We start from the raw sequence: 71,197 nt of genomic DNA, 5'->3' as shown, positions 1-71,197 counted from the left end.
CCCCCCCCCCCCCGGACCCGGCGCGGGCCTCTCGGCCCCGCGCGAGCGCTCCGCGGGAGCGGGGCTGCCGTCCCGGGGCGGGCGGTCCTGCTGGAATCCGTGTGGGCTCGGGGTGGGTCACGCTCTGAGGGGGCCGGGAAAGGGCACTGCGGGGGAGCTGCCGCCCCTGCTCTGAGCAACTCCCGCTGCCCATCTCCCGCTGTCCCTGCCCGGGTCACCGCTCGCTGCCTGCACCCAGATCACCTCCCGCTGCCCCTGCCCTCATCATTGCCCGCTAACCCTGCCCACAGCACCGCCCTCTGCCTCTACCCGGGTCATCGCCCTCTGTCCCATCCCAGATCACCCCCTGCCTCTACCCTACTTTTCCCCGCGGTGTGTCCACACAACCTTTTGTAAATAGAAGGGAACAAACTCTGAACCAGCAGAATGCGTGCCGGCGGCAGGCCAGCAGCCATGTGACGGCTTCTACATAGCGTTGACGCAGTCCTAGAGCTTTTTGGATTGAAGTACAAGTAGGGTTTGTCGCTGCCACCTATAAACGCAGTGTATGCCTGACCCTTGGGACAGAGACATTTAAACAGGGAAAGAAGAATCTTTTCCCTGCTTCTGGCCAATACCTGGTAATCAGATAATGAATTTACTTGAATGATTACATCTAATAAAACAATTAATTACCAGTATATGTTAATACATTTCGATCTTCTCTCCTGCTAAATCAAATTCAGCGTTGGACCAACTAAAATTTTTGTCTTTGAAAAGTATTTTCATAGCTTAGGTAAGTCCAATGGATAAAGGAAAGTTGAATGCAGTTTAGAGGAAATTCTAAATTATCTGCACAGGATTTTAGAATAAAAGCAAAGAAGGAGATGGGAGAGAGGAAAGTATTGAAGAAAACAAAATCTAAAAGACCCAAATTAAGAACATGCCCTCTAAGTCCTATTGGCAAAATGCCCTTGCTGCAGGCTGGCTTCAGTGGAGGCTTGAGGCTTCCTGTCCTATTCCCCAGGGCAGCAAAGAAGGTTTTCAAACTGTGTAAAATACAGGCATTTTTATTGTCCATAAGAGTAGTGCTTCCAACATCTGCTGGTTCTTTAAAAATATTTTTCATAGTTTTAGGACTTGTTATACATGTATTTGTAGTTAGAACATGTTTGTAATGTTAGAATGCTGTTTTCTAAGGTATTTAATATTTCCAGTGTCAGTACTAGATATCAAGAATGAATTTTACTCAAAAACCGCACTATTGGGTCACTTACTAGCAGCACCCTAGTACCTCAAAATGAATAGAATAGAAAGCAACTGCTTTTAGTGTTCTTTATATTGTATAGTTGCATTTTGCTCATTGTTCAGTTAACCAAGGAAACATTCATATTTCACAGTTTCTTTAAGATGGGTAGTCAGTTTCAAATCAGTAATCTGTTCTGTTGTTTTGGTTTTTGGTTTTTTTTATAAAGGTGCTTTCAGGTGTCAGACTTCTTCAACCTTCTACCTCTTCAAAATTTGTAAGGCCTTGTAAAAATTGTGTAATATTTAAGGTCAAATCGTTGGCCAGTACCTGAACAAAAGGCAATATTGCCTCTAAAAAATACATTTTCTGGCTCAGTCTTGGAGTGGTATTTATGTGTAATTCAGTTGAATTGAATTTGAGTTGCATTGTTTTTTACAAATTGGAGGAACCAAATGTACCCCGAGGATAATTGCAATATTGAAATTATTGAACCCAGTGCTACAGCTAGGAAGTAAAAGATGCAGATTACTTGCCTCCCAAAGCAGAACCCAGAACTCACAGTTCTCTAGCCCAGCAGGAGAGCTTTCCAAGAGACAGCCTGGAAAGCAGCATGCACCCTGAACAGGAGGCAGCTCCTGGGCAGCCTGAGCAAATGGCACGTACCTCCAGTCCTTTTTGCCTCTGGGACTGCAGGGCTGGGTGTTGAGAATGTTTTCTTCCTCTCATCATTTCAAACTCTTACGTAGGAATCGTTCTTCTAAAGCATCACGAGGAACAGAATTTCATACTGTTGCCAGGTGAGCCCTTTGCTCACCTACTGCATGGAACAGTGTCCGGAAATTACCTGGACACAGGTAATTGTAATGTGTGGGGGGTGGAAGGCAAAATTGACCCAGAGCAAAACCACGACAAACAGGGCTACTTCCACCTACTCACACCAGCTTTCAAGGCTGTGGGCTTCACTTGGGAAGCACTGGTCACTTCGTGTGGTTTATCCATTGGGCGTTTCTTATGAAATACAGACAGAGACCCAGAGATGGGGAGCAGGACTTGAGACATTTGACTGTCTGCTGAAAGCCTAACTGCTGCATCATTTTCATTTGCTGAGAATGAATATGTGTACTATACTTTTGGTTGGCTCTGGGTCAATCACACTCTAATTATGTAGTGTAATACCGTTGCAGTTTTGTGATAAACTCCTGTTGCAGGATGGCTTGTGTAAGAGAGATGCTAGTTTTGGCTGTTCAACAGCAGTTCAATGTATATATCTTGTAAAATTTAGCCAGTGCTATCTCCTTAAAAGATCAGCTTTCTTTGGTGTTTCTGTCATTTATTTATTTCATAAGTTACCTGTACTTTAAGGGATGTATCTTGTATCTTTTACTGCATATTGAAAGCCAGGAAATTGAGCAGTTTATTCCACATATGCTATTAAACACATATTTGATGTTATTAACAAACATGTAGTTACAAATAGCAAAGCAGCAGTATTTTTTTTCTGGTGGAATTTTTTTGTTTGTTATTTAGGTCGGGACTTGAGAGTGATCAGTCGGGCTTTCTTTAAAAAGAATTGCAAAGGCAGAGAGCTGCCTTCATCTCACATTACCAGCAAGATCTTTTCTCTTTGCGTTGTGCTTTTACAGTGGTCACAATCATAAGACAGGTTAGGAAAGCATCCTCTGAGGCCAATGCATTGGTAATTGTTAGGTGGTAAATAAGAGGAGGAGAATGCACATTATGGGATGATTTAACTTAAGGTTGTGATTCAGTTTGGGTTTATGGATGAAGAATCAGGTACACTTCTATGCTATTTTTAAGTACCAATATGCATTATACTAAATTATATGAGACTGAAATACAGTTACAATATGAGTTGCTGTTTGCTCCCTTATCATAAAGTCTTTTGTACCCTTTAAATCCTTAAGGCTTCAATGCATGTTTCAGGTAGGTGCATTTTTGATAAATGGATCTAATTTTTTACTCTACTTGCAAAAGCAGAATCAGGATGGTAGTTACCAGTAAATGCACAAACATTCCAAAACCTCATTTTTAAGGAGTTCTTCTGTGCTTTGGAACTTGCAGCATTGCACTATGCTTTGAACTTCTCTGTTAACCATGATAATGGTAATACCATTTCAGTGTTGAATGTTGTTACCAAAATGATACAACCATGCAATTAAGTGTCAAAACCTGGTAAGTTTTTTGCCTAGAGGCATGTGTCTGAGCAAGAGTAATGGAAGTAGGGAGTGTTGAGTCCTTTCCCTGAGCTATCTTGTTCATTGTCTAATCTGATGAGAAGGGAGAGCAGGATCTGTGGAGAGAAGGATTTCTGGGAAGGAAATTCAGCAAATAGTGACAGCCAAGCTGTGCTGGGACTCTACTTTCTTTCCCTTACCTCCTTGGATCTGGTTGTTGATATAATTACTGTTGTAGGTGTTTGGTGTGTTTTGGAATCCTCCTTCTAGAGGATTCATCAGAAAATAGGATGTACTGCAGCATCTGTCTGTATCGTAGGAAGAAAATGCTGCCAAGGCTGATTGCTTTGCCGGTCACAGTTGCAGGCCTGGCCTCCCAACTTCAGCACAGAGTGTTCACACTTTCCTAGAACTAGGTGGCTGCTGTCCTCTAGATAGCATTGAGTCATTATTAGGCTGAGGGTGATAAGTATGTTTATCTTCTGTTTTGAAAAAAGATTGAAATATGTTTTGTATACTTAACATGGCAAGGAACAACTGCCAGGTGTTTGCTTTACTGTATGGATTTCTTACTCAATTGTTTTTTGCAGTACTTTGTCCCAAGATCTTTTAGGTCTTTTGTTAGTCCAGCTTTGCTTATTCTGGGCCACAGTGCTACCTCAAAACAAGTTTTACACTGATACCTCTTTTAAAGAGAAATAATTATTATTCATAAGTACTGATGCACAGTGGAAAGTATTTTAAAGAGTCTGAAATGTTTTATCTTTAGTGAACTTTTAAAAAACCAACAAAATTATTGTTAACCTTACACAGACAGGCATACATGCATGGACGTGCTCAGGCACAGACTCAGACTTTCCTTCTTCTCATAAACCCTAATTTCCTATGGAAACAATTGCTTTGTTGATATCTCTGTGTCCCTTCTCTACTCACTGGTGGGTCTATTGTGACCCAAATTTGAAGCAAGATGGTGGTATGATAAGTAAGGTTTCATTAACCCTGAGATTGGCTCAGATGGTTAGATCCTGGTGCTAATAACACCAAGGCTGTGGATTCAATCCTTATACGGGCCATCACTTACAAGTTGGACTCAGTGATTCTTGTGGGGCCCTTCCAACGCAGAATATGCTGTTATTTTGTGATTAAATGTTCAAATCAAGCCAGTGACTTGCTGGTATATGGAGAGATTTTAATTCTTCCTTTCCATCCCAAACCTTGTGCATACTCCTTAGCTGGGCCTGATTAGTTGCCTTACCCCTTGCCTCTCTGAATCACAAGGAAAGTAAAAAAAAAAAAAAAAAAAAGTGAGAGGGTTTTTTTTTGCAGTTTATCAAGAAGGTTCAGGTAAAGGTGGGCACCCATACTTCACTGAGGGAGCAGGTGGGGGGGCTGTGTGGTAGGAAATCCAAGAGGCAATTGAATCCTGTCTCTTGACAGAGGCTGTTATATGTGCTTCATTTTCTCACAATACCCGAGAATCTCACAAAGAAGACAGGAAACTAGATAAGGAGACAGGTATTACTAGGGCTCCTAAAAGGGAAAAAGTTGGAGCTTGTGCTTTTTTTGGCACCAAAGAGTTCAGGTATGAAACCCCATCTTTCTAGGCCTCGTTGGTTCTGAGACTGGTTTTAACTGTTTGCTTTAATTGTATTCTGGCAGTTTTCAAATAAAAAAAAAGTAATAACACCATGCTTCAAATCTGTGAGAAAACGTTTGACTTAATGTTATTTGACCTGAGTTCAGGATAGCTTCGATCTTCCTGATGTTGCTTCCTTCAGAAAGTTAACTGTTAACCAGGGTATATGCTTTGGTTTTCACTTTTTTCCAGTTCTGTAGAGTAGCTCTTCAGACCCTCATTTCTCCTTCCAGTTTGATTGTATTCTCTGAGAGGAATTCTCCTTAAGCATTTTTCCTATTTAAATAGCAATAATAGCAGGAGTTAGAAAGAAAATATAATTCCATATATACCCTCCTAAATATTTCATGTTATTCTATGCACTACCACCTTTGTAACCCTTCTGGCGCTGTGTTTAACATTTTTTAGTGTTTTACTCTGATACATCAACCTAGGATTATCTGGAAAACTATTTAGCTTTCCATTATAGAATATTCTTTAGTGGTATCAGCAGATTTACTTGCTGTCACCTCAGACCCTTACCAAAAGACTATGTGTCACACTCCTCGAGCACTGGCACATGTTGGTCTTGTACCACAGCCCTCAGGGCTAAGCCTAGTGCAGGATGGAAAAGTGCAAGAAAGGTCTAGATGCTGAGTATCAATGTGTCTAGGATATCAGGGCAAAATATGAGCAGTTAGTACTTTGTGCTTTTCATAAGGTCCAGCATAGCTTTTTGATGGTGCTGTACGAAGTACACTGTTGTAGGATTTTTTCATAAAGAGCTGTAGTGGCTGTGTTTAAATTCATAAATATTGTTCAGTTAGTAAGACTCGGTATTAACCCATATGCTTATCAGGTGGTTTAGAAATTGGTGTGGGCCACTTTAATTTCATGCTGTTATGTCTCTACAAAGTTTGCAGAAGTTTAAGTGATGTGATTATTGTACTGTTAAGTTGTCATAACTTGTATACAGATCAATTAATAAATGCAAATAGTGAAATAGGCAATTATGGTGGTAAAAGGAATAGGTGTCTGAGGGGTTTGCAGTAGCTCTATGTCCAAGCAAGAGAGACTTATTTTTATACATGATGATGAAGACAATTACATGTCCCTTGAGGATGCCCTTTTTAAGGCTGTGTATTGGGGCCCTGTGGAAGATCAGCACATCAAAGAGTATTTTGGCTTCTAGGGTGGCCCACTATGAGCTGATTTCGTAACTCTATACATCTTTTGTGTGGGTGCTACCCATTGTAGTGCAATCATACAAAATCTTAATCCAAAATGGGACCTCATACTTGCCGTTACAGCCATCAATTGCTGACAAATTAAAATTCATATCTATGCAGCATTCAAGTGTTTGCGGAGGTTTTTAACAGTATCTTGAGATTTAAAAAAAAAAAAAAATGTCATTCAACCTCATTCAGGAGAGCGTACAGACTTTTTTTTCTTCCGTAACAGATTCTCTTTTTCTCCCCATCTCTCTTTTAAATTTCATTTAAATTCACAGTCCTGGGCTGTATGTACACTTTTGATTGACTGGTTTTATTCACTTGCACTTGTAAAGTAATAATATTGGGGGGCCAAATAAACATAACACTCTGTGTAGATGAACATGAGCAGAGCGTGACAGTTCACCAGTCACCAGTTTACCAGTTGAGAGTGTCAGTTTGCATCTGCATACCCTGTAAGGGTCAGTGAGATCTGATTAAGTTGTTTGTGTTGTAGATCTCCAGAGATTTAGAATATCTTTCAGGAACGTGTTCAGAGATTGATGTTTGAAGCCAAGTAACTTGCAAAATTAGTGTTCAAGTAAATAGAAGTACAGCTGAGTTTTTCATGTGAGAAGTAATGCTAAAATCATGCTAGCATAATGTGTATATTTGTTTTTCCTTACAAGTAATATATTTTTTAGAGGCTGGTAGAATAAAAGGACTAATTGTAGATTTATCTGCATTGTTTTGCTTGAGTTGATGCAATCCGTATCTAAAGATCAAAGATTTTTAAATGAAAAGTTACTCCAGCATGTATATTACAGTTTATGATGAGTTTTCTTTTTATGATGACTTTGTGTTACCCACAATGACAATATGAAAACATTTGACTGTAATAAGAAGTAGTGACTTTGTACAGGATGGAGAATTTAATACAGTTAACTTTCATTTATATACTGCCAAGATACTTTATAGAGAAGGTTAGAATGACTTCCACTTTTCTCAGTAGCAGAAAAATAAGTAGGATTTGAAATATTTTCCTAACTGCTGTCTGTTGTCTGCAATGTAGTTTGCATATTGACAGTTCTATAGATGGCCATGAAATTTACTTAAAATATCTAGTTGCTACAAAAATACCAACTGGAAAGACTGGAAATTATCTGTGGGCTGTTAATGCCCAAGGCCTCTAGACGAAAAGTAGTTATAAGAACAGATGTAGGTATTTTCTGATTCCAGAAGATGCTGATATTTATTTTCATATTTTTGTTTTGTTTTTTTTTAGTGAGATAGAAGATGAATTCAGCTGAAATCACTGATGATGAAGAAGGTAAGGCATTATACTCGGTGTAATTTTTGATCGGGCAGAAACTCTTGTTGAATTAAAGCCTTTGTCATCTGATAAAGGATAAATATGGATCAAGACAAATTACATTAATGTTTCTTAAAAAGCTATCTGAAATGCACCATTATCTTCGTTATTCATTATATTTTCTACTTTACATCCTTTATGCTTTAGATTCTTCTTTAAGGAAGAAACTGTCACTTACTGGAAAACTGAATCATTTGACTTTGGGGTGGTCTCGACATACACATGTCAAACAAGTCATAAAAAATGATGATGCTCTTCAAAACAAGTTTTCATAAAAAGAAAAAAACCACAAAAGATTGTATTAAGGGTGTTGTGGTCTCCTGGAGAGAGTGCTTTATCTTTCTAAACCTTCTCTTTTTCCAGTAAAAATTCCTAAAAAAAATGTGAAAGTAGAAACAGAAAATGAAGATGAAGCTCTAGACTGCTCAGTAACATCCAGATCTGCTGAGAAACACTCACTGGATGGTGCAGTTACTTGCCTGCAGGATTCCAACAAACGGAAACAGACCTCAGTTGGTTGTGATGGTTCAGGAGGCCAGCCAGATGCCTTACCCAGTGTGAAGAAAAGACGCTTTGCGCAAGAGGTGATTTCTCTATACATCACTGTGATTTTTCGGTTCATATTTCTTAGGCTGAATTCATTGCTGCTATAAGTACAATGCAAGTCTTTTAACTAGATTTGCATTGATAATGAATTTGATGCAAATGTGGCTAATCTTAAGCCAGTTTGTACACGTTTGGTATTCTATAAATAACATGGGAGCAATCATATTTGTGAAATACAGTTAGAGGGTAATTCACTTCATGTGAAGTATGTTTTTGTTGTTCATCAGAGAAGTAGGAGCAGGCAGTGATTTGGAGTAACTCTGATTACAATCCTTCTCATGTCACACAGACCTTCAGCTGGATCCTCAGTGATAGAATCAGGGCCGTAATTCTTCCTTCTGTAACGTGGATTTAATGTCAGTGAGACAAGTATAAATTTGCATATTATTTGAAAGGTAAAAATGCAGGTATGCAGAAGACTTCAGCATTTCAAAAGTGGAATGGATTACATTTTCTAGTGCAGTGTCCCACTTGTGGCAGTCCAAATGTTTCTCTAACTAGGAAGGAGATGCCCAGTGTCTTCTGTTACCCTGATCTAGTGTTTCATCTCTTTAGCAATGGGAGATTTTAATTAATCTTTGCTGAAACTGAGCAAGTTTCTTTTTGTCCTTGTTCTTTTTAGTAGAGGGATTAGTGATCATCTGTTCCTAGAAGAGTCTTCTGCATGTGGGAAAATTCATGTATGTTGTCCACCCTCAGCCCTTCCTGCCCAAGACTAAAATTCTCTTTCTTCAGCTCTTCTTCAGAAGACACTTTGTATTTTTGTTACTCCCTTTGAGAGTCGTGAAAGAGTAGTGTCCAGTGTTAGATAGTCACATCTCTCCTGACACCCTCTAGAGCAGTATAATGACCTCCTGTTTTCCACACTCAGCACTTTATTAAAATAACCTAGATTCAAATTCATTCTCTTTTGAATAACTTCAGGCCCTGAGTTATATTTAGTTTGTGACCTACTCTAATGCACATATCCTTTTCTGCTGTTCTGCTACCTAGCCATTTGTATTTGCACATTTCATGTCTCCTTTCTAGCCATAGCTCTCTGTATTTCTTTTTCTTGACTGTCATCTCTCTGACTTCTCAGGGCTGTTTTTATCCCTGAATGCCTGTGGTAGGTAGGTTTTAATCTTATTACACGGTTTCTTTCTTTTCCTTTATCTTTTTCTTTTTACAATTGTTTCCTTACATTCAGATTCTTAAAAGAGCTTTATAATGGTCTCTGAACTGTGCTTGCTTTGTATTTTACTGTTTTCTGCTTGCCATTAATAAATTTTTAAATTTAATTTGAAATGAATTATAACTTTGGATTTATAATATCACCAACTGACCCAGTAGTAACGATGAAAATTCATTCTTGGCTGACCCCAGTGAATCAGCATGTTTAGTTAAATAACCAACCAGAAATAGTCCTCAATCTTAACGGCTTTTTTATTAAGTTAATTACTTTTTTAGTACCAATATTTTGTTTTAATTGATGACTTCATTAACTTTTTCTATTTAAACAGTGGACAAAATCTTAATTATTTTCAAGAATGTTGTGGTCGTAGTATATTTTTACCACACATTGCATAGGCATCTATGTATAATACAAACAGAGCTGTATTTTTTATTGGGCTGGTGATCATATTACTAAATTACTTTCTATCTGAAGACATTTCATTTTTTTTGAATTCTGAATGCCACTGTATAAACAGAAATTAATCTCCCCTGATTTTCTTTAAAAAAAAAAAGATTGTAGGTTTAAAAAAATTATGGGCAAGACTTTTTGAAGTTCTCATGTATTTGATAAAATTATTCTATGTTTCTCGCTCGTATATTTTTTATTCTTTATTTACATGCTAGAATATTATGTGCTGTATTCTTACAGATATTCAGACTTTGTTTATTAGGCATATTAAAGGTCATAAATTAGCTGGACTTGAGCACTGAACAGAACAATAATGAAGCAACTTTTAAAACTTGGCTTAGAACTCTGAGAAAGAATGTGAGAGACTGTTTCCCAATTTCTTGTATTGGTCAATGTTTTCCAAAATACTGCCTTTTGCAAATGTTCAAAGAGTGTTTAGAACATAAAAACTTACTGTGTAATTGTAGTATCAAAAGCAGCACTATCTTGTGTACGTTCAGTCTCATAGAGCAATATCTTTGCTTCTTTTTTGATGGTACACGAGAACTGATCATCTTAAATGGGTGGTAGTATTATCTGAAACACATGGATGCTTACAGATCAATGTTACAGAAAACAAATTAAAAATATAAATTACTGGTTTAATTGGAGAATTTACAAACAGCTATGTATTTATGGTATGGGTAGTGCTGTTCCTGGATGGAAACTATAGACAAGATAATTAAAAGCCAAAAGAAGGAAGATAAGAATGCATCTGAAGTAAACAATCCTTAAATACAGGCCCAAATGTTTTGTTTTCTGTTAGCCGAACACTGATGATGTGTTTCTCAGATGCAGATAACCAAATCTGTCCCGGAACCAGATCCGAACACTGTGAACTGCATCAGTGGAAGGGCAGAAGTTCTGATGCCATTGCAGCAGAGATCTGCTGTAGTTCTTAGCCTGAGCTCCAGAGCATCATGTCCAAAACTGAGAATGCAAACTCTCACAGTCTCACTGTCAGAGTTCAGTAAGATACTTCAGGCAATGAAATTGTGTTATTCGATAGACATTTTAATATTGCTTTGCCCTGACACTGTGTGTGAGGTGTGCATTCATAGAAGTTACTCCCACATTGCCAAGTTTTATTATATAATTAATTATTGAAAATAAGCAGCGGGAGGTTAGATGAGAACTGACAGACACCTGGTGGCCCACAGCAAGCTATTTGTCAGAATAAGAATTGAATGAGTTATACGCAGTATGTGAAGGAATATTTGGGATATTCTCTGTTAACAAGAGTGTTAGTGGAAGAACTAGCTACTTAGGTAGTAAGTCTCAGTGTAAGAAGTGTTTTGTTTTGTTGATCTAAAACAGTAAAATAATTTGTAATTCAGTTTAGGTGTCTGACTGGAAAGCAGTACTGTGATTATTGTCAGTGGACATTATCATGGGCTGCTCTCGGGTGATGTCTATTTGATGGAGCTGTGTTACCATCTGGAAATACCACTGTCTTTCCACTGACAAGTACAGGTGGTGTATGACAACTTCAGTCCCAGCAGAGGAGCCTACAGTTAGGTGGAAGCAATGTGGGTCTCAGTTTGCTCACAATTTCGTCTGTGTTCTGGTATTTTACAAGTCACAAAGAGCTGATTTAGTTAGGGTGTATTATACCACTCTGGGGTAAAAGCCACGCTTTAATAATTGTGTTACAGGCCTCTGGTTCCTCACTGTCTTCATAGCAACTGTGCTTTACTGCGAGTGGGACAGCCTTCATTTGATCATCTCTCCATCCACACAGCTTTGGATGTGAAAACACAAGGTTTCATATGTAGGGTTGTATGATGTGAGTGAGAGCACAACCTGGAAGCATAGCTTCAGTTTAATTGAGGGATGGTTTCTAAACTTGGAGTGGAAACGAGCTTGTTCTTTCTGAGCCTCTTTTGAGTATACATTGCATTAGTAATTAAAAAGTAATTAGATTCAATTTGTCACTGCAGTAAGTAGATGCCAAGTGGGAGTACACATAGGGACCACATTGATTTCATGAGTTACAGTCTATTTTTTTCAGAAAGAAACCTTAATTCAAGTTCCTCACTGTAGGACATAGTGGGATCTTCACTAGAATTTCAAATTTCTTGTGGCTCTCAGCTCAGACCTCAAGTCTGTTTTTTAATACTTGAATGCAAATTCTGTAGTTTTTTAGCTAAAAAATGTTCTGTAGAACAAACCAAGAAAAATGTTTCAGTACAGTCTTTTCTAAAATATGGGAGTATTTGCTCATGTTTGAATTATGTATGTTGGATTTTGATTCTGTTGTATCTGCATAACTTCCTAAGAATTATTTGCAATAGTTATGTGTTTATAAAAAAAACCAAGCTCTACATATTTGCTGTGAGATGCGACAATGTTTGGCATTTCAAGCAATGAGGAAGAATTACAAATTATTGAGAATATTAATTCTTTAACAGCTTATTGCTGTTTTTATATAAATAATTTAGGAAATTAGAAACCCATGAGTCTAAAATTACCTGCATTTCAGAAATAAGGAAATCTTAGGCTTCCTTTTTAAAAAGTTAATACGAAGGTACTTTTCACTGTAAGTTTTTATCATTTAAATAGAATACCTTTTAAAAATGCAGTAATTTTTAGAATTTGTTTAGGAGTTGTGTGCCATTATAAAGATTTTTTTAAAAAGCTCTATATAAACTTTTTACATCAGAAAGAAGAGAATAAGCATAATTTTTGTGTTTTATAGCCTTTGTGACATTTTAAAAGTTACCATAAAGAGAGTGCTGGAACATTTGTTGGAGTTGTTAGAGGCAGTGGCAAGGTCACAGGACTAGGAGTCAGAAAATCTAGATGCTATTCTTGGCTCTGTTGCTGACTTGTTGCCACCCAAATTCTCTACAGCCCAAGGTCCTCATATGCAAGGTGAAGCCTAATGATACTTAATTTGGGAGAGTATTTAGAGCTCTGGGTAGAGAATATTTTTACCATGTTTCTATTCCATGGAGAAGGCCATGAGCTGAAAAGAAAAAGAAAACCTAAATAATACTTTACTGTGTTTTTATTTTTCCTAGTGAAGTTACTAACTTTGATTGTTTATCACAAGTCCCCTGGAGAACGTTTGACTATGCATATTTATGTAACAGTGCCTGCTTAAGGGGCATATCTATAGCTAATATTTTTAAGGTAGTCTTACTAATACATTGTTTATTCATTTGAAGGGCTCCCTTTCAAACATGAGGAACAGAGATACTGGCTCACCCACTCAGGTAAATGCAGAGCAGCCAAACAAGAACAAGAATTCTAATGTGACATGGCTCTCTGAAGAAGAATCTTTCAATGACATAATCACTCCATCTTATAAAAAACCTCTCTATGGCATCTCACACAAAATCACAGAGAAGAAGAACCCACCAGGAGCAGAGCAATTTGCTTCTTATGAGTTGTTTGAAAAAATCAACCCCAGCAGTCCCTCGCAAATTCGGACTTTGAACGACCAACGCAAAAGAGACTCGGCCACAGCTATTGCTGTAGCAGCAGCCACAGCAGATTCAGACTCAAATATATACTCTTTGATACAGAAAATGTTTTACACACTTAACACCCTCAATACCAATATGACTCAGCTTCACAGTAAAGTTGACCTGTTGTCTCTGGAGGTTAGCAGAATTAAAAAGCAAGTCAGTCCAGCAGAGTCCGTTGCAGACTTCAAGCCTCCCCCGGAGTACCAGCTGACTTCTACGGAACTCAAACAAATCATGGATCAAAGCACGTCAGGCGGAGACCTGGCTTGCCGGTTGCTAGTGCAGCTCTTCCCAGAGCTCTTTAGTGACGATGAGTTCGGCAGGAGCTGCAGTGCATGTGGCTTTCTCAACAAAAGAAAACTTGAATCTCTTCATCTGCAGCTTATCCGTAACTATGTGGAAGTTTGTTATCCTTCTGTGAAGAATACGGCTGTGTGGCAGTTGGAATGTTTGCCTCAAGTCAATGATTTTTTCAATAGATTTTGGGCTCAAAGGGAAATGGAAAACAGTCAACAGAATGTGCAATCATCCAGTTTTTATGAGACTGAGCAGGTCGAATCCTCTCATTTTATGGAGGATAAAGAGCAGGAGGAAGCCTTATCCTTGGACAGGAATAATGTCATTGCCTCAGATTACATGCTGGATGCTCAGGATCTCAATGAATTTTTAGATGAAGCTTCTTCACCAGGGGAATTTTCTGTTTTTTTGTTACACAGACTGTTTCCAGAACTCTTCGACCATAGAAAATTAGCTGAAAGGTATAGCTGCTTTGGAGAGTCTGGAAAACAACTGCTGGATCCTCATCGGCTTCAAATAATCCGTAGGTACACTGAAATTTACTTTCCAGATGTGCAAGAAGAAGAAGCCTGGTTGCAGCAGTGTGTTCAGCGAATAAATGATGAGCTTGAAAGTACGTATATGGATGGAAGTGAATGTGATCAGATGAGAGATGACTGTTACGATTCTTCTAGTTTACCAGATGATGTATCAATCATAAAAGTGGAAGACAGTTTTGAATATGAAAAACCTGGCAGGCGGTCAAAAAAAATTTGGCTTGTACCCATAGATTTTGACAAACTTGACTTTCCCCCTCCCGATTTTGATGTCCCTGTCCCGGATTACCTGTTGAACAAAGAACAGATTAAAAGCATATATGAAAGCAGTCTTTCCATAGGCAACTTTGCCTCTCGATTGCTTGTTCTCTTATTTCCTGAACTATTTACTCATGAAAACTTACGAAAGCAATACAACTGTAGTGGATCTTTAGGCAAAAAACAGCTCGATCCTACTAGAATTAAATTAATTAGACATTATGTGCAGATACTGTACCCTAGAGCAAAGAATGACAGAGTGTGGACATTGGAGTTTGTTGGGAAGCTTGACGAGAGGTGTCGACGAAGAGACACAGAGCAAAGGCGCTCATACCAACAGCAACGGAAAATCCACGTGCCAGGGCCTGACAGGAGGGAATTTCTCACCTATGCAATAAACCCTGAGAGGTTTCGAGAAGAATTTGAAGGGCCGCCACTGCCACCGGAAAGAAGCAGCAAGGATTTTTGCAAGATACCACTTGATGAACTTGTTGTTCCTAATCCAGACTTCCCTGTGCCTTCTCTGTATTTACTGTCTGATAAGGAGGTAAGAGAGATAGTGCAGCAGAGCCTGTCGGTCGGCAACTTTGCTGCCAGGCTTCTCGTAAGACTCTTTCCTGAACTCTTTACTCCAGAGAATCTGAGACTGCAATACAACCATTCAGGTGCTTGTAATAAAAAACAGCTTGATCCCATCAGACTGAGACTGATCCGTCATTATGTGGAGGCAGTTTATCCTGTGGAGAAAATGGAGGAAGTATGGCATTATGAATGTATACCGAGCATTGATGAAAGATGCCGGCGACCTAACAGAAAAAAGTGTGATATACTGAAAAAGGCAAAGAAAGCAAAAAAAGTGACAGGCTCCTTAAATTGCTAAGACTTTGACCACTAAATTATTGTCAAGATTACGCTTTGGCTTAGACTGGAGGGCCTGTCGGGAGCTGAGGGTGCTCAGCATCTGGGACAGTCAGGCACTAAATTTGTTGCATTTCAGTGTGTGTGTTGCATCTCTGTTGGCACCGCAGCAGTGGGAAGTGGCTTACTACATTTGTACGTGGGTAAAGACCATCAGTGACAGAGCTATCAATGACTCACTAAGAGCATGATTTTCACTGCTGCAAATTGAAACTATTACTCCACTCCCCATTTCTGCATCTTATTTTTCTATCACTTTCTAATAATAAAGAATTTTTTTTTTTAAATGGTTGTGCTCTTCAAGGGCAGTTTTTCATTATACCTTATAAACAATATTGTTAATTTGGATTTTGAAATGTCGACTAAACAATTTAAATTTGAAAGTGCCATGTTCATTGAAATCATTGGAATATTAGACTTTGCTTCTACAGTAGCTGCAACTTCACATTTGTTTTGTTCTTCATGATATTGAGGTACTGTAATAATACTGTGTCAGAGAGTGGGTCAGAATGGTGTCATTTGCATTTTTGACTGTTACCCAGGTTTTGTTTCTAAAATTTTAACTGTTGAAGAATTGAGATGTTGAGCACAGACACTATGTGAATTTTCTTTTTTTTATATTGACACCACAAACTCGATCCTGCCCCTGAAATTTCTTTTACTGTTTTGTCTGGTGTAATGCCTGGAGTGACTGAGGATTGCTCATCTGAGTAAAGCCAACAAAACAGACTCGAGTCTATACCCATGCAATGTCTTCCCATCACTTGTTTGTAAAATAGTAACAGCAACAACAAAAAGACCTGAAACAAGAACTTAGAAAAAATATAGACCTTACTTTCTATCAAAATCACGATTCCAAAGGTTTCCAGTGTGCTCATATTGAATTGCATATATAGAAAGTATGTGCAAAGATTGGTTTTGTGATGAAATTCAGTGTTGCAGGGTCCCAACATATGAGCTGGGGTAATGTAACTCCTTCTTTGGGTGAATGCAGCAGTATCTGGATATTTTGGGTGCAGGGACACTGAACTCCCTTCACTTTGCCAAATTGTTTTAGTGTAATTAGTAGCTATTTGGAAACATAACTGTGTATGTATAACTTAGGTTCGTATGGTCAAGTTTGCATCATTAATATGTTCAAGTGTAACAAACAGAGACCACCCAGAACCCAATGTGAATTTGCTGTATGACTTGTCACTGGAGAGTGCTGCTTTAAAAGCTGTTTTCTCTTTCTTTTTTTTTTTTTTTTCTTTTAATATTGATAGAAATGGTGAGAGAGAGTCAAACATGAATGTTTTAAGACAGTAAAGACAGTGATTGCTTACAGACCATCACTGGAACACCTTGGAGTAATTGTTGATGTTCTTTGTGGTCCTTTTCTGTTGTTTACTTAGATGGGTCATAGTAGCAAATTTTAAGTCAGTTCCAGTGTAATTTTCTATTTTAGTATTTGTAAGAAATTACAAAATATTTGATATTTTTACTTCAGATTTTTAGAATTTATTGTTTGTAGACTCATATTGATCCCTTGAAAAGGAAAACAAAATGTTTTTCCTGATGACAAGAATTAGTAAAAGTATTATATTAATTCAAGAGTAAATCATAGGTAGTAGCATTTGCTCGTTTTGCCCATATGGTAGTAACATTCTCAAAGAATGTATGAAGAAAGTCATGAATGTACTAAATAACACACAGATACTGTTTATATCCATTTAAATGTTCCTGTTGGTTTAAATAATAGCAGACCATGCTCAAAATGAATATCAGAGCAAATATGGCTATAATAAATCGAAACCATTTTACCAAAGATAAAGAACTGATACCACAATGTCTGCATCTTTTCATTTTAGTGCATAAATTTAGCAAATTGAATGTATCAGAAACCAAGACTTTCTCTTGTATGCTACCTAGAACCTCTGTGAATTTTTTTTACATGCACTTTTATGGGAGATACAAAATAACAGAAGATATTAACAACTGTTTGATTTGTGGTTGCAAATGGCTGGCCAAAAGGTAAGAAATGCAATTATATTTTCTTATCTTAATGTCATACATGTTTCAATACTTAGTGATGTCAAAGCTCCCAGAAAAATTCAATCCATATTAAACTTTTTTACAAGTTATAGACGTTACTAGCTAGCATGCAAGTTTGAGACATACTGGCTTTTACTACACATGTTGATATTAAGTCAAAAAATCAGTCCGTTCATATTATCTAGAAAATAGCGGAAAAAACAATTTTCCCATCATAAAATGACATTTTTGAAAGTGAGTATAAAAATATTTTTGTTATACTTTTCTCTCTTTTAATTACTGTGTACATTCCTTTTGTCTCACTCTTCATGACTCTTTCATGATTCATTTGATTGTATGTTTTATAACTGATACCAAGAAAATGCAGACATATAAATAGTGACATAGTTCACTAACAAGAGCTCTTGCAGTGCATCTGAAGTACAGCCACTTCATCCAGCTGGTCAGTCTTGTAAATAAATTAAAGGTATATTATTTTCATACAAGGGGAATGTTGTCTGGTGATTGATTGAGTACAAGCAAGATTTTTTTCCCTGTAAAGTCTGTTACTGAGATCTGAGATAACCTTAGTTAGTCAGACAAATACATAAATGAAAACATCCCAGTTTGCAGGAGCCATTCTAAAATATTTTTCTTTCAGACTTTTTCTGTTTAAAAGAATAAACTTTGAAAGTGAAGCTATGATAGGGGAGTTGCTAGATATTGAAATGTTTGGCACATATGTAGCCATGCTCTGACTTATGGATGGGCTTTACTTTCTACCTACCACATCAGTAAACCCTGTTAAGGTGAATATCAGCTTTCAGTAAGTATTGAGTAGCCCATTTCTAAGCTTTCTAACAGAAACAGTGTAGTGTATCATAATGATTTTTGCATCTTACGCATTTTCTACGACTTAAAAAAAATAAATGTAAAAAACTTAAAACAGCACATCAAAAGGGAGATGCAGTATGCATCAGTTCATTGCCTGTTAACTGTCTGGCTGACAGAATCAACAACAAACATGTTAGCAAATGAGACAAATCTTTACTTGAAATCACTTTGTTATGCTGATGCAGCACAGCCAGTAATGTTTCATATTCTAAGACATGTTTGTGACTGGGTTTTTTTCGTATCTTCAAAATGCATATAATTTATTTCTAGGTTCATTTTTTTAAATCTATCATTTGTGTCTTTTCAGTTATTGTTTGATATTCATGTTATAGCAGTAAGAAACAGAATTGTGTGCTCAATGCTCTTAAAAAGGCACACCAGGTCTAATTTCATGCTGGAAAGGGATAACATGAATTCTGCATCCCCAAGAAGCCAAGAAAATAATATGCAGGTTTTATTCATAATTTACTTATATTCAGATTTTTGTTTCGCTGATTAAAGGGATGTGAAACAGATGGAAAATTCAATGTCTTCAGCTTGCCTTGAGGACAGGGCATAAACTGACAAATGTTCTTACTTATCAACCACATTTTAGTTGATTGCACTTAAAATTTATGGAAGAACAAGTGTGGCAGGTACAAGTCTACAATTTTTCTAAGTAAGTGAAACAAACTCTATCACCATCATTGCCAACATTTCTGTACTGCCTTGCTTTGCCTTGCTGATATTATTCCATTATGACTACAACTCTGCGCCAGTGGAGTCACAGATTCCTCAGGAACATTCTGAAAGCTGCTTTTTAAATGTACTTGAAGTGATAATGTGAATAGATGAAGTGATGATTTAATGTCCTCTTTCAATTCTCTCTTTTAAAATTGACTTTCATACCAAAGGCAGAAAAAGTAAGAAATACACTTTTGTCTCTCTTCATCCTTTCCTACCTACTTTTTGTTCTAGTATATGTTAAGATGGATAAATTTGTAGTGGTAGCAGTGCTTTTGAAATCCTCATTTTGCTCCCTCCATTGTAAAATCATCCATCTAAACTTCTCGCTGGTAGCAACTGTCTTATTTTCTTACAGAAGTGTCTCACAGAACACGTAATACCCATCTTTGCTGCAGGAGAGATGACCTCTCAGAACAGGATTTATGTGAGATGTGACAGAGTGCTGGCTGAATGAGCTGTCCTGGGTTGGGCAGTTTGAGTGCTGGAAGCAGATGACTCCTATGAAATCAAAAACTCCATCACATTAACATTTTCCTTGTACCTCATCTGAGTGGCAGGAGATTAGCCCTTGCACACATTGTATTTTTTTTTTATTAAACATACCCCTTTTCATTTTTGTAATTTTCTATATGCTGTCTTTTCTAACTAGTGGCTGTAAAAGCCCGTGACATAAGCAGAGCATTTGCTTACTCCATTTCCTGGTGTGTTCTGTCATGGAACTGCGGTCCCCACTGAGCATTTTTCTTTGATTAACAATTCGGAAAGAAGAACTTTCTCCCCCATGGGAGGGGGGAAATAATATAAGGGAAATAAAGCTGTTCTTTCTCCTCTTCTTCCCTTCCTTCCCCTCCATCCCAAGACAAAAGTCAACAGAGCAAACCTGGTTTGTTTTTGTTTACTGTTTTCCTAATTTCTGTTTTCAAATTACATGGGACTTCCCAGTCATAAAATGGGCAAAATCACTACATGTCCAATCACACTAAAATTGATGTTAATAGATGGAAATAAATTATTACTGAAGACTGGAGGGAGATCAGCTAATGAGTATCTACAGACACGTATCACATGCACAAATGTCAAGTAATCATTCCCAATTTCCTTCACAAACTTCATTATAGCAAAACAACTGTTTGTTGTTGTTTCCAGAGGCATTTTGTAGTCTTTTGTGTTGGTGCTCACTTCTCTGGAAGGCAAAATATTCCTTTAATCGTTACACTTTCAGGAATGTACCACTTTGGTTAGCTCCTAAGGTAGTTTGTTAGCAAGGTCTACAAATGCTTCCTGTGAAAAGAAAATTCCAAGGTACCTGTCAGCAGTAGGAACGAGTCACTTAAAAGGATCACATCCTACATTTGAAATCAGACCCCTTGTATAAAACTTAGAGTTTGGTATTATGTCATGTAATAATGGGCCTTGTTTCTCTCGCTCCCTATCTCTCCTTGCTCCAAGAATTAGAACAAAGCAGGGTCTCCCTCCTTGCAGTGCTTGTCTACCTGCAGAAGCACCGGAAACCAGTTAATTTAGTAGTATTCAGATTTGCATGGCTTACACATACAGCCCTTTTGCATTCCTTTCCCTGGCATGCCATCATAAAATGACCATCACGATTGGCCTGCACAGGCTGTTGAACACTGTAATTTGGTGCGTGCTGAAGGCAGACTGTCCACTTCTGACATGCCATTACAGGAGAAAAAAACCCCAACACTAAGACACAAAATGACAAAAAACCAAACCAAACAAACACCAAAAAACCTAAACAAACAAAAAACACAACAACAAAACCCAGGGAAAAAAAAAAAAAAAAAACACACCAGAAACACTTTGGTGCTTTTCTGTTCTATGAAAAAAAGAATTGTCTATTTTGGGTGGCCAGAGGAGTAAGTGTATACCCCCTCCTCTCTTCTGCTGGACCCAAGTCCAACTCCTGTGTGAGCAATTCCCTGCTATTCCTTCACGGCACCCTCCCTCTCTCAACCTGCTCCCTTAAGACAGGCTGTCCCACATGCAGCAGATGCTGCAGGAGTGTAGCATTGCTCCTGCAGCGGGTGAGAGACGCAAAGCTGCCAGGTAATGCTGCGTGCTGTGCCAGTGACAACGAGATCCCGTACCCACCGTCTGACGGTGCCTGCCTTTTATGGGACAAGGCACAGTCATCTGGATCAGGTCATCCCTCTGTGCAAGGACAGACGATCTGGCCATTCTGGGCTCCATGCCTGACAGGCAGCGTGAGGTTGGATTTGTCTGTGGTTAATGCAGAGGTAGCATGGACAGCACAGTCATCTGGGCAGCCTCCTGTGAATTTGTCAGTCACTTCTCAAGCCATCCAAGTCTTCCTTTTTGACCTCAGCTCTCCAGGAAGAAGCCCTTTCATATAGTTCCTCCACCATGCAGACTAAGAATGGCAGATGCCCACGTCCTGGAGCAGGAAATTCATTTCAGCAGTGATAGAAGGGCAGAAACTGTGATCACTTATCCAATTCGCTGTCTGTAACCTGAACTCTGAACAGGAGGAAAAGCATTTGAGTGTCTCTCACTACTCCCATGTACAGTGGGAGTACAGGTTTGGTAGTTGACCAGTGGCAGATTCTGTGTTTTGGAAAACCACATTAAATATTTTGTTTGATCACTTCTTACTATTTTGCCCTGTCATCTAACCAGACACTTGACCATGTTATTGATGGACTCCATAATGTTAAATTCATGGTTGATAAAAGGAAGATGCTCGGCTGACTCCCAGATCAGTTTCTGTATGCTTTACATGCACGCAGCCTGTCTGAGCACACCTTGCCTAAAAGTCGCCTGAAGGTCCGGCAAAAGCTGTCTGTTCCTACACCTCCCAGAATGCATGCTGCCTCCACTCGCTCACAGTCAGTAACCAACCCTTGCCCTTCTTTAGTTCACAGTTTTAGCTCACACAATGTTTAAAGGCTGCAGAAACAAGCACAACCTGCTTAGCAGTGTCTGACCCCAATAAAAATGTCTGATCAGTAGAGAAACCTATCCAGGACAGATCCACATAGCCAAGCGGAACAGCTACTTAGCTTCCTCCTGTCATAGTTTTCCTCTGAGATCACCCTGCCTTGTGACTGAAGCTTTCTATTTTGAACCACATGGGTACAGTTCCCTCTCCAGCCATTTCAATCCTGAAACCACAGAGGGTTGTCTCACGTGTCACAAGACTTCTTAGGAAGTCTGCCTTTCTTTTCCTTTGCTCATACCACCAGTGGATCAACACTTAAAACCTATAAAAGCCTCTTTCTACCTTCAACTGTCAGTGAAGACCTGGTTTTGGTGGCAGATAGAATCACAGAATGGTTTGTGCTGGAAGAGACCTTTGAAGATCATCTAGTTCCAACCCTTTCAACTCCCCCTGCCATAGGCAGGGACACCTTCCATTAGACCAGGTTGCTCAAAGCCCCATCCTACCTGGCGTTGAACACTTCCAGGGATGGGGCATCCACAATTTCTTTGGACAGCCTGTTTCAGTGTCTCACCACCTTCATCATAAAAAAAAAATAAAAATTCTAAATTTATCATCTTGCAGTTTAAAACCAATGTCCCTTGTCCTGTCATTACAGGCTCTTGTTAAAAATCTCTGTCATCATTAAGAAAGGGTTAGATCTTGATTGCTTGTGCTCTTATCTACTTTAGTTTCCAATAGGCTGTCCCAAACACTAAAAATCTGAGGTTTTGGCCTAATATTGTATTCACATTCTGTCCAGCTCAACAAATTACCCTGCTAAGTGCTCTTTCTTACGTCACTGGCTTTCAGGGATGCAACTTACCTGCCCATCTTGGATTCCAGGAAGGTGCTGACTCTTTTGTTTTTGTTGTTAATGTTTTTATCCTTCACAGAACAGACCCTTTCAGAAAGTTAATTTCTTCACATCCATACCTTATCTATCCTCAAGCCCCAAAGCATTCCTGGTGTTCATGAGTGAGGCCCTATGTTGGCCGTGCAGTCACTGGTGTAAGTTACTGCTGCTGGAGGTGACCAGCTGACAACCATTTGACAGGTTGCTGACCAGCAGCTGGAGCTCACTGATGTATTACAACACACCTTTCTACTTGTTTCTCTCCACATCCCTGGAAATTATGGGAAGCACTTAGAATAGCAAGGGTAAATGCAGTTGGGGAACAGAGGATCCATCTCATTTATTTCCATAGCAGTACGTGCAAGCTCCAACAGAGTGGAGAGAGCAATGCCCACAATGGAAGTACAGCCTGCTATCTTCCTCTGGGTGTGTGCTATGCTGAATCCCTTCACTTCTGCAAGGATCACCAAAATCCCCTAGAAAAGCTTTCCAGGATCATGTCCTCTCAAGAATCATTTTTTTAAAAGGTAAAATATTGACTAGACGTGTATCTGCATCTGTAAACATCTACACAATCAAAAAAACCCCACACCAAACCAAATCAAAACCCAAAAACCAACCATATAAAAGCACGCAAAAAAACCCAAACCAAAACCACACAGATTTTAGCTATGCCTGAAGAAAGCTAGAAATTATTTTAAATCCTACACTCAGCAGCCACCACTCCTGAGGCTGTGGAGAGGGACAGCCTGCTTAAACACAGCCATCAAGTAGCTGTTGGCATGAAAGAAAAAGTGTCCTGGCATGTGCTCCTGCTGCCTATTCTGGGCTACCTTCTTCCCTCTGGGCAGACTGGATGAACAAAAGTTACCTGTTCCTACTGTCCAGTTTTCCTGCAGACACACACCTGCATGTGGCTGTCTAAACATAGATAAACAGAACAAAAATTCTGTTTGCTTCACAGTTCATCCAGCAAGTCGTTTGTGTTGGGGGAAGCAAATGTTTAATGTCACCAGTGCTTGTGGTTAGTCCTGAAATGACTCTCCTAACTTGACAGTATTTTCCTGAAGTAATAGAAACATGAGTCTGACCTTCGCACTTTACACCACCTAAGTATTAAATATCCTGTTAGATGCCACAATGAAATTATTGTGACAATCAGAAATTTCATCTTCCTCTGCGTGGTTATTTAAACAGTAAAAATCAGACCTCACTGGTCTGTCTTCTCCGTGAGAGCAGAGTATCACTGCCATGCTTCACTTGTAACCTCCTGACACACCTGGTGAGAGACTAGCCTGGCTGAACAGAGATCTTTGGCTGGATCTCAGGATAAAAAGGAGAGCTAATGACCTTTGGAAGAAGGGATAGGCAACTCCAGAGGACTACAAGGATGTTCTGAAGTTATGCAAGGAGAAAACTGGAAGAAACTAGAATTTAATCTGGCTCCTGTCATGAAAGACATTAAAAAATGTTTCTATAAATATATTAGCAACAAAAGGTGGGCTAAGGAGAATCTGCATCATTTACTGGATGGATGTGGAGGGAAATGTAGTGACAAAGAAGGCTGAGGTACTTAATACCTTTTTGCCTCAATCTATAATAGTAACACCAATTGTTCTGCAGGTACCCAGTCCCCTAATCAGGACAACAGGGACAGGGAGCAGTATGAAACCCTCATAATTCAAGGAGAAATGGTCAATGACCTGCTACACCACTTAAGACACACAAGTCAATGGTGCTGAATGGAATCCACCCAAGTACTGAGAGAGCTCATTGAAGAGCTCGCTGGGCCACTTCCAATCATTTACCAGCAGTCTTGCCTAACCAGAGACATCCCAGATGACTGGAGGGCACCCAGTGTGACACCCATCTACAAGAAGGGTTGGGAGGAGGATCTGGGAAACTACAGACCTGTCATCCTGACCTCAGTGCTGGGGAAGGTCATGGTGCAGATCATCCTGAATGCCGTCACATGGCACAGGCAGGACAACCAGGGGATTGGGCCCAGCCAGCATGGGTTTGTGAAAGGCAGGTCGTGTTTGACAAACCTGATCTCCCTCTGTGAAAGTGATTTCTTGATGTCTACCTGGACTTTAGTAAAGCTTTTGATGCCATTTCCCACAGCATTCTACTGGAGAAACTGGGTGCAGGTGGTTTCGATGGGTACACTGTTCACTCAGTAAAAACCTGGCTGGATGGCTGAGCCCAGAAAGCGCTGGTGAGTGGTGCCACATCCAGCTGGTGGCTGGTCACCAGTGGGGTTCCCCAGGGCTCAGTACTGGGGCCAGTCCTGTTCAACATCTTTATCAGTGATATGGAGAAGGGGATCAAGTGCTCCCTCACCGGTGCACGTCAAAGGCTGTGTTCAGCTTTGGGCCCCTCACTACAAGAAAGACATTGAGGTGTGGGAGGGCAATGGAGCTGGTGAAGGGTCTGGAACACAGGTCTTATGAGGACCAACTGAGGGGGCTCGGATTGTTTAGCCTGGAGAAAAAGAGGCTTAGAAAGGAGGTTGGAGGATGCTGGGACTTGGTCTCTCCTCCCAGGTCACAAGCAATTGGACAAGAGGAAACAGCCTCAGGTTGCACCAGCGGAGTTTTAGATTGGACATTCAGAAGATTTCTTCACTGAAAGGGTTGTCAAGCATTGGAACAGGCTGTCCAGGGAAGTGGTGGAGTCACCATCCCTGGAGGTACTTAAATGACACGTAGATCTGGCACTTAGGGACATGATTTAGTGGTGGACTTGGCAGTGCTGGGTTAATGGTTGGACTCCATGATCTTGTCTCTTCCAACCTAAAATATTCTGATTCTATGATTCTCTGTCATCATGAAATTTCCTGCTTAGAAATACACCACTGCAATCAGTATCACCCTTCCGTATTCTTGGTATAGCAGCTGTGGAGTTGGTATTATTAACCAAGACTAGACTAGTAATGAAAAGGGAAACAATTTCACATAATTGGGGGTTTTAGCCCTAACTGCTTCATGAATACAGAGATAAAACAAAGCCATTCTGCTTGTTGTGCTGTCAGCTTTCATGTAATCTTTCTGATTAACAAAATTAGACAGTGGTTAAATAGTGATCAAATTAGTCTTTATTGATTTATTATTTATAAGAAACTGCCTGGAAATGTAAGTGTTGGATCTTTTACCAGCAAAAAGTGACAGGTTTATTGCATGATTATTGATGTATGCAGCAGAGGGAGATAACATTCTGACACAAGCCCTTAAAAAAGGGTACTGCAATTTTGTTTAACCAAAATTCATATTTAACAAAAAATATGGTTTTCTGCAAAAGTCTTATGCTACTACATGCAACCCCCCTGTTACTTAAGTACATCCTGTTTGGGCACTTTTAAGTTTTTCCAGCGCCTCAAAACTACTTTGTATTTTTCACTCTCCGTTTTGTCAGATAATTTTTTTAAGACTACCCGCATAACCACAGCAGTTCCTGTTTCTTTGTCTTCACCTACTAGGAGATCCAGTGTGTCACCAACTTTCACCTGGAAACAGAAAGAGAAGATGAGTGATTATAAACATTCTTGGGGGAAAATAAATCCCCACAATCTATATCCAATTTAATTTTTGTTCCTTTTTTCCATTTAATATTCTTATCTCATAGGAGAGGAGGAAGGCAGCCAATACTACACCCTTACAGATCCTCCAGCTATAAACTTCTAGGAAAGTCAAGGCAATATGCAATTAAATGTCTCATGACCTTCCCTGCCAAAAGTTTCACCCTTCCTGTTACAATACCAACACCTAATTTGTGAAAAAGGTGTAATGTATGGGGTTTTTTTCCTGAAGTGTGCTTCCCACCAATCTTTCTCTATCATCACAGACACAAAATAGCAAAATGCAAAGTTCTCACTCCTGCCTTTAAAACAGTTTAAAGTGTTTTAAAGAACAGAGGGCTCACCAACTGCTTGTGCTCCTCTCAAAGGTCACAGAAGCAGCACACCTTTCGAAAACTAGCCTTAACTTAATGGGATCAGGAATCAAAACTTCTCATCATACTGCCCTTTGATGACCACCATGGATCACCCTCACATAAAGAAAAGGCGGGTAGAAGTATGCTTGCCACCATTCTGGTGAGCTCTGCTGTCAAAGGAGTATGGCCTGCAAGCCTTCTGGCTCTTCTCCTAACTGGTCCTGAGTGCTCTACTACAGATACAATAACCATCCCTGAGTTACCCCACTTTCAAACCCTTTCTATCATCAAACTTCTTCTTTAATCATGTGCCTTCTTCACCAATAGCTCAGATTTAATCATTTGTACTCCATCAACCTCGTGTATATACCATCACTTCTTTCAGCAACTTAAAACATCCTGTCCTTGCTGCCTTCTCCTGACTTTCAGCCTTAGATTTGAATCTCCAGCAACACAACTCTCCTGTCTGCCTTAGGGAATAAGGTTTTACCAGGGGAATCATACTCACAAACACCCCTCCAAAGCTGGAATGGTGCTATGCATTCACATTTGCAGGGTGATTTAGAGGGAGAAGGTCATGCCTTAACTATTTTCTTGTACCGTATTAAAAGGATTTAAATTTTAAAAAGCCTTACAGTTCTACTTTTCTTCCACAGTTTTTCTCCATTCAGCCTGAGTTCGTTATTGTAGAACGCATCTTCTACTTTACTGAAGAAAAACAAGGTCTTATTGCAGTTACAGCATGCAGCAAATAAAATGCAATTGCTTTTCTGCAGGTACACACCACCACTGAATATTCACATGCAAGGCACATTTCCACAGCTCTAATTTATGCATAAAGGACACCTTTATTTATAAGGTCAGTACAGACCTGAACTGGAAGAAAAAGTCTTTCACAGATATGAAATGAAATAATAGCACATAGTTGCTCTGTGCCAGAAAAGTTGTTTCTACAGATCTGTCTCCTGAATACCCAATGAATAATGTACCCTTTCCTGCACCAGCCAGCTTAATAATTTTTAAGTGATCAAGTTATATTCTGTTCTAACAACATTGAAATATAAGGCTTCTGTAGGTTGCGTAAGATCAAGTGTGTGACACGTTTACAGACTGCACATTTACCAGTTGGACCCGGTACATTAGGTTTGTATTTACCATCACCTATTTCTCCAGCCATCTCAGATTAGATCTTTTTTGTATTACTCAGTATTTTGCATTTTCTTCATTTAAAAAAAAAATAAACAGTAACTGACAGAGAATGTCCCCTCAGCAATCTTAGAAATACTGCAGACAGGAAAAGGCAAAGTTAGGCTGTTTCAAGGGAGGTAAACTGAAACAAACAGGAACAGCCATACACCCAAAACATATATTTAGACAATCAAAACATCTACACCATAAGAAAATCCAAAGACTGGGTTATTCCAGCAATAAAAGGTTAACAAAAGTCAAATTAAGGATGCATGACATCTTTCTTACCAGCAAGTTGTTTCTTCTGTACTTACTTTCTTGCCATGTCTAGACCAGCTTTCATGATCACATCATACCGAAGAGACTGCACTACTTTTTCGAGATCCTTGTAATCTTTTACTATGTTGGGGTCGTTTTCATATTCATCTTCCAAATCGCTTTCCTCTTCATCCTCTTCTTCCTCTTCTTCTTGTACAGTTTGTCTGCTCCTTCTAGAGCTTTTGTTACTTTTGTTCCGCAGAGAAAGTACTGAGATATACTCTGGAGAAAGTCTTAGTGCACTGAGTTTGACTGGGGAAAAACTGAAGCATCTTCTGTAGTTTACTGTGCTTGCTTGACAGCTACACAATATGCTTCTCCTCCAAGAGGGATACAGTCTATTTGAGGGGAACTTCTCCCACAGTCCGAACCAGATATTTAGTTTTCTAAAAGCCGTGATGGGGAGTCTGAAGCCAGTCATAGCATACCCTAAAATAAATCAAACATTCATATGTAAAAATGAGCAACTGCTTTGACTATTGGAAGGATTTCCTCACATACAGAATAGTAGTTACTACAAAAAGATGATTATCTAGTTCCCTGTACAGCAGTGCATCACCTAAAGGCACAAGGCTTTATAGGTGGCTTTATGATCTGCCTTTCTCATACGCTGTTCACCATTACAAAGAGCTAAAACACCAGATGAGAAACAAACACAAAAAAAACACAGTGGAAAACTCCTTTTCTGGTGCTCAGTATTAAATGTCCAAACACATTGGTGGCACTTTCCTCCCTACATCCGAAATACAGTTCACAAAACAAACAGAAATTAAGTTAACGATGTCATAAAAAGCACAGGGAGATCTATATCTCTCATGAGTCATTCTCAAGTTCCTGAACACTGCAAGCAAGCAAACCCAGAGAAGCCAAAAAGCCGCTTAACTTCAGTTTCTGTTTGGGCCACAACACTGCTGTGTGGCAGAATGCTGCACAATGTCCCCTGTTTCTCCAAATGGTAGCTGGCACCAGGATAGAGTTTGGGAGAAATAACACAGCTCTGTGTACTGCAACAGGACAGAGGCCAGCAACAGCAGCTTCATGTGCAAAGCTCCCCGGCGCTGCTCCCCTCCGGAGCCATTCCCGACCTGGGACCAGAAGGTGGAAACAACCCACAAAACCCCAGATGTCTTTCAACGCCATGAGAAAATGATTTACAGTCCTTACTGCGTAAGGGTGTTGCTCTGGCTTTTATTATATATGGTCTTATATCCGTGAAAATACGTGTTTCTTCATGAGGCTGGAGTTTTCCCCACAGCCAAATGACCTCTGCTGAAACGTGAAATGAGGCGGTTTTTGTGGTTGCGGAAAAAAACCCTGATCAACGAGGGCAATTATTAGCCAAATAAAAAAACACCAACCACACCTCCCCCCCCCTTTTTTTTTTTTTTTTTTTTTTTTTGGGGGGGGCTGTGTGTGTGTGTGTGTGTGTGGTATTTAAATGTAAGACATATAGCTCAAATTGGAGTATGGTACAATCCTCGCAGAGTAAGACATCCGCCTCTCCTTAATTCGCGGACAAACTCCTAGAGCAGTTATTTGAACGTGTAAACAATTATTATTATTGCTCATTTTTAGCGCTCGACCTTAGTTTGTTCCCCGCTGGCGAGTGGGTACAAGCGGGCCCGGAGGAAGGGCGCCCTCTCTCCCCCGTTAGAGCCCTCGGGCGGGCAGAGCCTCACCCACCACCCCTGCCCGGGCGGGCCCCTGACCCGCCGTCGGGGCGCTCGGGGCCCGGGCCGGGCAGCTCCGCCTTCCATGGCCGCTGCCCCGGGCGGACCGGGCCGCCCAGGCCTCACCGCCACCGGAGGGGCCGCGCCGGCCCCGCCGCGCCCCGGCCCCGCCACCTCGGAGCGCGGCGCGCCCGCCCCGGCCCTGCCGCGGGGCGGCCCGGCGGGCACGGCCTTACCTGGGAGCCGCGGGCGCCTCGGGCCCCGCCGCCGCCGCCGCCGCCGTCCCCGCACCGCCGCTCGCCGGCCGGAGGCGGAGCCGGCGCAGCCCGGGCTCGGCGCCCTCTGCCGGGGCCCGGGCCCGGCGGACCACACGGTTCCTGAGTGTCTTCGCAGCCTCCTGAGCAGCCCGTTCGGTGCACGGTCACCCCGCACACGCAAGAAGTTCTTCCTCGTGTTCAGGTGGAACTTCCCGTGCGTCGGTTTCTGCCATCGCCTCGTGTCCTAGTTAGTGGTTGGCACCACCGAGAGAAGCCGGGCTCCATCTTCTCGGGGGCGCTCCTTTAGATATTCGGCGGTGTCTCTCCCCTTCTCCTCCCCCGTGCCCGCCGGTTCGGAAGCGGAGGCCGGAGGGGACTGGCAGAGAGGCGGAGGGCGGTGTGTACCCTGCCGTCCCCTCCACAGCCCCGGGACGGCAGGGCCCCAGGAGGAGCCCCCTGCGCTCCAGCCTCTGCCCCCTCCTCGGCCGGGAGACGTGCCCAGCCACCGCGGCTCTCCCGCCCCACCGTCAAGCCTCCGAGTGTTTCCCTTTTTATTTTTTTCCGGTTTTCTCGGGATTTTTCCCCCCTGTGTTTTCAGACCCTCATGCTGCGCCCACGTGCCTAAAATAGAAAACAGCGGAAATGCTAGTTTCCCGACCACAGATTAATTTGAGAGGCTTGGTCAGCATGACAGTGTAATCCAAACCCCACTGTGGCCTGAGTTCCCCCTTATCTTTCTTTCCTTCACACTACATCTCCCTCTTTCACTCCCCATCTCAATTACCGATGGTAATTCCTTCTCTTCGTTGTGCAGAAACTAGGAGAGGTCCATTCCGTCTTCTGCCTTCTCCCAGATTTCTCTCTGCCGTGCAACAACTGCATCCCTCTCTTGGTGCTTCTGAATGCTCCGATTGCTGAGCATTTGGGGAATTTTCTGTATCCTAACAGAACGGGTAGAAAATACATCTCTGCCAGATTGGCAGCATCTTGCCCTGATGTAGATGGCTGCACAAGGTCCAGGATAATTCTGGCAGATGAAGAAGCTCCTCAGCTTTACAGTTCTGCTTTAAAATGCTCCTGACAGATCAATCCTCCCTTGGAAGATTATCGGCAAATCTGAAAAGTGATGTAACTGTGGACTACTGCTGCACAGCAGCTGTGCAATGAGCACATTATAAGTGATTGTTTAATTTTACACCCGTATAAACTTTGCCATAAAATGTTTGAATGGGAGTTTTTTATGTCAGGGGTATTTTGTAATGAAGCAAGTAATTGACAAAGCTATTTCCCCTCCCTAGGAACCTCACGGGGAAGGAAGCTTTGAATGTCTTTATGTCTTTATTTTGAATGTTCCAGTGACCCGCTATGAGAGATTCTGACCAATATCAATTGGGAATATAAGTGCTAACTTTTTAGCACTTTCCCCCTATATGTCTTAAAATATATATACATATTTACTGAGGGATAAAAAAAGGTCGGTAAGAGTAACTTTCTTGCATTCGTAATGGCACATAATGAGTCAGAACAGAAATTAATGTCTAGAACAGTGGGGAATCCCTGAGCAGAAATGTTACCTCCTCTTTGGGGGAAAAACCCCCACACCGAAAACTGAGCGAAAACCACCCCAAACCTAGCTTTCCTTACACCCCATTCTTCTCAGATCTCTTGGAATTCGATTTGTCTTATGTAGGGTAAAAGCCATGACCTAACGTTGCTAAAAGTTAACTTACTCTTAGTAAAGAAAGGTTAATCACGCATTATATATTTTATTGTTCCTTCATATTGAAAGGCAAGGTAAAGAATGTGTCTAAAATCACTCTGTCTCTTATATTTTCAAGTATGATGATATAGTGGCATCTTACAAAAGCAGAAATTAATCAGCCACAGAGCAAATGTGACTTGGATGTCATGAACAGGTATCATGCATCTGATTTATCTCATCATTGCACAACCCCAAACAGGGACATCTTGCTTCGTTTCCTAGTCCAGCTTCATGAGTGACTGTTCTAGTTTTACTAGTTAGAAGGTACATCTTATTATTATTATGTCTCAGTCACGAAAGCAGATGCTTACTAAGTGGTTGTTTTCAGGATTCATTCAGACCGGGACCACAGAGGAACTTCAGTGTCCCTCGGATCTTATTGTCAGACTTCGTCCATGCCACAGAGCACAGGGGCCATGAAACCCCTAGCACAAGATTTGTACTACAGTTGTGTGACGGCCTGGGAACTTCCAACCTGAGTCAGTTAAGGGCATTTTTTAAATTAAAAATGCAAAAAAAAGAGTTAGTAATCAATAATTCTTCTTTAATCATGTGGAACTGTAATTAAAACCAAAACGTTCTGACAGGGTGAAGACCTCAGTGTAATTTTTCTGTTCTCCCAGTTTGCCATTAGATGGCAGCGAAAAGCTCCTCTCAGTGCTGCCACGGGCTTAGGCTTCCTTCGCAAGAGGCTTTGCTCAACCTCAGACCGGTCATACCTCTCTCTGAGAAGGATGTTCTTTAAGCTGCTTTCAGGTCATTTGATTTTCTTTTTTTTTTTTTAAATCATAAGACACCTCAGCAACATACAGTCGAATGTTTCAGCTTTGGTAAGAAACAGTGATCATTCACCTCTGGCAGATAGTGGCAGTCTAATTTTTTTTATTAATATTATTTTTTTATTAGTCTAACCAATATGTATTCTTCTTCCCAGAGCTATTCTCATAGAATTGCTTCTTTCCTTCTTTTTTTTTTTTTTATTTTTTTTTTTTCCGGTGGAGTCATCTTCTCTCTAGGAAGGGTAATTCCTGTCTTGTTTATAATTTTCTTGTTGTGTATTTCCCTTTGACATTCACTCACAAGAAGACTAGTCTTTTAGGTTTGGCTACTCAGAGAGAAAATTCTCAATAGCTTTTGACCTGTGTGTTGGGTTCTGTAACTGGGAACTCCCTACCCACTGCCTAGGGTTTTTTGTTGCCTTTGTTTTCCTGCAAGGTCTGTCAAGAACAGGCTCCCCAGGGAACTGGTCACAGCACCAAAATTGACAGAGTTCAGGAAGCTTTTGGACAATACCCTCAGGCACAAGGTGTGACTCCTGGTGATGGTCCTGTGCAGGGCCAGGAGTTGGACTCGAGGATCCTTGTGGGTCTCTTCCAACTCAGCATGTTCTGTAATTCTGTAAAGTGACAGCAGTAGATCTGCTGATACTCATTGCATCTCAAAGTGAAGAGCACCATGTTGCCATTCAAGCCCTATGAGTAGCTCTGACTAACATTCTGCAATGCACATCTCACCAGATTACTTGTCACTGCAGATTTAGCTTCAGCATTGCGTTGTTGAGACCACATGCCTTTTAAGTTGCACTGCTTATTTCAAGGTGTACTGAGAAGGTGATTGGGCAGTGTTTTATGCGTGTTTATGCTGCCTGGGAAAACACAGTGTCCCCATGTGAGCATCACCTTTAAGTTTGTCCATATTCATTTGAATAATGAATTCCCTGACCGCTAATTCACCTCCTCCAGTGTTACACCTACTGTAACTGCTTAGATATTCTCTTTTCTTAGTCCATAGCCTGGAAACAATTCCCCTATCTGGTTAGTTGGTCTGTGACTAAATAATCTTACCAACTCTTTCTCTAAAGCCCCTCTCTGAAAAATAATCTTTCGTGCAGGAGAGGCTCTCTTTCTAGCCCTTCCCGTACTGCCTTTTCAGTTGGCACTGTGCTCTAAACTACCCTTTTCTCACACATTTGCCCATATAATCTACTGTGCTAGTTTTTACTATAAAACAGTGTGCTTATTCTCTTTAGGATACCTTTAATGTATCCAGCTGTTATATACACTGAAACTTGACTCTCTTTCTCTCTACTTACCTACTCTTCATGTTGCTGTTTCATCTCTTGCAATAACAAATAAATATGAACTTCTGTCCATTTTTTCTTACAGCCACTTTGACCTCCTGCACAAAGAATCCCTTTCCAGAAGCAAGCAAGATTTCTCAAAGCACCTTTGATTGCAGCCTACTTATTCCTTGAAAACTCATCTTCGACATTAAAGATGGATAATTAATGGAGTAAGGTAAGGTGGATGAGTTTCAGGTATTGGGTTTTTTTTATTTTGTATATTGCTAAAGTAGCGTTCTCTTTTTTTATTCCTATCCTTTTCACTATCTGACTAATTTGGCTTCTGTCTGCCTGCTGTCTTTTACAGAAGAAGGCCACACTGAGTCATAAGAAGAAAGAATATGGAGGTGGGAAGTGTAGACTGCTCTGATCAGCACTGCAGAAGTGATAGAGGCCACCCTAATCAGTCAGAGCAGGGCGACCCACCTAAACCAGAAATACGTAGCTGCCTTGCCACTGAAAACTGGTGTTACATCACTGGGTAAGCAAATGAGAGAAAAACAGTGAGTAAGTAACTTCAGTCAGTCTGGTATTAAATCCAGTTACACTAAAATTAAAGGCTCTGCAGTTCCACTGCTAATTCTTAAATTTCCCAATTTGGTGAGAGGTTTACAATGAGATTTATTTGGTTGTTTCCCCATCACTTTCTTGTTTGCCACTTCTCTAAAACATGATTTTCTTTTGTAGGAAAAGTTAATATACTCTTTCCTAAAAAGAGCTTTGAGACTTTCATTCTTTTGTAGTGAACGTGCTCAGGCCCTGCTGGTGTTGGTTGCTGCTCTAGGATTTATCTAGTTACCACTAACAGCGGGTGGCAAATAAAAAGGAAAAGCAATGAATTAAGCAGTCATTCTTTGAACCTTATTTATTAGGCATAAAACAATGTAGTCCATGAGCAAATGTTAATTAGTTTGAATTATTTGTTGACTTCTGTGTTGCCTCTGTATTCTCCTCAGATTAATGACTTTAGTATTTAGGAAATAATGTTCTCTTCTCTAATTGATAGTAAATAGTTCAATATATACACAGGAAAGGCCTGTGCAAAGTGCTTCATCTTCCATTGTGACTAAGGAACAAAGTTGTCTTGATTACCATTTATAAACATTATTACATTAGGAAAGAAAAATTTAACTGCTGGTGTCAATACACCTTTGAGAGATATATATATGTAAAGAAATAATGTAAATGAAGGTGCAATAGGGAGGGATAGAATATCAGAATAAGCATATTACTTGGTGTCAAGGCTGTCTCATCCTTTCATGGTGTCCAGCTCCAGAGGTATAAAAGATGTGTAAATTGCACTGTGGAAGATCTGGGATGATCTGTCTCCCATGGAAGTGTGTCCTTGCAACACTAGCTGTCTAAACTCTGGGAGTTCTCATCACTCTGTGACTACCCCTTCTCTGCTCCTCTCCTAATGATACCCTGTGATACAGCACTCACCATCTGAAAGATACATGAAGTCTTAACACTCATAGTGACACATGATACGTTTCATTAGTTCATCTTTTCAGATCCTAGACCGCTCCCTTTTTCTATTGTGAAGGGGGAAGAAGAGCTGATCTACCTTCTAGAATTTGGCCGTTTGTACACATTTTAATAATATTTGCTCTTATTTTGGCTTATAAAATAAACAGTTCCAACTTAATATCTTCCTGTTTATCAGATTTCTCGATGGTTCATTCTCATTATTTTGTTGTCTCTGCCTGTCCCGTACTCAAACTAGAAATTACCTAGAAAATGTTACGAAAGAATAAGCCTTTCAGGATGCCATCCAGGAGTCATGACTAGGAGTGAATTTTGAAACTGAGAACTCTGTACGGTAGCTTGCTTTTTCATGTAGACTTTTTGATAACCACGTGTAAAAATCTGCCCTGTCAAGTGGCAAAGAGAAGGCAGCAAATAAAGATAAAAAATAAATTAATAAAAAACAACAACTCCCAGACAAGCAAACAAAAGCAAAACAAAAACAAAACCAAGCAAACAATAACAAATAAAAAAGAGAATCAGAAGCATACCAGATTCAAATTGCAAGGTACAGATGTTCAGCACTTCTCAAAAGAAGGTAAAGGCTTCCATTGCCATCAGAAAAAAAAAAATGCTTCATATGCAGGGCTGAAAACATAGGTCTTTATAAGTGTCAGGGGTACAAGAAATCCCTTCAGTCATAAACTAATGATGGTGATTAAAATGACTAATAAAGATGCAGAGGTTTTCAGTGTATGTTTTTTTGTTTGGAAAGAAGCACAGTGAAGTAGCAGTATAGGATAAGGATAACTAATTTTTATCCATTGGTAAGAGAGGTAATGCAAAAAATCGTATCCGGTGGGAGAAATCACAGGCTTACAGAGCTAGTGCTCAAGCTAATGGTGAGAAGAACTTGGTTACACTACTTGCAATTACTAATAAGTCTCATGATAGAAGAAAAATTCAAGGAGATGGGAAAAGTGCTAACATTGCACTATGGCTCAAGACCTGGAGTGAGATAATCTCAAAGTTGCATCAGACCACAAACATTATGAAGCTGATAAAGGAAAAAAAAAAAAATAGACAAATTTCTTTCCAAGCTCCATCAGCAGAGTTGTCGAATGCTAAACTCTCATCTTGAGCAGAGTGTGCTGCTTTGAGAAACATGGTCTAATGAAGACAGATTTGAGAGAATACAAAGGAAAATGACAAGAATGCATTGAAGTCCTGTGGAGAAAGGTTGAAGGAACTAAATCTGTTCCTCAAAATACAGGAAAATACAGTGGCAAATGTCTGAGCTAATCATCTACACTCTTGTGGCAGTCAGTGATGTTGTCTGTTTTAATTAATTAATCTGTTTTAGATGTCTATGTTGAAATGAGGTGAATTACCTCACAGAAGCACTTGTTTCCCTCCATCGTCTATCAAGAATTTCCAGGGAGACTCACTTAGATGTAGATGACTGCTGTCATGCAACCCTTCCTTTCTCCTCTCAATGCAAAGTGCTTGATATGTTCCAGCAAACACTTTGTTACAAATCCGGTCATATTATTATCTGTGTACTTTACTGTGCAATGTGATAAATCATTTCTTTAAATTTGCAGCAAAGAGGACTTTGCGTTAAGAGAAATATTCTGCAAAGATAGTTTGGCAAAGTAACAGGAGGCCTATGGGCCACGGAATAATACTGTTCACTGATTTTTTTCTGAGAGTTGTGTTTAAACTTGCCTCAAATCAGACAATGGAATAAATGACCTTTGATCATTTTTACTTCTTCATGTCTATAGACCTGTTATCTGACATTATGCCTCATGAGTGAAAGAAAGCCCTGTCTTGGTTTCAGGGGTTGGCCCAGGCCAGGGACAACTACCTACCACAGCCCATTTAGATTCAGTCTCCATTTTCTGGAGGCTGGGGGAATTTAATAGTATCAACAGGGCTAGACATGTCAGTTGGCCTCTAGGCCAAAGAACAGGCTCTGCTGCCATTTAATTTGTTTGTACTGATGTCACCTAAGAGTTTGTTGGCTTAGGGAGAAAGGTGTGCTTTCAAGCAGCTCTGAAGCCACACCTAATTGTGTAGGCTGACACCATCCCTTGAAGTCTACCCAGAAGTCAAAAGATTCATGGGCATTAGGACAGCAACTCTTACACGTTTCTTCTTGAGACTGTTTCTGAAATCACAATTTCAGTTCTGATCAGACTTCCGGACTTATGATTCCATGGCTGGAAATCATGGCTTTGTTTAATTTCCTAACTGTATACTGCTGACTAAGAAGCTTTTGGTCTCGGACACAGAAGGGAAACAGCGGCACTGCTGGGATCCTGGTGTACTGAGGCTCTGCATCATGGCAGCAAGGTCCATGTCTGAAGACATGTATAGTGGAATCCAATCAACATTTATTACCAAGTGGGGAACTACAGTACCACCAGCCATGCCTTCCATTAAAAGTTCTACTAATATAATTTTAATATCAATCCTCCACTGGAAGAGGAAATGCAATTCTCAGTATATATTCCAAGTTCTTACCCAAGACACGTGCCAAGCGGCTTTGTCTAGTTGTCTAAAATCAGTTTCGACCGGTCAGCTCCCATCAGTATTTCAGTCTTGTTCTGGTTTGACAGTGAATGTGCAACTGTAAGGAAGGATGCTTCAAAATAGCTGGCAAATTTTGATTATATGGCTGGAGCTGCTGCAAGATAGGTCTTTCCACAAAACAAGCAAGAGAAGGGCCAGCCTAACTACTGAAAAGGCAGTGTTCCTATATATTAGAAAATACTGACCTTTTTCTCAAGGCAAAATCAATATGCCAAAAATTGACATCAAGGAAACATGTCACCAGATGATGTTAGCTTAGATCAGCATATATGGGCTAGTTGATGCACACTGCAAAGCTGGATTTCTCTCTTCAAATCTGTCCTTCGAAGAAAAAGGCCAGGTTCTCATATATAAATTTGTATGTTCACAGATGGGCATTTGCTAAAATAACTCATAATATGACTCAGGTGAGTACTGAGAGCTGCAGTAGCATGAGCTTGAATTGGTTGAAGACACAGAGATGAGCCAGAGGGTGTAGTAAGTCCTAATATATGCCTAGTAAGTTCTAGTCTATGCACAACCAAGGAGAGTGAAAAGCTGGTTGAGGAGCATGGGATCTAATGATTCTTACTGACAATTGATGGTCCTAAAATATTTTAGATGGATCAAGATTGGCATCTAAAAGGTGAGAGTAAATTAATGGTCAAGTCAAAGTTATTTCTCATGAATTTCACATAATGCACTTATTTTGCTAAAGCTTTTTATTTTAATTAAATGTTTTTAAATACATTACTTATCTATATCTCTCTGAGACTATTTCTCTGCCTCCTTTTATAGACAATTTTTTTTTCTCTGCCAGTCATTTTAGCTGATATTTTTTGCTAATGCATTACACAAAACAGCACAAGTTTTGCTTCTGTTCACCGAACTGAAAGCTATGCCTATTGCAAAGTTCAATTAACTTAAAAGTCACTGGTGGAATATACAGAATTACATTTAACTCAAAAGATGAAGGCAATTTTCTCCCTTCTCTTTGCTAACCTCATGAAATACTCTATATTTAACTAGGAGAGGTGCTGAGACCTATTCAACACTATATCTCAGCATGGTGAAAACTAAGAGGACACTGCTATCAAAAGCTGATTGATTGAGGGAGTATATCGTCTTTTCTGACAGAAAAATATCAGAAGTGACTTTTGGCCACCAGATAGCAGTGCTTCACTTCGTACAGTTCTCAACTCACAGTGTTCCTTGCCTTGTAGAAAAATCCATATATTGGATTCTGGTCTCTTTGCTCAGATGTATCTTTTGCAGACTTCATTATAGACTTCAGCTGGGGGGAAAAAGAAAAAAAAAAAAGTTAGAGATTTTGTAATTAGGAGTGCAGGTGATTTATATGTTCGGGAGGAATCAAGAACATTGAAGATTTCCAGATGGGAAAATTTGGTTGTATAAATCTAACAGAGCGTAGGCATTATAATTATAATTTTCTGTGACAAAAGTTTCAAAGAAAATCTTGGTCTTAAAATATTTTTAGTGCTTCTCCCTTGGTGCCAGTACATTTCCCTATCTGCGTTAGTATTTCAGGAATATTTCAGAAGGGCATGTTTTTCACTTCAGAACATAAACTTAACATAGTTTTATTATATCAGTAATTTTTAGTTTCTGCCAAATGTGTTCAAACCTCTGGATTATTCTTTATATTTAAATAAAGGAACAGATTTTACATTATTTTTAGCAAAAAGAAAGATATCCCCCTCTTTTACTGAAACTTGTTAAACTGCCAAAAGTGCAATATACTATATACTACTAATAATAATAATTAACAGTTGTATAATGTTGTGTTCATTCATGTCACCTTATAAGGACTGTGTATCATCCTAATTTTTTACAGAGTCAGTTCCAGATCAAGCAAGATGCACAGAGAATGGGAAAGGCCCTCTCACAGTTATTCCCTCATTCTTATCTGTCCCAGTGTTGATATTGAAGTGTCTCAGCTGCCACTTTAACTTGAAACAGTCAGTTATGATCCCTATGGGATCATGCAACAGCTTTATCACTTTCCTTTCTCACAAATAAGGCAGGAGAAATGATAATGGAAACCATCCCTGTCAGCTTTACACTAGAATATTCTTTTCTTTGCCTATTTTAGAGCCCTAACTGGATTCCCTTTATTTTACATCTTCTCCAGGGAATCTGTTGTCAGGATGGCGTGAACCCTCACTTTATTGTTGCGATTCACGTGACTTCCCTCGCAGGGAATTTCACCCTTGTGTAGTGTTAGGCTTGTCTACTGCATGAAACGGTGACCTTCTCTCCTGTTTGTGATTCATTTAACTGTGACAACTAAAGCAAAGTGTTTGCAAGGAAAAATAGTGATAAGAATGTTCTCAGCTTTGTCACCCCTCTCTTATTTTAGGTCCTTTGCAGTTTCCTTTTTTCTCTCCTCATAGCTATAATCAGGACAACCCATCTTCTGATTCGCAGCTTTCAGCATACAACTAATGGATATGCAGAGAAATAAGACCCTCAATTTGATTACTGTTACCATAGTTACTCTATAGATAGACTGCGCCTCTAATATTTAGGAACTGAACTCTGATTATGATCAAGGATTTATTAAAAAAAAGACGGAAATGTTACTTCAAAAGTACTTCAGACTTAGTGTAGCTCTCAGAAGCTCTTTCATCTTGGTATAAAAAACGGATTGATATCTTGAGTAGTACAGCTTATAAATTTCCTTTATTCCTTGGGAAGAAAAAAAACACTATAGCTTTGTCAGGCATTCGGAAACAATGTGAGACTTGGTATAGAATGATGTATTTTTGCCTAACACAAGTCCCAGTATCTGCAGTGCCTCTCTCCACATTTCCTGTGCTTTGGGACTGAGTTCTAGCAGTGCCCTTGGAAAATCTTCAAAAGCAGTCCTGCCCTTAAGGATGGCAAATGATTTATGGAGTGCTGCACTTGGGTATCTCCTCACACTTTGTTCTGGGATAAATACAAACCTATCCAATTTTGAAATCAGTTGATTAGTCTGAGCCAACAGGACATCTTCCTCATCTTTTATATAGAAATAACTGCTTTGTGACAGAAGAGTCAGCACATTGGTGTCTCTTTTTTGTAGTTTATAATGTGGACAAAACTGTTTTTGTTCATCTGTCTGTACACTGAGACACTTGATGGATTTGGTGAGGCATTGGCACAATGTGTCTTCAGTCAGTTAAGGGAGGAGATACAATATAACTGTAGCATTTACTGGGGCAGAAGCTAGAACCTAACCTACGCAGAGGCTACAGCTGGAAGAGCCTTCAGTTCCACTTGTTGCACAGGTTTCTTCAAGGAATAATGGTAGTAGTAACATACTCAGATCCAAAGAGCGCTTGAAATTGCAACCAGTGATCTGAGAACTAGTGGTGAGGCAGCTCTGAACAAGATGGGATCTTAACTCTTCAACCTTTCACCCACTGCTCCCGTCATTGCAAATACTTAAGCCTCTTTTACCTTTCCTTCTCTCACTCATGGTTCGATTTTTTTTTTTTTTTAAATAGAAAAAACCGGATGTTTGTATACACATAAGCTTTTCTCGGCAGCTCAACCTCCGCGGCCCTGTGCCAGTCCCTCCATACCAGAACCCGGCGCCGTCAGTAGAGAGAGGCCACTGCCCGTAAAACCCAAAGCGGGGGCAGGGGGGACAGAGCTCCCGGAGGCAGCCCGGGGAGGGGGAGCAGAGCCCGCAGCGAAGCAGGACAAGGGCCGAGGGGGAGCTAGCGACTTGCGGGGCGGCGGACACGGAGGGCGGGGGCAGAGGTGTGGGGCGGGGGAAGGCGGTGGCGGGGCGTCACGGCAGCCCGCGCCGCTATAAAGGGGCCGGGCGCGGCGGAGCGGCGCATCCTTGGCGCTCGCAGCCACAGCGGCAGGAGGGGCAGCAGCAGCATCACCGTCGCGGCGGGACAGCATCAGACGGGCATGGGGACGGCGCTGGCGGCGCGGCTCGGCCTGGGGCTCCTGCTCCTGGCCCTCCTCCTTCCCACGCAGGTGAGTCCCGGAGCGGCTCGGCGCTTCCCCTCCGCCGGCCCCCCGTGCGAGGCACGGGAGAGCGGCCACGCCGAGACCCTCCTTACGTTTCCCCGCCGCGGGAGCGGCGGAGGGGTGGGTTTCTCCGAAGGGAAGCTCCCGTCTGTGTGCGCCATCCCGGAGCCCGCCGTGGGTGGCTGGCGGCTCCTTCGCCCCGGGGCGGCGGCCCGAGAGAAGCGAGCCCGGGCAGCCTCGGCGGGGGATGGGGCGGGGATGGGATGGGCGCGGACGGGCGGCGGGGGCGAGCTCGGCGCCCTGGGATGGCAGGGGCGGTGCCGTGACTTACCCCGATTAAATTAAAAAAGATGAAGTGGGAGGCCGCCGCCTTTTTTTCCCATGGGATCCTCGAAGGAAAGCCGCGGAACCGAGGTGTGCGCGGCGGCGGAGCGTTCATTACCCCGCTGGTGAGAGGGAGAACGACCCCTCCAAATCCGAGAGAGCCCCGGGAACGCACGAGTGTTACAGTTGGAGGGCAGGAGGTCCCTGGTCTAAACCTCCCTCGACGGAGCGCGTTGGGCTTTGGATCCGGTTCTGGGGCTCGGCTCACGGCAGGAGTGGGAGGTTTAGAGGCTGAATGCATAGTCGCCAGCGCCTGGCTGCTGCGCTGGCCGAGCCTTGCCCTTGGCGCAAAGGTAATGGATGCAGGAGCGATCCGCTTCTCCGTAAGCGACCAAGCCGAGCGAGACTCCCAGATTCCGGGTCCGTGTGTTGTTCCTAGAGACCACCTCTTCCAAAAAGGTCAATAACACGGTATCAGAAATATAAACAGCAAATGAAGGTGTTTTAACTCCCCCTTCCCCTTGGTTTGCAAGGAAAGGCGTTATCCTTTTTCCATTGTGCTCAGTGGAGTCTTGCCCTTGGCAGTGATGAGAGCAGGATCAGACCCCTTCGGTTACTGGTATTTGTCACACTCACGTTAAGAAAATCTCCGGGGTCCCATGTACTATGATGTTGTCGAACTTGTCTATAAGCCCCTTCTCTTCCACACACAAATCCAGAAAAAAGGGTTTTTGTTTAACACTAAGAGAAGTTTAAAAATATATAACCAAGTGTGGAACGGTTGTGGAATCTTTGTATGAAAATTCTGGGGTGGGCTGGGACTTGCCTTTTAGGTTATTAACTCTGCAGTTCATTACTGATCACTTTCGGACCGGTTTCAACACAAACTTCCACACAGCGGTTTTTATCCAGCAGTTCTAAATTGCTTCCAGCATGGTGCCAGTGGCCAAAACCCCTAACTACCAGAAGCTTTACACCATACTTACATTGTCTATGGTATGCTTTTGCAGTAGAAAATACTGAAAGAAAATGCTTATGCAATTTTCTAATAAATTTAACTTTGAGTTCATGGCTTCAGTATTAAGGGACAATTTTTAATTTTTTTTTTTTTCGCTAAAGAAAATTTATTTTCCCAGCAGTACTAGAAATACATGAAAATTAGGACACCTTTTGTGGAGAGTATTATTTATTAAGTGAACCTCTTAAAAAAAATTTGTTTTTACTTTATTTAACTCTAAGGGCTTACCAGAATGCTCTGGTATAATACAAGGTTACTGCTACAGAACTGAAGCTAAGCTTTCTGTACTGTGCTCATTTTCGGAGAGCAGCTTTGTGATTCTTGCTCTTGTTTTCTGTTCTTGTCACATTGGAATAAAGGAACACTTAAGCTTATCTTTAAAAGTTTTCTTGTGCATATGTAGGAAATAGCTTGATATTGAAGTTATACAGAGTGGTTTTGTTCTGTCCCTGTCATGCAGAGGTATGAGGAAAAAATAATATTTTTTTAAAATTTTGCTTTCTGCCAGCATTTTTTAAAATGTGCTAATATTCCATGGTCTTTCTGCTGCACTTTTTTTTTATTTTTAATGTTGTAGCATGCTGATTGGTTGTGATTTAATCAGTATTGTTCCATTGTTCTAACTTCTGCAGTTCAGTCTACCACAGCAATATAAGAGAGACTGAAATATTAAATCCGCTTGCATAAGCCCCACCTTCCTTGAAAGGAATCCACAGTCTAGTCCCAGAAACAGTATCAATAGATTCTTGACCATTGTTTCCTCATTTCTGTGGCTTAGTCTGCACGGGCAAACAGCAATTCACGCAATTGGTTGACGGTCTTTCTTATCCTTAGATTAGTCTTTGTATATCTATCTATATATATTAGTTTTTGTATATATATTTTTGCTGTGGGTTTTTTGTTTGATTGGTTTTTTGTGTGTGTGTCCATGTGAGGTTTATATTTTTTTAAAACCTACTTACCTTCTGTTTTAGAGCAGGATTTTGATAAAGTGATAGTTATGTAAAAACATTTAGAAAAGTATTAGATTTATTTCTTTAACAAATTCCCCGTGTACAGTTCAAAATGTCTTTGTCCTTAACTGCACAATGAGAGGCACGAGCATTTGTATGTATTGTATCTGAGTACTGTAGTACTGTGACTGTGTTGCTACACATTGTTCATTACTACTGATTTGTCTTTTAATTTGAAAAAAAGAAAAAAAAAAAAAAAAGCAGTAAAAACCTTTTTTTTTTTTCCTTCCCTCTCTCTCCACCTTCTAGATCTACTGTGATCCCGCTGGAACAAGTCCAACACCTTCAAACTATTCTTCAGCAAGTTCCACTTCTCTGTCAACTGTGACAAATTCAGTGAACATTACCACCAGTCACGGACATGGAAATTCTCTTCACTCAACCACAAGTCTTTTTTTCATTCTCCCTGTTTCTCTTCTGTATTTTTGCTGTTAAGAGACTCTGGCATGGAAATGGCTACTACTCTCCACCCTGTTTCCTGAACCATCTGAGATGGCTAGATCTCTAACCCAGCATGAGAATAAATCAGTCCAAAATCCACACCAAAACAGCTTGGTTCCACTCCATACTCAAATTAGTACCAGTCTGACCTAGAGAAGCACTCAGTATTCTGACTTTCCAAAGCTGACCAGTGCAAAAAGACCAGCTTCGGCAAGGAGGTAAAATGATGAGCTCTTTCACCAAATGAGTTGGAATTCTGAAAAACAAGATGGAAGCAAAAAGAGACAGTATCGACAACCCCTGATTTAAAGCTAAGAAGAAATGCAGTATGTTATAATAAGGATGGATAATAACACTCCACTGAGGAAAAAAGGCTAGAGAGTTTATCTACCATTTAGAATAAGGACTCAAAGAGTTTTTATTTTTCATTTAAATTCAATAAGGTCAACAGGCTCATAGAACCCCTAGAAAACACAGAAAAGCTCAAATAATTCTGTTTCTTGCACAGCCTATACACTTATAACTTATGGGGTAGTATGATATATGAAAAAGAAACAATATCAGTGGAAAGGGTTTATTCTAATTTTCATTTCTATAAAATTCTTACAAGGCTAGAATAGAATACCAAATTTTTGTAAGAATCTCTTATTTAACCTCACTCCTAACCAGATGGTTAGCCAGGCAGGGCTAGTTTTGAAATAGCTAAAACCCCACCAGTTTTCATAAGAGTGGAATTATTTATGGTGGGAATTTGAATTTGACATTTTATTTAAATTGTTTGTATATTAAACCATATGTGCCAGAGAAAGGAGCTGTGGAAACATTCGAAGAAGTACCAGGAGCTTTTGGTAAATGAAGTTCAGAAAAGAACAAAAAAAAGTCAAGGGATAAATGTCTCCTCTTTCCCGTATTTCTCTTCCCAAGTCCTACCATTTACATAAGTTATTTTTGCTCCTGGAACTTTCCTTAATTATGAAGGATTTATGGAAGCTTTTGAGTAATGTTCTAGTGCTGCTTTTTTTTTTTTTCCTTTCTTTTTGGCACGAGGTAAATAACTGTTTTTTTGAAGAGTTTCAATTGTGATAGTCTACTTTAAACACGGGCTAATATTTGTGGTGGGGAGAAGGAATGGGGAGAGGAGAGCAAACCGCCAAAAAAAAAAGAAAATAAATTAAATGATTAGGTGTTTGGAATATGAAGACTGGAGTCCTAATTTAATCACTGAATTAAAAAGTTATCTTTGTACATACTACTTTTTTTTAAAATTTTCTGAATCAAAAATTGCTATACTTGCACAGATTGTTTCTGTATCATCCAACAGTTTAGAGAATAGTATCTGGTACTTGATCAAAACAAGCTTTGTTGAGGAGGTTTAACTACCTTGATGATGATATCTTGTCAGACAGAAATTAATTATGTTGATATGATCACATGTGAGTGTACATGATCATACCACTGTCTGTTGATATTTATCTCAGTATAAGATCATGTCAAACATGAGTGGCTCTCTAATTTTTTTTTTTAATACACATCTGTCTTTCAGTTACATTACCACCCATTCACAGTACCATACATTAATAGCAAACTAACAAATTCATGTCAGTGAGCGTACATTTCCTTATGCTTATCATTTGTATTCAGTAAAATGTTAATGATTGTATTTTTGTGTTTGTGTAATTATGCTTTGATTTATTAGCTACTGATTTTCATTGAAAAAAACTGTAAATAAAACAATGGACAGGCAATGCATTCTAGATGCACTTCCAGACACTTCTACAAAAACTTGTAACTTGCCTGCGTTAAGTGAATGACCTGTTAAGCAAGATGATGTATGTGATTAAAAACCTCAAGGTCTAGAAATGCTGAAGTGTAACTAGTTTTATTTCGCTGGAAGGTTTAGTGGCGCTGGGAGTCTGGATTCCACTCTGAAACCAGTGACTGAGATTTGATTAACATCTCGAGTAACTGCAATAAGTTTTCCATACTTATTACAACATCTTCCCTTTCTAAGTGTTATTATTGTTGAGGAATCCATCTGTGCAAGTAGCTCTGCTTTCATGTTAGACAAACAGTGCTTAAAGAGTTTTCCTTTATTTCCTTTTGTGGCAGTGAGTAATTTCCCTCACAACGGCTAAAGCTGGTTTTCAGCTTCTGGTTATCAAATATGTGAATTTACTGCTTGAGGTTTCTGGGTCCCACAGACACACTAACATACTAAGAATATCCTAATAATACAAACTGCACCATGCTTGACAAAGGACAGAGGCCGAAAGCGGTAGGAGTTTATGCAAAACTTTGCTGAAAAGCAAAAATTAACTAGACGAGAATTCAATAACAGATTGTCACGAACTGTAACTTTCCAAATCTGTGTCTTTGTTGTTTTTCGAGTATGCTCCTTTCTAATAATCCTTAAAAGCCCAAGGGTCTTCAATATTCTGTGTGATTATCTTTACTCCCTAAATTCAAAGAAACACATTTAAAAGCTCCTAAGCACTTAGGCATGCTGCACAGGGGTCTGTGTCTGTCAGTGGGAAAGAGGCCCCCGGAGAGGCCTCCGGAGGGAATGTGGCTCGGCAGGCCTTTGCTTATGTTCCTTTACTTTTCCAGTAGGCTGAACAAAGCCAAGGAGCAGGATAAGTTTATCAAAGCTCACTGTTTGACTAAATCTTGGAATGTGCGGGGAGTATCAAAGCACTTTGTTCCCTGGTTTAGCTTTTCTCCAAATGCTCCAGGAGAAAGTATGAAGATCAACCAACTAGCCTGGCTGTTTACCTTTTTAAATAAAATGTAACACTGAAAATAGCCTCTCTCCGAAGACAGGCAGAGAATGAGAAAGGCTGCAATGATTATCCTTAATTCTATGATATAACAGTACAGTAAAAGAAGAAGTATAAGAATGTGTTTGAAGTTTTTGTTAAATATTCAAATGAATTGGGGAATTGGGGTGCTTGGCTTATTTAGTAGCAGGCCTTTTTTTTTTTTTTTTTTAAATAAAACCAAATTGCTCTTTAATAGCATCTAAGCATAATTAAAGTCTCTCGAGTTTTTGAGTTTTCACTGGACCAGTTGACTGATTTAGAAAAATGATCTGGTAATCTTTTTTCCATTCCGTCGCAGGACAATAGAATCAGTGATGAAGAAATCCACTCAAGGAAAGAGGACGTGATGGATGTAACAAAATGGGGAAGGAGGGAAGGCGGGAGAATGGAGCCCACACATTTCACTACTATTTAATTTTTTTAAAATTACGCCCATAATAACTAGAACCAGCTCTCACCTATGTCTCTCACAAATCTGTCCAGCTGAAGTGTGTCTGGATGTATATTGCAATGACTCTGAAACAGTTCTGCTTTGTTTGCTGCATGGCACTGCTTTTGTTGCAAACATATGCTCTTCCCATACGTCCTGAATAAAGTATAGTGTTATTATTTGAATGAAATAACCTCAAATGAGAACTTACAGTTTGTTTGCAGTTTACTGTTCCTTCCTTCACCACATCATACTCTGAATACCCCATAAATTTTTTCAAACTGCAGTTTTCAGTTAGGTTAGAAATCCACAGTGACTTTGAATGAACAACTTTCATTCAACAAAAATCTCCACAAGGTGAAGTATTTTGGGCTGGATCCAATACCCCTAAGCTTCTACTAGTAGCTTCCTTGTTTTCAGCAGGATGCAGCCATGTCCCCCGAGCCTTTCTCCACACGTGACAGCAGCGTGCATGGTGATGCTGTGTTGTACTAAGGGTAGTCCCCCTTTGTCTATGTGGAGACGGGACATTATTAACACCTCAGTAAATGACTTTCCACATGAACTCAGGGTTAGTTTGACAAGCCATTACCAATTCTTAACCTAATCCATCAAACACATAGGATCTGCCTATACAATGCAAATATTCTCAAGCTAGCTGGAGACAGCAGCGTACTCTGTAATGTTATTAGTACAGTACTTAAAAAGGAATAATTTCTCCTGAGAGTAGTTCTTACACAGCCTGTTGGCCTGTGGAAGGGCTCATGAGAACAAACATTTGCAAGGCCAGGCTCTTCATCAAGGTCTTTCCAAGTCAGCATTTCCCTGTACTCAGGTTACAGCGGGCTCAGCAGGGAGCTCACAATGACACCCTGTATTTGAAAGTGAGGATCTATACAAACGTGCATGTATCAGAGGCAATTCAGAGAGATTTGCATTTTGTGTGCATTCAGGCTTATAGGGATTTGATTTCCCATACATGACTGAAATGATTTAGGTAGCAGACTTTATCATCCAGCATCTTTATTGTAATGGATACAATTGGGAATGTTTCTTGTTTTTGCATTAAAGATAACTTTGAAACAGGAGCTGTCAGCTCTGCCTTGTAGCAGCACAAAGCTCTTCATTCTAGAACACACACTACATTTGATGCACTCTAAAGGTCTACTGTGCCCCAGCAGATGAAGGGGCTGGTTATTTTAAATCCATCAGTTTATCTACAGCAGTTTGAAGAGCAGTACTAGGCTTTCTGCCATATGTGCTTTGAGATGTGTTTTCATCATTATGCAGTAGCCCCAGGAAAGATACTCGAGCCTTACTTCGGTTATCAACCTTCAGTTTTCCAAGTGAAACCCTCAGCATCCTGCTCATGAATGCATAATTGCTCTGGTTTAGACTTCGTCAAAATGTCCAGAATGGATGACCTGGAGCTGAAGAAAAAGACCTGATCAACTCCATACCACCCAATCAAAATCCTAAACTAACAAAATCTCATCTGCGAAGGGTCATTCCATTCTCTCTTGAATCCAGTAATACTCCCTGCAATGTATGTGCTGCAAGTACATGAATAAAACATATTCAGGCTTTTCAGAAGTGAACTGAGACTCTTTCTTTTATGCTTTCAGCTTAGCAGGAGCTACGCTTTAACAACTGATGGGTGTACAATATGAAAATTGAGCACACAGCAGAATTAAATCGTGGTAGCTTGGGTTTGCTGCATAAACTGAATGATCGCATTCCACCAGAATCTCTCTTGAATGACCTAGTGTGAAAAGTATTCTTTATGTGGCACAAATTATTAAAGGAAGCAACGCCTTTGTAAAGCAATTGTTCTGTTTCACTCTTTTCAACAACTCTGACTGAAAGCACAGCGTGGACTTTTTTTCAGATCGCTTAGTGTGCATAATCTGGATTTAAAATCTGTGTTGATTACACTGAAATATATAAACTCCACGTGACAAAAACTGTATACTTTTTCTACTGAATTGCATAAAATGCAGGTGGTTTTTGAGGGGTAAGATCAAACTTTGTGTTCGGAGGAATATATACACCAGAGTACAGTAACAAATGCATTTGTGTGATTGTTTGGACCAGTAGGATTCGGAATTGACTGAGTACATACAGCTGATTATAGCAATTAGAGCCATAATAGCAAGGATTAAAAAAAACCCCAATTTTAAAATGGGTAGAAACCACATTGTGAGAACCCTGATTGTTTTAGGAGTCAGGGAGAATTCCCTCTGAAAGCAAATTACCTGGTAGCTGTTCAGTTACAAAGACAGTCTGGGGCAGTCCACGAAAATGGACTTCACTGAATCATAAAACATGATGCACAATATAAATTTGTTGAAGTCTTTGCCCGAATAGGGCAGTTTCAGTGTTTTAATGTGTAAGTACAAGGAAGTTTTTGAACAATGAGCAAGAAAAGTCCTTGGGTAGGGCTGTGAGAGTAATGCAAAGAAGTCATGGCACTATTATTCTGATAATAACATTTGCTATCATGTATCTACTACATACAATTTTTTACATACATTTTCTAAAACTTGCTGTCATTTAGTGCCTTTTTATGTTTCCAACAGAATCTTGAAATTCCTTTTTAAGGCTATTGTCACTACCGTGATTTTGTTATCTTTCCTGTTTCAGGAAACGAACAGAAAACTACATGCAATGCAGCAGATTTTTTTTTCACATTGGAATTAGTTATTGTTTCGACTCCAAAATTTCCAGGCTTCCCTAAGTTGTGCCCTCTTGCAAAGTGCCAACAGTAAATGAGCCAACGAGAAGCATTAGGAGGATGACAGACTTTATTCTTTTCCCCTGCTAGTCTCTGTTTTTACCGAAATTAAAATATCAAAAGAACACTGAGCTATTTTCAGAACACAAACTCCGCAGTAATTTAGCCCTGTTAATCTGGCACTGATCTAAGCCCTCTGAACACAGTGGAGGAACCGGATGAGAGGTAAGGCATCCACACGTACTCCTGCGACCTGACTGAGACGTCAGCTTTGATCCCAATACCTGTGATTCAATCTACCAGGGATTTGTGGATTTTGCTAAGTGGCTGATGGGGGGGTCTGTGACTTGAATTAGTATTTCAGTTTGTTTACATTTAGCAGGGTCTGTTCTTACTCAGCAATACAGGCTGACACTGTTCAACTTCTACTTCACTCCTTTTTTCCCCCCTCCAGGCTGGTATCATGCATTCCTCAGAGCAGAGGCAGTCTTTGCTGAGTGTCTGCAAAACTACTACTAAGCATTAAGTATTCGTCAGCAGGTTTTATATTGCTTTCTGTAGCAGCAGTAATTAAAGCCCAGGTCTTCAAAGGCAATTTGGTGCCTGACTTGAATTCCTATTGAGATCAGTGTCCTTGCAGGTTATAGTCTGACTGCCTTCCATGTAAAATTAGTATATAATACTGAAATCTGTTACAGAACTCACAGGATCTCTGCTTATTTTTCAGAGAAACAACATTTAAGCCCCTCTTTTGCTTGTCTGCTTGTTGGGTTTCTATATTATAGAACCTACGATTGCTATGGCAGAAGGAGTGTTTGCAAACACAGTTCCACCAGGGTGGTGACTTCGGTACAGCTGGGTTAGAGTTGCCTGGTCTCCACAGCCTGCCTGCACTCCTGTCCCAGGCTCCCACACACGAGGGTCAGTGCCATTCCAGAGCAGCCATACTCCTTCAGTGTTTCAACCCAGGGATGGCTGAGGGCCTCAGTTGTACCCCAGTTTTGGGCTTGAGCCAATAATTGCACTGAAGACCTGAATGATGGGTTTATACTGATTTCTGAGCTGACAGAAGGAGGGGCTGAGTGAGAAGCCGATGAGCTGGGAATATGGAAAATTGCATTCCTTTTCATCTGGACCCTTCAAATTTGGTTTCCAGTAACAATGAAATACTGTGTTTACTCTTACTTATCAGCTAAGTATAGTTAATGATAGTGGATATATTTAATTTTTATATATCCATATTTATATATATATATATAGCATATATAGCTAGTACAGCTAATTATAGCTAATAAATTACAGCTAAGGGCCTTTTGAGATGGTCTCAGCCCTGAAGAGCTGGCAGTCTTACTTCAAAATCAGACACAGCAGGTGGGTAGACAAGAAAAATGTGATTCCTCATCAGCTCAGCACACCCCAGCCTTTGGGACGTGAGGGCAATGGATGGCCTCTCACCTCCTCACCTCCTACCTGGAACAGGCAAGGCTCCCCTGTCATGCAAGCTGCCCCGAGGCAAGAGGGAACTGCTGGCTGGGGATAAGGAGCAGGGCAAACGTCCCGGGGTGGAATCATGGGAACAGCTGTCACCCTAGGGTGGCAGCTGAAGTTGAGGGTGGGGAACACCCTGCCTGTGCCCCTGCGGGGAACCGAGAGCCCGTGGTCATAGCACGCACTTCTGAACCCCCTGGCTTATGAGCGTAGCCAGCAGGTCATGAACAGGCTGAGGGAAATGATCACTACCCTTTATTCATCTCCCATGTGAGCACATTTGCAGTACAGTGGGCAGTTTGGGGACTTCAGTGCAAGAGTTGCTTGAGTTGAAAGACATTGTGGTGGTCTTTATTCTGGAACTTGGAGAATATGAGGAGAGGCTTGGGGAGTTTGGCTTGTTCCATGAGGGAAAGGGAGGAAAAATTGGGGTTTAATTGTTGTCTCGCACTACTTACATGACAGGGGCATCAGGGAGGTTGGGGAGAGGGCAGGAGTTGGGCTGGCAGGTAGGGGATCTGCTGGGAAAAAGGACAGCATCATGGAGGGACTCAAAAAAATAAAGATATGTCTGAAAAACGCTTATTGCAAACCCTTCAACAGAAATCTTACAAGCTCCAAAGAAGTCCTGCATCCAGTTTTGGACACTGGAATTAGCAGATGCGAACTGGCAAAATTCAGAGTAGAGCAAATCATGAGCCATAGATGCAAAAAAGGAGAAAGAGTGGAGCATATTTAGCTGCAAAAAGAGAACTAGGAAGCATAATGTAACCTGTGGTAACAGGCAGTTGCTGAGATACAGGGACAGAGCCTGTCCTTCCTGCGTGCTCAGAAGATAACAAGTCACGTTCCAAAGCATTGAGCTAGTTTGCTTGGGGGGAACTTGTGGATATTTCTGAAAGCAGGTTAGATAAACATCATTTGGTAATAGTTTAGATCTAGCTGATCATAACTTCAGGAGAGGTGAGGCCTGGAGGGCCTCTCATGGACCTTCTCTCCTCTCTGATTCTAGTAAAATATTGTTGATGCAATCCCAGAACATGAAGAGTATACATTCAGGATCTCTCCCTTCCACTCAAAAGAAATTTCCCTTTAAACAAAATAATCAGGATTAACAATGCCTAGTTGTTCTAGTTTCCCACTTTCATGAGTACTGCCTTCTTGAATTAATTGCTTCAGTACTGAAAATTCAGAAGGATCTTCCAAGACTGTCAGCTGGACAACAAAAACAAGCTTATATGCAATATTTAAGTGAGACTTCACTTTTCTATGTGGCCAGTATATAGTTCCTTGTTTCTGCTGTGTAACAGTAATATATACTGGAAGTATCTATCCTCAGCTGGAGGTAACAAGACTTGTGGATATCTCCAGCTCCAACCCATGCCTCCACTTAGCAAATTCCTATAACTATGATGTCCATTCAAGTGCTTGGAGTAGCATACCCAAGTGCTACACTGGGTATGTTTGAAAAAGGGCAAACCAGCACAGCTCCAACACAGCCCTAACCACGGGAGGTGGACAGTGTGAAGATGTGTCATGCACAAACAAACATTGGTCTTCCAAAGCAGGAAGGGACAAATCTCATCATGCACTCTCTGGAGCAGCAGATCTGCAAAGCATGGGTCAGAAAGACTTGTGTCACCATAGCAGATGGTAATATATGTGACCTTTGCCTCAGGTCTGCAGATAAAACTTGTGTAGTGGGAGACTAAAGGGCAGAGCCTCCAAGGATTTGGGGGATATGGAGAAGTAGGACTGGCAGAGTTGTTTTAAGGACAAGGGTAAATAAGGAAAGACAGATAGTTTGTGTGGGTGAAAGGTAATTTTAATGATGCTGCACAGTGGGGATAATGAATTGTTATCAAATCGCTATTTCACTACTTTTGAAGTTAACTTTATTGCCCTTTAGTGAACAGCCCCATGAACACTGAAGCTAGGGGAATTCTGGTGTCTAACAGACACTTTCTGTGTGAGCTGAGCCTTTAGAAAGGCTCACTGTCTCTCACATGGGACAAGTGTACGTTGTTCCAAATTTCTTAATTAGGGTTTTTAAAGGATGCCTCTCTTTCCCTCAGGTTCTCTGTTTTCATGGGATGAGCAGCAACTTAATTCCGCTTATGGTTTTTACCACCCTGTAAAAGCCTGTTGAGATGGGCCAGTGGGTTCCAACACATCAATTAAGGAAATGTGAAGATGTACATGCACCACATGGTCATGTAAACTAACAGTTTAATCAGTTAGCCAGGCTGGAAACTATGGGAGTTTTAAGTAACAAAAAAACTATCATGCCTTTGATAGCACTAGGGAGACAGTAAGGAAGAGAAAAACAAGTTCAAAGAATCTGTTTCTTAATGTTTGTCTCCTTGAAATATGCTTCTGTATGTAGCAACACAAATCAAGTAGTGATAAGGCATTTGTCAAATGGCCCAGATTTACTGTGCTTGAAAATGGAAGAGGAGTTACTGAAATTTTAGTAAGCGCTCAGGAAACCTGGAGCTCATAATATACTATGAAAGGTTTGTTTGTTTTGTCTAATTTACATCTCTCAACCTTTCATTTTCTGTAGAAGGAGATAGAATGCGAATTACTTTTTTAAAGCAGCAAAGATTCTCTGAAGGTTACTATAGTCTCTATAGTCCATTCAGCACATTCAGAATGCAAATTAGTTCCACATCAGAGTCTTTTTGTGAGGCTTTTCATTACAGGGGGACATGTAAAGCACTCGAATTTCTTTTTTAATTTCAGATAAAGGTGGATCAAAAAGTGGATAGATCTCTTTATTTGTATTTTTAAGAGTCTTTTTAATACTTTTTCCTATCAAACATGAAAAGGAAAATAGTTGAATTTCTAGGTATTTGGGGACCCCTTTGAAGCACTGAGCAAAGGAATGCTTAATACTTTGAAACTATCTATTATTGAAACTATCAATTATTTTAACATTTTTTCAAAGGCAAAACAGGATCCTCGCCAGACCGGCTTTGTGTCTCGTTTTTCTTGTTCTAAGAGATTGTCTATCTTTGGTGCAACGAGAAGATCGTCAGACTAACTTATTGTTTAGCACAAAATACTTTTCATCTTCAAAATGCTTTGTGAACATCAAGCAAGCATATCAACTTATGTTTCTCTAGTGAATACTTGTGTTGAATACAAGCAACAGATCATGACTTTTTGTAAAATCTTGTGGGAGTCATTATATATTAGTGTTAATTTTAAAACCTTCCAAAAATTAAATACAGTGAACTAAAATAACTCCTCTTGGATTTCTAACGATAAGTAACTTTGTCTGCTGAAGGTTTAGTGTCACCGAGGTCCGGTTTTGTAATTTTAACTTGGGTTTTGTTGAAGGCAGACTGCAGCACTGAATTCTTTTGACGCAATTGTTTTGTGATTGCAATGTGTGGGGGTTGATTAAGGCTATTGTGACTCCTCCCATTATCTTGTTCCTGCTTACATTTTACTACCACAGTCAGGATGCATCAATAGAAATGAAAAATCTACCTACAATATATGCTGGGTCCTTAAAAGAAAGGCGTGGGGAAAATACCATAAAAACCTTATTCTCTGAAGAGCTTAAAGAAACAACATGTAAAGGTTGTGGTGCTAGGAATGATGATGTAGAAGAAATGGAGCAGTTAATTGTTCAGTTCTTGGTATCAGATGATGCTGGATGCTTTTTTAATAAGACTTGACTCATTAAGTGTGCAGTGGTTAGAAAAATGAAAACCTTTTCATCTCAAAGGAAGAAATAACTTGGAAAACTTAAGGAAACTGCACCTGAAAGATTTCTAAGGAGTAGTGACAGTGCTGCACCTGTTTATATTATTGAACTTTTGACATATTTATGTAAGCAAAAATGCAATTGTGTACAGAAGATTACAAAATGGGACATAAAGTTCTCTGATTATGTGTTTTTTGGTTTATGTGACCTTTCTTATTTTCTTCTTATTTTCCATTAGAAACAATCTCCTTTTGCTTTTCCATCCATTTTCTTCTCTACTGCTTTGTTCTGAATGTTAATGATTTTTTTTCCCCTTTTTTTCCCCTGATATTCAATGCCTTGACCTGTACCTGGTCTTGACTCTATTCAAGTTTGCCATAATGCTCCCCCCCTCTCAGTCTTAAATTGTACATATTTTTATGACTATAAACTCATATGATATTATAAAGATTTGTTACCCTTCCTTTTTTACCCATTCCAAGGATATCTTTTTTCCCCCCAAAAATACTTACTTTTGAAATAATTGTGCAGAATTCATTGTTTTTAAAGGGATCTGTAAAAATTCTGTTATCTTCCTCTGTTTTAAAATCGTAAGTGGATAATGCAGATGTTGAAATATTCTGAAGTTATTGAATCATTTCAAAAGGTCTGTAATTACATTTATTATTAATGGTTTTCATTAGCAGGTTCTTTGAGTTTACATTGCTCCTTTCATCCAAAAGACTTCTGGTACTATATAGTAAAATATCCATTACAGCTTAAGACATCCCTGGAAGAAAAATGAGTCCTCAGACATGTCTAGATGTGTGAAGAGGAGCTGAGGCAAAGACTGCTTACAAGACAGGAGCTATGAACCAGTGTCAGAAGGAAAAATAATTCTCATGACTTTTCCCTGTACATATCAACGATCTGAATTTTTATTTATTTTTTTTGTGTGTGTGTGGGCAATTTTGAAAGACCTTTATCTACATCTCACAATGTCAAAAGCATTGTTGCAGAGGGAGCAGCCTCTTTCTGCCAAGGAGAGAATGAGAACTGGAGGATAAGGAAACTGGGGATTTCTTTGGTCAGACCCTGAACAACAGATCCTGGGGTTAACAGAGGCTTGGTGCTTAGCACGGTGCAGTTCTGTGTGACTCCTTTCGCTCAGCACACGGGAGACACCACTGCCAGAAGCTGGAGGCAACACTATTTGGATATGCACCTGCATTTCCTTCTGAGTTTAAGCCCATGACACAGCCTTGCTTTGGCAGCACTCCCTGATACCCTTGAATGGAGAAACATATACTGATATTACATCGGATATCACTAACCTGTGACAAGGAAAGAGAGCCAGAAATGAAGTCACCAGAACTAATTGTTTCAGCTATAGTGGATGTGCAATTTTTTCTTTTAATAACAGAAAGCAAAGGTGTTTGTAAGACCTTGTTTGGGTTTTTTTTACCCACCTTGGCACTGGAATACTGAATAACTTCCAATTAATCACAAATTTGCTGGAGCTAGACCAAAAATCAACATCTACTGTTCTGGGGATGTCAAGTGCCTGAGTTATTTGTCATGGATGGCTTCTGTTAAAGGCAGATATGCTAATGGCATGACATTTTATCTTACAAATAACCAGAAGTTTGCATTGATCCATGGAAGTACAAGGAAGGGCAAGTTACCCATTAGATACTACATCTCAGTAGTGAAGAGATTAAGCTTCTGTCCATAGTACTTCCTTGTGCAGAGACTTTTTTTTGTCTTTTGTTTTGGGTTTTTTTTTTGTTTTGTTTTTGGTTGGTTGATTTTTTTTGTTCTGTTTTTATATTTTTTTTAGTTTGGTTAACCTTTTTGTGGGTTTGGTTTTTTTTTTTTTTGTTTTGGCTTTGTTTTCTTTGATTTGGTTTGGTTCTGATTTTGATTGAGTTTTGGGGTTCTTTTTTATTTGGTTAGTGATATCCTGGATGATAGCAAGAATTCAGGCACCGACACCTGAACCAAGGGCATAAAATACTTCACTTGGTGCACAGTTGCTTTTTGCACCTTCTAAACTGTACCTTTCTGTACCTTTTCCCATTTCATCACGTTAGAGCAGCTTGACTCTGATGTTTGAGCTTAAGCAAAGGAAATATCACAGCCTTTGAGCTGCTTTCCTCCTAGGAACCTCACTTTGCATATGTTGGAGAAGAGCAAATTCCACTATTGCTAGTGGAGTCCCTCCTCTTCAGGTGGGGGTGAAATTATCCACCTGCTATTTCCTATGGAATGCAAGGTTCATTGATCAGATGAAACAAAAGCAGTATTCCTCAGGGTCCTGGAAGTGGTATTCTACAGGAATTGGACTATCTTCTGCTGAACCCAGCAATTTCTTTCACTGTTCAGACTTGTCAGTGTTAGACCGCAGCCATGCTACTTAACCCGTTCTGCCACTAGTCTAGGTGGCACTAGGAGTACTACACATGGATTATAACCCTGCTACCTGCTGAATAAGCATGAAGCAAGGTGTTCCTGCTGCAATGACCTTACACTTGGAGAAGCTATCTTCTGTTGTTGCTTTGTTGCTGTTTTGGTGCAGGCACCTGCCTCTTTGTACCTCAGTGTTCATTTTCACCCTTTAATCTCAGTCCCTCATATTTGACAGATTTTTCTGTTAGAATTATCAAAAGACTATTCTTGATTTCCCACACACACACACTTTGGCTGCCCATATTCTATAAAAAATGTGATATTGTGAATAAGAGTTATCTCTTTGCTTTGAAAACTGTGACACGTTCAGGTATCCTTCTCAGGTTTGGGCAGCTTGATAAATATCAGAAACTTTCAGTGCCTTCGCAGTTGCTGCTTTCTTGTATTTCACTGCTGGAAGTGAGTTTTCCATTGGTGACATCCATCCGTTTCTTCGTTTTAATGGAAACTGTTTGAGGATACTAAAAATGATGAAGCATTTATATGGCAGCTCTTCTCAGACATTTGCTAAACATCACTCACAGTAATCCATTTTGGTTGTGTGCAGATACATAAATATGCTATCTGAACTGAAGTGGGATGCAGAAATGACTCTTCTGCACTGGCACAGCACCAGGTGTGGGGCTGGAACACTTACAAGTGTGAAAGCCTCTACTGCAGCTTGATCTGAGTCTGCTCAGCAGGCTCAGAGGCCTCTGAGTGGTGGTGCAGTGGTGCCTGAGCTGCATGACTCCCTTTGTTGGTGCATTCAGTTTGGCTGTGGTGTTATGAGAGGTCCCTCTCTCTGCACACGTTAGAGTATGGTCATGCATTTGATGAAGGGAACTGAGAGGCCAGTACATCTGAACAGGGACAGAACAAAGGGAAAGCTTCGTTTTTCCAGGAGTGCTCTCCCACCTGTTTGCTGCCTGAGAGCTCAAAGCAGACTTCACACATACACAAGAGCTAAAGGCAGAGGAAGAGGCCATCATATTGTATCAATCCGTTTATGTGTGGTCTTTCTTTTGTCTCTCAGAAAATTATTTGACTTTAATTATTTTGGTAGAGTAGTTTCTTATAAATTTTTTCCTCAATCCCTATCTCCAGTCCAAAATATAATAAACTCACCGCTTCAAGTGGGGAAATCTTTTTACAACAGATCAACAATATATTAGATAAAAAATAACCTATTTGTGTGTCATTTTTGGCATGAAACTACAAATAATTTTCTCCTGAAATCTAGCTTCACCCTTTTGGGCTGAAATAATCCGACTTGTCATTCATTTCCATTAGAGTGTCACTTGGATACAAGCAATCGGAAAGCTATGGATGAGTAAGTTCAGGAAACTTGAAACAAAACTCTTTTGTTGCACTGACAGTAATTTCATCTGATCATACAAAACAGCTGCAATGTAAGGAGGAACTGGGGTAGTAACACAGGAGTCCACCTGACAGAAGAATAACATACAGTCTGTTCAAAATGAAAAAAATTATGGCATCAATCTATATTCTGTCCTGATTTCAAATGCAAATTACACTCAAAAAATGTGAAAGGCTAAAAGGTAGATAGAATATGGGAATTCATTCTTTGTTCCTGAGAGTGCACATCATGCAAAGGCAACATTTTCTGAATCTTATTTACACTTTTGACTCCAATCATATCAGTATTCAAGGTAAATAATTAATTTTTCAGAATAAAAAATCTCAATCTCTAGTCCTTTTGACTGATAAAACAGACTCCTAAAGTGGTGGGAATTATCATGCAACAGAAGGACTGTGGGATATTCTTAGTCTGAAAAGTTTCCATCCAGTAGAAGACTAAATTGTGTGAAGTAGATTGATGGTAAGGAAAACTGAGTCCTGACAATAACTGTCAGGGAAGATATATTAATGTACAGTAATGGAGTAGGAGATAGCCTTTTTTCCCTCTTCTATTGCAGCTTCAGTAATTACTTGCACAAAATGTCTAGTAAGTGTCTTTTAAAAAGACATAAACCAAGTTACACTATTCCTTACACAAAAGCTTGAAGGAAACTGAAGACTAATTGGACCACACGTAGGAAGAGAAACTGATAATAGAGGTTCCTGGATACTTTGTAATCATGAAGCATACTTTCATACAGTGATTTTGCTTTTCTTTTGGCTTTTTAGGACAATTCAGCAGAATGTTCAGTGGTTTCTTACAGAACCTGCATCATGTTTTCAGTTGCTCTTTCTTGAATGACCCATGTCGTTGAAGTGAATGCCCTTATCTATGCCTCTCTCCTGTGAAGTGTTAGAGCAGGAGTGGGTGAAGAACAGCCATTCCATCCCATGGAAAGTACTTGAGATTTCTGAAGTCTTTCTGTATCTTTTGTGGGAACAAAATATAAAGCGGCCCCTTTCAAATGCTTCTGTGAAAGAGAGTTGGGTTGAAATGCTTAGTTTGAGATCAAAGACCTCAGGTATGCAGTTGGGAGTTTTCATTTTGGTCACAAGCAAAACTCACTCAAAATGCTCACGTTCCTCTGAGATGTTTCATCTTTGATGCAGGGGGATATTTGGCTAAATACCACTTTGAAAATGTTCTGAGCAGGTCTATGTTTTTGGAGCCATTGTGCCAGGATGAGAGGAACTTAAGTGGGGAGAGCTGATGTTGGAATGACAAGGAATTATGAAAGACCTGGAAAAGGAACATGAACACTTAATAAGGTGTTAGGTCTGTTCAGGATCCAGCCTACCTAAACTGAGACTTAGGAGCCCAGTGCCTAAGGCTTAGACAGTTACCCAGTCTGTCTGCTTCCTCCACTGCAAGGTGCCCCTATACCATGCTTGAAAATTTCCTGGGCACTTACTGTGGTAATCTATTCACTCCTAAAAGCACCTGTTAGAAAAGAGACGGGTAACTCCCACTCCCCAAAGCTGTCATGGTTCAGGCAGGCAGGCACCTGAATGGCATGGCTGCTCTGGGATGGCCTGAAGTCCTGAATGTGGCTGGGGCTGTGACTCCCTCTGGCCGGTGGGTTTGTGTGGTGAAGGGACAGGACAACCTGCCCCCGAGGAACAGTCAGACTCAGCTGTGGTGCCCAAGTCCTTGTGTTATGTGTCTGTGCACAGCAACCTACAGAGGGTAGAGTGAAGGCTTTCCCCCAGATTCTCCAAGGTCAAGCTGTCTTCAGTGTAGAAAGCCTAAACTGAGTCTTTCTTGGGCTTATCAGGGTTTAGAAATAATGTATTTTGTCTTACAAATACTATCGTCAGGAGGGGATGGAGGCATCTCACGCTTCCCATCAGTTCTTTCCATTAACAATAGAAAGGAGCAGCTTCATTCACAGAAAACTCCCCTGCACATCTCCAGAGAACATGCTGGGAATTTATGCAGTTAGGGCAGGTGGACTGGCCAGTGTCCTGCCAAGTGACCTAAAGCACATGGGGTTTTTTGCCCAGCAGTGTGTAAAATGAGTGTTTTATTACAATTCTTACAGCTCTTTATTACAACTCTGTTTCTATATTCTTCAGCCTTCATATCAGTGGTGGTAAGATCAGGCTTTTTGTATGCTGCTGCCTTGCAAACATACTGATGTGCATTCATAATTGTAGCTGAGATGACACGTGGTGCAAGTGACGCCTCATCCCGTTGCAAATGCTGGGAGTGGAATGCAGTGATTGTTTTAAAAGATATCTGTATTTGTGTAGCTTGTATTAGTTTTATATTATACAAATAAGTGGGCTTGAGAAAGTACAGTCTTGTGGAAATAGAGGTATGAAAAAAACTAATCATAGAATGGTTTGAATAGGAAGGGACCTTAAAGATCATCTTCTTCTAGGTTAGATTACTCGCAGCCCCATCCAGCCTGGTTTTGAACACCTCTAGGGATAGGGAATCCACAACCTCTCTGGACAACCTGTTCCAGTGCCCTACCACCCTCACAGTCAAGAATGCCTTCCTAATATCTAATCTAAACCTGCCCTCTTTCAGTTTAAGGCCATTACCATTTGTCCTCTCACTACATGCCCTAGTGAAAAGTATCTCTCCACTCTTCTTGCAAGCCCCCTTTAGGTACTGGAAGGCTGCTTCTTGGAGCCTTCTCTTTTCCAGGCTGAACAGCCCCAAGTCTCTCAGCCTATCTTCACAGGAATTAAATGCTGGATGGGAGAATTTTCACGTTCTGGTCTACTGCAATTACAATACCTGTTCAGTATAACGGCAAAGGGGAAAGAAAAAGTGTCCAGGCTGCTAAGGTTTGGAAATTCCTGTCTTTGTTCCAGGTATAATAATCTAGATCAAAAAGCATGTCTCTGTGAATTACATCTTCAGGCACTAAGAGAAAATCAGGAACCCAGAAATAAGCTTATTTAAGATGTTTCATCACACACACACAAATGGAGCACCTGGATGTGAATGTCACTATCTGTGGTGCATCCTTCCACACAGAGACTAAAAATATTTAATTTTCACCTCATAAATAGATGGATATAAAAGCTCAGTCATACTTAGAGATTAATATCTAGTAAACTAGGAAATTAAAAACTGCTCTTCAAAAGAATTACCTATAGAGATGGAATTTGTGAGTTCTGTACAGCCTCACAAGATCTTTCAGTTTTGTCCTGGAGTTTACCTTAGAAAGATGGCTTGGTGCCAAAGATTGTGGCAGATATTTATATTACTCAGTTAACTTGGTTCCAGCTCTACTCTATTACATCTTTGGCTGAATGGTTATTTCTGTATCCCATTCCTCCTCTGTAGAAGTGATGTTGTGCCTTTTCCTCCTAAAGTGTAAGTTCCTCTGCTCTTGTGCTGCCGTTTTATGATAAGAACAGAGGATGCAATCTTCTTTACTGCCTCTGAGCTTCCACAGTACGCAATTATCAGTGTTAACTTCTTTAAATTGAGGGAGTGATTGGATCTTGCAGACTGCTTTGTTGTTTGTGTGTTGTGTAATTATCAACATTCGCTACCAACAGGTATGTCTAATTTTTCCAGCTCTCAGCAAGCTGACTACAATGGTGGTATTATGGGTTGGGTTAAACTGACTGGAACTGGTGAGTGAAATGGCTGCCCTTCTGTTATGAATAAATGCAACAAACACAGAGCTAGGCAGATTAAAAAAAAAAAAAAAAAAGGGATGAAAAAATGACTTGTTCACTATGTGAGCTCTGGATTTGAACTGCTCACAGAGGAGTTGAAAGCATGGAGCTTTGGTGGGATTTCCCAGGGTATTGTTTAACCATGTGCACACAGCGTTCTTCAGTGGGCAAACAGCAGGTGAGAGAGAGGCACAGAAAACAGTAAAATTGGAAATACAGTCTAAGAAAATATATGCAAGAGAGAAAGCATTTAAGCAGTGTCACTGGGAACTCAGAGCAAGCAGCAAAGAATCACCTGCTGTACCAAGAGATACTGGGTTCTGGCCAACCCACATGAGTACACAGGGTTGTATCAAAGAGTCTGTCCTCAGCTGAAGTGCTCCAGCAGCAATATTTCGTCAGAAAAAGTGTTCTTGCTCAAGAACACTGCTGTGTAACTTCTCCGAGGTGCAAATGGAAGGCTGAAGCTACTCTGATGGTCTGCCCGATAAACTGCTTGCAAATTTATAATCAGTCAGAAACAAAACCTAGAAGGAAACATTTTGTAAAAACAGAAATCCCCTCATATACCCAAACATATCTAGGAGTGATAATAATTAGAAGAGAGAATTATCATTATTCAAAAGAATACGTGGCCGTTGCTGCTTCTTTCCCTGCGTTTTCCCTGCTTTGCTTTAGTACAGCTGTTACAGCTTAACAAAGATACGTGATGTGCTCAGAAGCACAGAGTCCATGTTTTCAGGTGTGCAGGCTCACCCGAATCCAGGGCAGCCTGTACCCCACTGGAGAGCCACCAGTTTACAGCGTAATCACAGTTACTGTGTGCTGGAATGCGGTGGGAGGCCCCGGGGACACCGGGAGGGAAATCAGCTATGCCTGTCTCCGGTGTGCTGGGAACCAGAAGGGACTGGGTGCATTGCCCTGGGGATCGAGGGCTGGAAAACAAGCCCTGCCGCTCCGCTCCGTGCGGACACAATCGCGCCTTTGTTCTCTGCGGTGGGAAGGAGAGCGGCTCGGTGCGGAGGATGCCGTGGGGAGGGTTGCCAGGTGGAGGGCAAGGCCGCTGTGACACCCTGCCCGGCACAGGGCTGGGGTCATCGCTGAGTGTAGGAAAGAGAGAAAAACATCCAGATCCGAAAAGCTCTTTAGAAGTACATTATTCAGGAAAACGTGCAAAGAGAGGCACTGTCACTGTTTGGAAAAAACAGGGCAGTGTTTCATTTGATCTCGATAACAGGAGAAGGCAGAAAGTGTTTATTCTTCATTCATACGCTGGGGGTGGTTTGGCTGGGGGGAGGTAAGCCAGGTTCTGTGCAAGTTTATATAGGTTACTGTGCCAAGAGAAATTACGAGGTGTCACAGAAGGGCAGTTTGGAGAGGTGTGTAGTACAGCTGTTAATAAAGGCAGATGTTACTTGTGTGCCACTACAGGTAATTCCTACGTGCCCTTAATTTTGCAGCTCAGAGCACAATAAAGTTTATCCAGCTAAAGTGTTATCTTGGAATATGCAGCAAGGCAATTTTTGTTGCCCAGTTATTCAGCTGAAACAGATTAAACACTTTACATATAGCAGGCACCAGTCTTGACATTCGCCCCCACCAAAGAAATAACCTCTTGTTCGCACACTTCCTAAGTTTGATACAAGAAAAACAACATCACAACTACGGATTGTTCATGCAGGTCAAGGTCTGAACTGCAGGAAATAACATCAAATTTTGAAATCGCCACTGGTGACGCAGAGTTGCTGTCTAAAAGCACAAGTGAGAATGAATTTCAAAGTTTTCTTGGCTGCAAACAGAATAAGTAAATAGTGGGCAATTTGAGGAAGTATTTGCTGTTGGACTTACTTTGGCCCCACTAATGTTTTGTTTGATTGCTGTAGTCAGTTAAAAAATAGTATCCTAGGCACAGGGTAGATTGACAGAGAGAAGAAAGCCCCAGTTCATCCTATATAAATGTTACCAAGGTTGTATCAAGAGCACTGAGACAATTGTTTGACTGTTAGAAAATAAACAAAGGGGTATTTCCCCTTGAGTTTTAGCATGCCCTTTATTTGTATTTCTGTATTTCCTGCCATTAGTGCCAATGAGCACAGGCTGTATCAGGATGTTATAAATTCCTACCCCTTTAACCACAGCAAGTGTTTTTAAGGCTGGTTGGTGCTCTGAGGCCAGCTTCTGATCTCTGTTGCGATGAAGGAAATACAGGAAGGATTTACTGCACCACCCAGGGTTTGCTCCTGCACAAGCAAAAGGAGGAGTGGGAGGAAGATGGGCAGAGGAGGCTGCCAGAGAAACAGCTAATGGGGAGCAAGAATTAAAAAAAACCACCAAAGACCAAGAATAAAACATACAGTAATACTTCTTTTTATGCATAATGTTTTGTTTAAGTCTCTTGATGATGTTTTGTGGGTGCTTTCTCCTGTCCTTATGTTTTAGTCTATCATCATAAAAGCAGGTCATGTAAGTTTTTGAGGTCTCTCTAACACAGACACTGCTTAAAAAGGTGACTGAATATTCCACTCTGTACTTCTGTATATTTGTCTTCTCTGCACACACTTTGCTCAGTGGGCTGCCCTCCCATTAGAATACCTTTAATGTTTTATTCGGATACCTCCTACTTGAAATGGTTTAACACATAAAGGTGCTTTGCTCATTTGAGAAAAAATTAAACTGATGCAGAGGCAAGATTGTTTGGGTAGCTCTCCTGTAGATTACTGTTTATGCAAATGGTGCCTTGGGAACGGGCAGATTAAAGTGTTTCAGGGTAGGATGGCAATGCAAATATTGCATCTACTTGCCTGGGAGTGCTCCCCTGCAAGAAGAGAAACAAGCTCTCCTGCATGTTGCTGACTTCTCTCTTTCCGTATGAAAGTTTAGGGACTGCCCTAGAAAATAATTAGCCGTTTAAAGTAAGGAAGGAAATTCCAGAGTGCCTGTTTCTGAGCACTTTGCTTTCTTTAAGAAGGTAGATTCAAAAATTTGGATCACTGTCTTGCTGAGGATGAAGGCAGGAAGAAAAGAAGTAAAACTGGAAAAGGCAATGTGAACTAAACAAACAAACAAACAAACAAAAACCAAAACAAGAAAGAGAGCAGATGAAATCTGAATGTAAAAAAAATTTAAGTCTACACAGGTTATTTGTCTCAAATGACTAGAACATGGTTTTCTGTAACAAAGAAAACACATCAGGTAGCTGCTTGTTGAAAAGAGTATTTTCCAAGCCAGTTCAAGCAAAAAGAGAGCTGCACTTTGGTTAAGGGAGGAGACACCAATTCAGGTTGAGAGGAGAGAGAGGCAGAGTTCAACTCCAAAGATTCAGATTAGACTTTTTCTGAGAATCAGCATTTTCTAGGACTGCTTAGTCCTCTCATTTTAACATGCTTGGTGACCGTCCGCAAAAATCTTTCTCTAAATGTTCATGTTGGGGTTTTTTTTTTGGTTGATTGGTTGGTTGGTGGGGTTTTGTTTTTGTTTTTATATTATTATTTATCAAAGACTATGGATAGTGGAAAAAATGCTTTGCGCATTCCAGGTGCTGCGCACATGTAATTGTGTTGCCAGAGTGCAACTGCTGACAGAAGTGTGGTGGGACATTTGGCTGCCTGCCCTGAAGGTCTCCTCTAGGCTCCTGCCAGGGCTCCAGACACAGAGATGGTTTGTTTTTTTTTTAGGCAGTGTGACACGTTTGCCCTCACCCTCTAAAGGAGTTTGCCCTCCTCTAAAGGCAGTAGAACATGCTCCATGAATTGCTGAACATCTCAGGGAAAATCAAAGACCCTGGAATCCACCTGAAAAGTCTCTGAAGAAGCTGGAAGACTTTTGGGGGTGAAATCGAGTTATCTCCAGCTCTGCTCCCTGCAGGGCTCTGAGCAGAGGCCTGATTCAGTACCAGAATTCACGCTTCGATTCAGCAGTGTCTGTTTATTGCTCCATGGAGATGTCTGCAAGGGGCTGACTGAGCAAACTTCATTTTTCATGCCAGCATTTCAAGATGACAAAAAAGGGAATGGCACCTGGGGGGGTCTGGGGATAATTCAAACACATGGGTGTGTGTAGGAAAACCTTGTTGTAGCTACCAGTAACCATGGCATGAATTTTCTGTTTGCCACCCTTGCACAGCATTTTCTTTGTCACTGAATTAGTCTTCAAACAACTTGCTGTTATCCTGATTGTCAGTGTAGCCACGGAGCGCAGCAAAAGATTAAGGGAGGCACTGTGAAAGATTGAGACACCACAGGTACTGCAAAGAGCTAATGGGACTTTCTTCATTGGAAAGAAAATCCTTTTACAGCCCCATTGAAAAGGCTAAAGCCTTTTACTCAGCCTCTCTTCAAGGAGCAAAATGTTGACAGCATCCCTTCAGAATGTATTATCCCAAATGGTGCTTGTAAACCAGGCCTCTGCCACTACTATTTTGGAATGCCTGTGCAATAAGTATCTTTACAGCTATATAATTGAAATATTATGGCTGCTTCTCTCATGAGTTCAGTTAACAGCCTGCTGCAAAACTGGAGTAAACTTGCAAATCTGGTGCAATGGTTCAGACCTGCTACACTGATTGAATCAAAATGTCTGGAAAACAGTCAGTGTCTGAAAAACAAAATGCCACTTGCTATTGTGCAGTGACTCTTACTGGAATCTCCTTAACTACTACTGACAGGGAGCAGGCATTCACCTCTTCCATTTGCCCTCCCTCTCATCTGTCCACAGGAGGACAGTCCATTTCCTCCATTGATTTAATTAAGGACTGAAAATGCAATTTGAAAAGGAAGAGTGGAAGTGAAGATTTATTTTGATATGCAAAAAGCTGAGGGTTTGCTTGCTGGCTTTTTCTTCCCCTTCTTATCTCTGGTTGAGGAGAGTCCTCTGAGATGTGATGGCTACTTGGAGCCAGGTTTGTCAGAATACTCATTGTCCGTCTTCCAGGCTGAAGAACTGATATGGCAGACAGGGAATGTGATGGCTTGAGTGCTGCAAAGGGGTGAAAGTAATTGTGCCTAGAATGAACAAGCTGTCATTCCTAAACAGCAATAGGTCTCCATATTTTGTCCAAAGCACTGTCCAGAAAAGCAAATGGAAGAAGTACGAAGAAAGGGAATACTGCTCATACTTACAATGCAATTCCACTGTCACTGCCCACTTTTCCCCCTTGAATTAAGTTTTCAGAGCAGAAAAATGAGAGGGGAGATAAAAACTATGGAAATATGGCATAGTATATTAGTTACATCAGAAATAATGGTGGTTAGATCTGAGCTGCTGAGTAAAGTTAAAGGAGGAAACTGTTAGCAAAGGACATGGGAAGTGTCTTAAAACCAAATTTTTGAGGTCTTGCTGAATAGTATTACTTAGGATATTCAATACAAGCTAATGTGCTCAATAGGGAAGTCTCAGGTGTAACTGTAAGTAAAATGATGGTGTCCTTCCTTCCCAGCCTCCAAATTTCAAAGTGACTGATTTTTTTTCAAAACTGAGAACTGAAAACACTTGAAAGTGTCTGCTAGCTCACTGTAATTATATGGGGCTGAAAATAATCCTAAGCCAGATGTAAAGAGGAAGAAGACATCCAGGTGCCTGGAACAGGTGGACACATCAGACAGTCTGCTGTTTTGCTGACAAGTGAAGTTGCAGGTGCGGTGTTCATGGTGCCTCTTAAATGCTGCCAAAGCACTGTAGTCCTAGCTCAGCCCACTCTGTTTTAAAGGGGCTTTCAGGTAGGAAGGAAGAAATCCTAAGCACGGCTGCGTTGCTGTGGCCAGCAGACATCTCATGGTGATGGAAGGTGTTAGTGACTCCATTCATGGCCATCCTGCTAGCTGTCAGGGTACTAAACCTCACCCGCAGCACAGCTTAGGATCAGGACTTCTGAACAGGGAATTTACAAGCCTGGCAAGTAAAAACTAAATTAAATGAAACTGCTGCCCATGAAAATGGCTAGAAAAAAAAACCCCACATTCTGAAAAGTGGGAATAAAAAGCTGTTGCTAAAATTTTGAGAGATTATTTGTTTGGGGTTTGTTATTGTTGTAGTTAATTTGTTTGGGGTTTTTTGTTGTTGTTGTTGTTAATATTAAACAGAAAAGCATGTACAAGGTCTAATTTCTTTTCATTCTACTTCTTAAAACTGTTTGCATTGGCAACGTTCTTTTTGCCTGAAAGCCCAGCCTGATCAAGGCTCTATACAGAAGATGGTTACAAAAATGACTCCAAAGGTGGCAGTATCCTTTAGGCAGCAGGGAGTCTAGGTAATGCTGACACCTTCCTTGCACCTGGCTCACATGTCAGTGATCAGGGAAGCCTGGGACAGTGTTTCTTATTAGGTTTCTGTAATATGATGCACACTCAGATAAGTAAGCCACTCTTCATTTTTGTTTCTTTTTTGTTTTGTGTCTACATCTGTTTGGAGAAAGCAAGAGGGAAATCTAGGAGAGTCTGGTGGGGTTTCTGTCCTCCCCCTTTTTAGGGTCAAAGGCTAAGAAGAGAAGACTTTAATGGCTACAGGGACACAGTGACCAAGAGCAGTCAGAGGTATTTCTGTAAGCAGTCATTCTGCCATGTACTACTTCAGAGTGAGTCTCTACTTACTGATATGTGAGATCTACTTACTGATAAAATTCAGCCTTCTGCATGTCTTGAAAACAAGGATCAGAGGATTAGGGAGATGATGCTGGAGGCAAGGGTAAAGTTCAGATGGAGATGTGTAGATACTCTGAATGAAAGGGAAGAGCAGCTGCATAGGCTGCTCAAAATTTGCCCAATAAGAGCACTTAGAGCATGAACTGTTTAATAATGAGGGTGACCATCCAAGAAAGAGAAACAGATCATCTAGTGGAGTAGACTGATCTTGAAATACAGACAGTATCTCAAAAACAAACAAACAAAAAGGAGATGATGATGGATGAGGGAAGACATGATGCATGTGAAGAAGACATGGAATTTCCATCAAAGGTCTGAAGTTATGCTGAAATTGTGAAAGAAAAATATATCAACAGTTGATGTGAGCACTCAGCAGCCTCAGTGACAAAGGACAACTTAGCTGAGAAAGAAGGAGATTTCTGGGGGCTTATAAACATCTGTTTCCCACAGCATGAAAGCCAGAGGAGTAGCAAAATCTAAGAGAGTCTTTGAACTAGAGGGTCCAGAGGAGGGCCATGAAGGTGATCATAGAATCATAGAATCATAGAATCATAGAATAGATTGGGTTGGAAAAGACCTCCAAGATCATCAAGTCCAACCCCTGATCCAACTCCAATTACTATATCATGGCACTAAGGGCCATATCCAATCTCTGCTTAAAAACCTCCAGGGATGGTGAATCCACCACCTCTCTGGGTAGGCTGTTCCAATGCCTGATTACCCTCTCTGTAAAGAATTTCTTCCTAACATCTAACCTAAACCTCCCCTGGCAGAGTTTGAGCCCATGTCCCCTTGTCCTGTTGTCGGTTGCCTGGGAGAAGAGACCAACCCCCACCTGGCTATAACCTCCCTTCAGGTAGTTGAAGAGAGTGATGAGGTCACCTCTAAGCCTTCTCTTCTCCAGACTAAACAACCCCAGCTCCCTCAGCCTCTCCTCATAGGACTTGTGCTCAAGTCCCTTCACCAGCCTCGTTGC

The 71,197-nt window shown here is 40.6% G+C and overlaps 3 protein-coding genes and 1 long non-coding RNA gene across 9 annotated transcripts in view; 3 read left to right on the top strand and 1 right to left on the bottom strand.

Moving 5' to 3' along the window:
• BEND3 (BEN domain containing 3) overlaps window positions 1-17,891 on the top strand; it is an 18,715-nt gene extending 824 nt beyond the window's left edge. Inside the window, exons 1-4 of one of the 4 annotated variants that reach the window (XM_027895355.1) lie at window positions 353-512; window positions 7,535-7,579; window positions 7,985-8,205; window positions 13,061-17,891. In XM_027895355.1, coding sequence (XP_027751156.1) covers window positions 7,546-7,579; window positions 7,985-8,205; window positions 13,061-15,334 — 2,529 coding nt within the window. In that variant the 5' untranslated portion in view covers window positions 353-512; window positions 7,535-7,545 and the 3' untranslated portion in view covers window positions 15,335-17,891. Of the gene's footprint in view, window positions 1-352; window positions 513-4,761; window positions 4,768-7,534; window positions 7,580-7,984; window positions 8,206-9,164; window positions 9,336-13,060 lie in introns of those variants that run through there. The other 3 variants (XM_027895347.1, XM_027895339.1, XM_027895364.1) reach the window with 3 other exon arrangements.
• An 8,080-nt stretch (window positions 17,892-25,971) lies between these two features.
• Window positions 25,972-30,239, bottom strand: CUNH6orf203 (chromosome unknown C6orf203 homolog). Its single transcript, XM_027895313.1, has 4 exons — window positions 30,166-30,239; window positions 28,256-28,688; window positions 27,389-27,461; window positions 25,972-26,325 (listed from the first exon to the last, which is right to left on the bottom strand). Exons 2-4 carry the CDS (start codon window positions 28,678-28,680, stop codon window positions 26,149-26,151), a joined length of 675 nt encoding a protein of 224 aa, XP_027751114.1. The 5' UTR covers window positions 28,681-28,688; window positions 30,166-30,239; the 3' UTR covers window positions 25,972-26,148.
• Window positions 30,240-31,080: 841 nt separating this feature from the next.
• Window positions 31,081-35,708, top strand: LOC114063199. 3 transcript variants are annotated; one of them, XR_003572521.1, is made up of 4 exons: window positions 31,081-32,431; window positions 32,572-32,704; window positions 34,114-34,245; window positions 34,378-35,708. It is a non-coding gene; the product is annotated as an uncharacterized LOC114063199 (long non-coding RNA). The 3 variants fall into 3 exon arrangements; XR_003572523.1 differs by lacking the exon at window positions 32,572-32,704; XR_003572522.1 differs by lacking the exon at window positions 31,081-32,431 and having other exon boundaries at window positions 32,452-32,704.
• Window positions 35,709-41,951: 6,243 nt separating this feature from the next.
• Window positions 41,952-45,177, top strand: CD24 (CD24 molecule). The gene is made up of 2 exons (XM_027895299.1): window positions 41,952-42,113; window positions 44,712-45,177. Exons 1-2 carry the CDS (start codon window positions 42,045-42,047, stop codon window positions 44,895-44,897), a joined length of 255 nt encoding a protein of 84 aa, XP_027751100.1. The 5' UTR covers window positions 41,952-42,044; the 3' UTR covers window positions 44,898-45,177.
• Window positions 45,178-71,197: the final 26,020 nt, after the last annotated feature.

This window comes from Empidonax traillii, unplaced genomic scaffold (genome assembly GCF_003031625.1).
Source record: "Empidonax traillii isolate 1590-97213 ecotype Southwest subspecies unplaced genomic scaffold, ASM303162v1 scaffold16:size2589160, whole genome shotgun sequence".
NCBI lineage: Eukaryota > Metazoa > Chordata > Aves > Passeriformes > Tyrannidae > Empidonax > Empidonax traillii.
Note: the sequence above shows the minus strand (reverse complement) of the source record. Positions and strands in the feature narration are given on the sequence as shown.

Bases quoted from the DNA above. Each gene is read 5' to 3' on its own strand.
- CUNH6orf203 (XM_027895313.1), bottom strand. From the start codon at position 28,680: ATGACTGGCTTCAGACTCCCCATCACGGCTTTTAGAAAACTAAATATC. The intron at 27,462-28,255 runs GTAAGTACAGAA...GTTTTTCTTCAG, and splicing joins GGTCTAGACATGGCAAGAAA to TAAAGTAGAAGATGCGTTCT. The intron at 26,326-27,388 runs GTAAGGCTTTTT...TTCTGTTTCCAG, and splicing joins TGTGGAAGAAAAGTAGAACT to GTGAAAGTTGGTGACACACT.
- CD24 (XM_027895299.1), top strand. From the start codon at position 42,045: ATGGGGACGGCGCTGGCGGCGCGGCTCGGCCTGGGGCTCCTGCTCCTG. The intron at 42,114-44,711 runs GTGAGTCCCGGA...TCCACCTTCTAG, and splicing joins CCCTCCTCCTTCCCACGCAG to ATCTACTGTGATCCCGCTGG.